Source organism: Haemaphysalis longicornis, unplaced genomic scaffold, assembly GCF_048455015.1.
Source record: "Haemaphysalis longicornis isolate Haplotype H1 unplaced genomic scaffold, Haemaphysalis longicornis Haplotype H1 scaffold_1, whole genome shotgun sequence".
NCBI classification, from domain to species: domain Eukaryota; kingdom Metazoa; phylum Arthropoda; class Arachnida; order Ixodida; family Ixodidae; genus Haemaphysalis; species Haemaphysalis longicornis.
This window is the reverse complement of record NW_027526203.1, coordinates 195115615-195187703: the sequence shown is the minus strand read 5'-3', so window position 1 is coordinate 195187703 and position 72089 is coordinate 195115615. Positions and strand designations below refer to the sequence as shown.

At 48.8% G+C, this 72089-nt stretch overlaps 1 non-coding gene across 1 annotated transcript; it reads right to left on the bottom strand.

The window, feature by feature from the left end:
- Positions 1–392: 392 nt before the first annotated feature.
- Positions 393–463, bottom strand: Trnag-gcc (transfer RNA glycine (anticodon GCC)). Its single transcript has one exon. It is a non-coding gene; the product is annotated as a tRNA-Gly (tRNA).
- Between the last annotated feature and the right edge of the window lie 71626 nt (positions 464–72089).

The window sequence follows — 72089 nt, the reverse complement described above, 5'->3', positions numbered from 1 at the left end:
AAAGTGCTACAAGTACAAGCTAATTTTCATGAAAAAATGACAATGGTAGTTTAACATTATGCACTATATGCACAACTGTCCACACCAAGAACGAGTGCATGTTGGTTTGCACGTCACAGAAAAGCAAATACATATCAAGGACGCTAAGGGACGTTATTTTCAATTCTTGATAAAAAATTACGCCTTATTCGGTCACAGACCTAAGTTGGAACTGCCAAACTTGGAACTGCCAAGTTGGAACTGCCAAACTGCAAAGACATATCAAGGACGCTAAGGGACGTTATTTTCAATTCTTGATAAAAAATTACGCCTTATTCGGTCACAGACCTAAGTTGGAACTGCCAAAACTTGAGTGGGTAACTTTTTATAAACAAAAACGATTCTAAAATGTATGCGTCGGCCGGGAATCGAACCCGGGCCACCCGCGTGGCAGGCGAGTATTCTACCACTGAACCACCGACGCCGACGGCATGCATTGCGATGCGGACGCGGCGAAGACATACGGACGCTTGGCAACACACCGGAATGTAGGTCACGGCAGCGCCCCCAGTTTTCCTTGCACAGTCCTGCCTTTCCTGTCTGCATTGCAGTCAAACCGGCCGGCCATCCCAAGCCCAGCGTTTCATACCAATATATAAAAAGGAAATATGGAGCTACTGCCTGTACGCCAGCATTCCATTGAACGTCACTCAGCGCCAACGGGAAAAATAGGTTAGCAGGGTGCGCATGTAGAATTTTTTTGCCCACAGAAGGCAACAATATCTGATGGGTTCTGAGTGACAGCAATGGATATTGCCTGATAGTCGCTATCCACGTGCGGGGCGAGAAATCACATTGCAGTTGCGCACCGCGATTTCAAAACTTCCGTGGCCTATAGAAAAAAAATGCAATGCGCTGAAGAAAATCGAGGGGTCTATCGGTTTTTAGGATAGAACGTATACGGAACCGAAGCAGATGTGTTGCGACAGGGCGAAAGCAGTGCCAAGGGTTTTTTAATACGTAGCATTCTTTGCCGAGTACCCCCACAGAGGGACCGTGTAACACCCTTCATTTCCAGAAAAATGCAGATTTGGCGGAAGTTTCACCTGTAATCGTTATAATAGCGTAAATGAAGATAATTGGTCGGACATAATTTTGAAAAACCAAAAAATAAGAAAAATAGAAAAAAAATGGCCAAATGTGGTGAGCCCTGTAGCAGAATTTCTACAAAAAATTGTCAGGAGTTCTACCGGTATTTGTTATAATAGCGTAAAAAGAGATAATTGGTCGAACAGAACTTAAAAGACAAAAAAAATCTGGTTGTTAAGAACTCACACTTTAGATAAGCGGCATAAGCATGGTATTCATTAGTAGACAATTCTCTGAATTTCTGCAGATTTTTTCATCATTTTCTTCTGATTCATCTTTTCAGTACACGGCGTTGCACGGATTTCTGCATCATCTGCCAGTTTTTTTCTGGACGTGAGGCTTTCGAAATAGAATGTCTTATGCTTGTGGTGAAGGCAGGCTTCGAAGTCTCACAAGCTTGTTGCATCACGTGGGATTGAAAAATAACCGTAGGTAGGTAATATGATCGGTTGAATCACTGAGCTCTCCCTCCCACCCGTCCAGGGAAACCGAAGATTTCAAGGGGCGTCACGTCGCCCTCGCTGCCACCTACCCACCTGCAGAGGGACGTGTCTATCGAGTTTGCCATTGATGTGTCTTTCAAGAAATAAACCAAGAAATAAGGTAAGGGGTGTTGTATTGCCGAGATCGCACGCGTTCGCAGGTATGTCTGAAGATCTGATCAGTAACCTGATAACGTGTGTTCAGTGCACCCCCGTTGTTGCTAAAAAGTATGCACGCTACCTCCTTTGTATTTCCCTTTTTTTATGCCAAAAAGAGGGAGGTTTGGAATTACCTGAAAAATGTAGGCAATCCCGAGTGAAAGCTTTTCAGACAAGATCTGCAGGGGAATTTGAATTGGAACACAAAGTTCGGAACAAAAGCAGGAGCAAATTATGTTCGGCTACAGTTAACTAAAGTCTTTTCGTTCACTGTACTCGAAGCTTCTCACAAGATAAGGGCGCGTAAACGATGGCATAGAGGAGAGCATAAATACGCCACACCTTGCGTATGCCATAACTAAACGTTGAGTAAAAACCTAGACACGTGCGACGTTCTACGCCAAGGCATTTTGCTTCTAAAATAAATGTGAAAACCGTCGGCGACCCGCGTTCTGTAATAGTTGGGACTTGTGCTCTTGTGACACACACAAGAGCCCAAGAGCACACACACACACTCACACGCGCGCGGACGCGCGCACACACAAGAACTGCCGGTTTTTGTGTGCACACACAAGAACTGGAAGTTTTTGTGTGTGCACACACATACAAAAACTGCACACGCACAAAAACTGCCGCTTGCCAGTTATTCGGATGTCAAGTGGCAGACGGAAACGGCAACCACTACGCTATTTACAAGTGCGGAGCTTAGGGGAGCGCCTTGTAGCTCACTCGCTTTACCCGCAAGTAGAGCCACACTGGCGTTCCGTCGTATCGGCTGTCATCGTGGCGTAACCCAGAGGATTCGAAAGCCAAGCGGTTTATATAGTCATAAGCGTTCGAAACTCGTGAACCACTGACGGTTGTCACACATCTCCCCGTTGTTTAGCGCTAAGAAAACTGTTAGTACAACTGAGGCAAAATATACTTAATTAACCGGCAGCGTCCGCGTTCATTTAGTTAGGAAACCTCGTTGGGTTGGTTTTTACGATAGCAAGCGAAAAAATTGGCCGCGTATCTGCTCCTTTCGTTGCAAATGTCGTCAAAAGACGATAGTCTTTGTAGACATTTGCCAAGGAAATGGCTTCCTTTGCTTTCCCGCTCACATCTCATGCTGTTCCTGTACCGTCGCGCTCAACCGAAGGTAAACACGCTAAAGGTTTGCGCAAGGCGATTTGAATTTACCGCGTTCCACTGCTACAGGCCGGGTTCCTCGATGCCAGCGCTGCAGTGCGGCGGAGACGCGCGTGAATGGAGGCTGCCGACTACAAGGTTTATAGAACCGCGTTGCCATGCTCCACGTGCGTTCCAAGCAGAACGTGGAACCTAGCTAGTGGAACCTTTCGTTGCTGTTGCCGCGTGATTTTAAATGCAGAGCATTTCTTTAACTCACGATGTTATGCGTCCGTAAGTCGGCGTCCGCAGCCAGCCAGCACGTGCGCCCCTCCCCCGCTCCTCCTCGCTCTCAACAACAGGTGCGGGCGCGCATGCGCGTGCTCCGGCGCTGAAAGAGGCGTTGCAGCAGCAGGTGCTACCTCCTCTCCCTCTACTGCGCGCGCTACGAATATACTCGTTGCCCGGGCGAAGGATCCGCGGCCCGACGTTGACGTTTGGCCGCGGCGTCTCGTGCACGAAGTTCGGCGTCGGCAGCGCGCCGTCTCGATCCAACCGATTGCCCCGCAGAGAGGGTGGGGTGCAAACGATGGCAATAAATAACACGTTACGTACTTACGTCTCTCGTCTCTCTCTCTCTCTCTCTCTCTCTCTCTCTCTCTCTCTCTCTCTCTCTCTCTCTCTCTCTCTCTCTCGTCTCGCAACCCAACTACCCAACCCCTACGACAACAACTACAACTACCACCGCCAACTACCACAACCTACGCCACGTGACCACCCCCAATGCTCTGCATTTACTCGTGTCCCTCGCGCGGGGGCATGCGACGGAGGATTTTTTTCATATGCCGCCAGGAGGCGGCGGTTTTCTGCAGTAGATGAGAATATCATTTGCTATCGAAAAACCAAGCATCCATGAATTTTTTAATAAAGAAACACTGTAAATATCCCTTGTGCACTAATTTACTGTCTTATATTTGCGTAATGTCTTGTTCTTGTTCAATAAAGTTGAGAAGTATGAACATATAAACCGGGCTTAGACGTTTACATTTGGCTGTGAGTATATAAGACTATTGTGCAATATCAATTTTACTTTGGCCGGGTGGCTGAATCGAGTTACAGACAGACAGACGGACAGACAGACATACAGACAGACCAACATTTCTGGGTTTAAGTAGCCCAAGAAAGACTATCGTCTTAAAAAAGTGACATTGCAACGCCGGCACGTTGGGAAGGAAAAGTAAGCACAAAAAGAACAGAACTCCCGCCGTCGCAGTTTGATGCAGGGGACGCGAGCACTGCGAATGCGGGAAATATGAATTGTATTGGGTGGCAGCAGTGAGCGGATAACGGCGCTACAGCCCATTATGGCGAATCGCTGCTCTGCCCTTCCAACAACTTTCACATTGAGTGGAACGGCTTTAATTGTTTAGGGATACGACATCAGCGTCCCTTCCAGATTGCGGGGTTTTTTGGCTTCAGCCCCACCTCGAATGCCCCCCGCCCGCTATTGAAAATGCTTTCGCTCTTGCCACTACTCAAACATTCTAGTTCACTGTATCGTACGGCTCCAGGGAAGGGGGGGGGGGGGGGGGGGTATCCTGCAGCTTTTATTGAGTTTTTGAGCCCTCGCCATGTCCCCTTCTGCCGTGCACTTCACGCACGCCTGGGACTCATCAAGTGCGGCGGCCGTGAACTCCGGCGCCCTGCCGCTCAATATGCGCGCTCGATGACAGCAGCGCGTGCACGCGTATGTCAGATGCGATAAGCAGGCTCGTGGAAAAATGACAATCGCCCTACACCCGCTGAAAATCTACCGACTGGAAGCACGCATAGCTTTTATTCATTATTGCTTGCTCTTTTTTCGTCATTCTCTTAATGCTTCGAACTGTGTACGTACACTCGGCGTTGCTAAGGTATAAGTGTGGACTGTAAAGTGTCACGCAAGGGGAATTTCGGCATTCACTGACTGCTTTTATCGGGATGACGTGGGCGTGTAAAGCAGGGACGGCGAGAGCAGTGAACAAACACACACACACACACAAAAAAAAAGAAGGGTGAGAACACGCCCCAGAATCTCTACAATTACGCGGATGCACGCGTCTGCACTCTGTATAATTACTTCGCGCAGGCGAACTTCTCAGCTCCCCGAACTGACTTTTGTTTCTCTTTCTGGAAGCCTACAATTAAATAACAGCTGATTTGAAATCAGCGAAAATAATGAGTCATTGTCATTATGAGATGAAAACACATCGTTTTCTACACGAGAAAATAAAACCGATCCGCGCGTGTGAGCCATTAAATCCTCGGTATTTCGTGGACACGTCGTATTGTTAGCGGGAATAATTTTTATTGTTATGGTCAAGAAATACGTTCGTAGAATACCAAAATGCTGGGTAATAATTTGAAGGAGTTCGGAATGATTGTCGAGTTAGCAGTTCATCAAGAAAATACACAGCGAACAAATGGAGGGAATGACAACACGGGCACTGCTCTAAACTAAAGGTGATATTGCAACCCAAGCTACAATGTGGCGCAGTAACAAGGCGCGTGTGCATAGTTTATCTCTTTGTGCGTGTTCAATGAATCGTTACTGAAACATTAGGCTATGTTGAGACTACCGACGTAACAGCCATATCGTGAGCTATGGACGTAAAAAACGGCGTGTCACGCAGTTTGGTTGGCTGAGACGTGAAATGACGTCATCCTTTAAAAATATTACGAAGGTTGCGGCAACAGTCTGAACACGGCCTTAAACGTATTTGCGGAAGTTCATTTTTTACGCAGCACAATGGACGTCTGGCTGACACTTGATTGTAACTGTACAAAGTTCGCTAATCCTTCGGTCCTTATGTTGAGGCTCCGCCTCCGTGTTTTTAAATAAAGACACATATACAGGCCTTGCAATGCGCAGGCCAATTGGAACCGGCATAGCTTTTTACAAATGAGGAATGCTCTCTCAAACGTGTGCTAACTTATAAGCGCCCTCTTTGTTAGCGTACACTTACGAGACCATTCCTCACGACACAAGCTATATTTATAAAATGCCGGCTGGCTGGCCAGCCTTTATGAAATAAAGGCTGGCACCTACAGCTTTCCTCGGGTGCAGGAGATAAACACGGTACCAGGTCGCAATCCCGTCATGTGGCCATTGCAGTCAAATATTTCTGGTAGGAGATTCGCTGATCCAAATGTCCTTTTTGTGCTTTCTTGTACCTGCCGCAGCAGAGTATCGACGAAGGGAAAACCTCTCAAGGGCCTCGATACCTTCCCGGCCGCGGCGGCCGCTTTTCTGATGGAGGCGAAAAGCAAAAACGCCCGTGTGTACGAGATTTCGGCGCACGTTAAAGATCCCCAGGTGGTCAAAATTAATCCGGAGCCCTCCACTACGGCGCGCCTCATCGTCTGCGTTGCGTCGGCGCGTTAAACCCTACAATCAATCAAAATCAATCAATCGATACCTTCCCGCGGCGCCCCTTCCTGGCCGCTCTGGTCTGTATCATAAAGTTTCTGAATACTGAGAAACTCTATGGTCTACATAACCATCTCTTGCGTGCTCTCCCGACTCTCGGCTGGCAATGATACGTGGCTTATTTCTTCACCACCTGTGAACCTTGCCTTCCCGTAAGTTTTCGACCACTTGACAGTCTGCAACGCAGCCACAACCTCAGAACCAGCGAAAATAGGTTCGCACCAGCTTTTTCTTACAATAATTGATTAAATAGTGAAATGGGACGTCACGCACATGCCGGTGCGCGGGCGCCTCCATCAGCGAGTGGGGCGTAGGTTCGAACCTCCGATTGGGGTTTTAAGCGCCGGAGCCACACCTAGGCTACGGCGAGCGCCGTATGGAAATGTTCCGGGTTAGTTTAGACCCCCTGAGCGTCTGTTACACGTACCGGAATCCCGACACAACCGTGCATTCGTATTTCGCTGTCATCGAAAACGATCGCAGTGGCAAGAATGGAATGACTGGGTGAAGGCAAAAAAATAACAAGAAACGATATTGCAGTCTGAAGGCATATTTGCAACGTTTAAATTCAGTTGGCGCAGTTTTGCACGGTCTTATTCAAGTATATTGAGACCTTTCGATTTACCTCTTTTTCTTTCTTGAAAGGTGGCAAATGAGGAGCCCCGCGGAGGTGCAGCAATTGGCGTGTGCACTCGTGCCGTGTAACTAGCGCATGCGGGCACACGCGGGCGGCAGGTGGGCGAGTATCATCACTTTCCACTTGGATACAGTTAAAACCGTGCAAAACGCCAAACACGGTAGTTCATAGTGCTTTTCATTCGTCTTGTTGTGTACCCTGCCTAGTACGTATCTTTTCAAATGTGCGGGCGCGCACTGCTTTTGAAGCCAACACTTCTTGGCGCTTACCTGTGACTTTCCTGCTTTGTTTACAAATATGCGGTTTGTTCAAAACATTCGCTGCGTTCGTATCACTCTCCGTCAACACGTCATCACGCGCAGACCTCCTGCACTCTTAGGCAAAAGGAAGCAAAGTAGGGACTAAAATACGGCCGTTGTTCTTCGCGGGCAACCGTTCACTTTCAAGGGGAGTGAGTAACTGTGGCAGAGTGTGTACCGTGTGCACAAATGAGGACTAAACGTTCGTCCCCGCCCATCCATAAGGAGCAACGGGCAGACGAAACGGCATGCTTTTAGTCTCTTTGCTGCGTCGTTAATCCCCGGTAATGGCGTCGTCATTGACATTTCGCTCATCTGTCTGTAGACAGTTTCAGATTTTCAAAACTCAAGTCAATGCAGTCAGAGGGTCCTTTACACAGTGAAACCGGAGAAAATATTGATGCTAATTAGAAGAAAAGCGTCTTCGGTTAATCGAGCGGTGGGTAATGGCAAGGAGCGTCGAAGCGCGATGGACAACCACTTCTCGGTGAGGTTATGTTAATACGCTGTGTTGCATAGGATTCGCGCGAGGTAATAACGACCAATGAAAGATTTCAAGCGCGTAAAGAATAAGACAAATATTATTGAAAATAGCAAACTGATTCCCAAGCGCAGTGAATATGTATGGTAGTACGACGATAATTGTAACACTGCAAACATTTTCCTTGAGCGAACCGCCGCTCTGTTCGCGTTCAAACTTCACACGGAGGTCGCATTCTGCGGTCTAGTCTGTTTGACACCGGGAACCAGAGTTACTCAATAACAGTTGCGAAACTCCGCTTCAGAATCCGGGCGGCGCTAGCCCTCCCTGCTCCGTGGAAACTGAGGGGCAAGTCGACGCGCGCGACACCTAGGAGACAAAAACTGAACTTCGCTAAACTATTATTATTCAAAAGTTTTCGTAAAATAAAGATTGCTTTTTAAATTAGAATACATTAATTAGGTGAAATTTACATGTGTTTTTGCGGCTTTTCTTTTTATGACTTGCGGCAGCAGCCGCAAGCACTTGAGTACTACTTCAATGTTCTGCCGACAGACGACAGGCTAGTCAACTTGCCCCGTGCTTGCCCCGGCGCAGGGGGGAAAAGGGGGGGGGGGGGGGGGGCAACCGAAGATCGGCTTTCGATACATGGGGCCTATGGGGAGTTTCGCAACTGGTATGTATCCACTAACTCTGCCTGGAACAACGACGGTACTTGCCTATTTATTCTGCAAATAAATAAAAACGATTTTCGCCTATGGGAAAATGGCGGCCGATTTGGGCTTGCGAGCCAGTGCAAGCTGATCTTTGAACGATGGCGTCTCCTGGGGTCTGCAGAGCGAAACGGGCGATATTGATACAGGCTCCTCCCACAGCAGAAAGAAACCAAATGGGGTAGCAGACGATCAGAAAATGTGAAAGCGGGTTTTCTGATCGTCTGCTACCTCATTTGGTTCCTTCCGCGGTAGGAAGGAGCCAAATGACTTAGCAGACGATCAGAAAACGTGACAGCAGGTGAGGAAACAAATCCAACGTTTATTGGCAACGATGAACCGCGGGAATATTTTATTATGGTTGCTATGAGCTGTTATGCAACTATTTGTGATCATCGTAAACTGGGGACGAAAGAGATTTTCTGATCATATGCTACCTTATTTGGCTCTTTCGTACCGCGAATCCCCATCGTCCGTTTCGCTCTACACACCCCCTGTAGCGGCGTCCTTCCAAGATCTGCTTGCACTGGCTCGCAAGTCCAAATCGGCAGCCATTTTTCCATAGGGGAAAGTCGTTTTTATTTACTTTCGAAATAAACAGGTAAGTACCGTCGTTGTACTCGGTGTCAAACAAAATAGACCACAAAATGCCACCTTCGTGTGAAGTTTGAGCAAGAACAGAGTGGCGGTTCGCTCAGAAAAAAAGTTTAAAGGGTTCCAATTATTCCCGTGCCACCCTGTATATTTAACAGACGAGGAAAACGCATTAGTTGCTGATGAAAACTGCAAATTAAAAATGCTCGCTACAGCTAAGTGCCTTGATGTTATCTTTTACACTCGGTACGCAATTGCTTGATCCCCAAAGCTATGACGATGCTGCAACTCCTGTAAAACTCGGCTGCATTTCCCAGTCCCGATCATCTAGCAACGCTAACTTGAAGAATTCATGACTAAGCAACACCGAATTTGGTTTCGCCTATGCCGGAAAATATGGTCTGTTTCTCTATCCTGATTCTCACACAGACGACCACTTTCACATACGATACCTAGACCGCTTAACATACGTAGCCAACAGTAAGAATACCCTGAGTTTGCGCTGATTTCTGGGGAAAGCAATGAGTCTTTCGACCACCCAGCCAACTGTCTCAACCAGGCGATGAGTTGATTGTTCTTTACGAGAAAAAAACTATGGTTGTGAGGTTCTACTTATAATCGATTTGAGCCATAGTCCCTACCGTTAGCAAAGCGCAAAGCCCAAAGCGCAAATCGCGGTCACGTTCGCTTGCACGGACTTCGGACACCAGTTGCAATGAATTTATCACGTTGTGCACATTGCTGCGCGATGTACACTTCAATACATATGTTCCACAGTAAATTCCGTCTGGAGCCGTGATTTAGCCGTGGCGAATATGATTCCTTGCGCGTTGTTGCGGAAGTCGGTGGTTCCATCCCTCGAGGTGCAGATTTTTTTTTTTTTTGGTCTGCGACTCCCATTTAGCAGTTCGTCCTTGGGGTGTATCGGAACGGACCAACCGGGTGGCGGACTTAGCGTTCATCCGCTCACAGTTCGTCCCCAAAGGGAGTAATGATTGTTTCAAAGGCTGTTAGTTCCGCAGAAGACGATCTTTTAGTCCTTTTTGCCTAAGTGTGTGCGCTGCCCATGCGGTGAGGCAGGAAAGGAGGCCAGGTCCCTCCCCTGCTGTTCGACGGGTTTGGTGATGTCGCTTTTTACTCTAACCTAGTCGGGCATGCGTCCGGCACTATTGAAGAGACGAAAAAAAAATAGTTCATCGGAACCTTCTAGAACCGGATATCCTTAAAAAAAACAGGATGAACGAGCGTGACTGCTGTTCGCGTCCCCGGTGGCGGGCTCACATGCGAAGTGTTCCACGCCCGCTCTGGGCTACGGTTGGTCGTAATCTTCAGTAGTAATATTAAAATATATAAATAGAACAGTGAAGCGTTAGATCATAACATTTCTGGCTTCTAGAGCCAGCCATTGCATAAAGCCGTAACGTGTGCGGCCGCAGCATTGACTTTATTGCGTATTTATTACGTACTGTACAAAAATAACATGCGCGGACCGTTTTATTACCCTGGCTACGCTAGTGGTTCCTGTTCGCTTATTACAAATCAAAATAGCATCAAAGCAGCTGGTTGAACTCAAATGGGCTTATATTTTGCAGTAATGTAATGCATGTAAAAAGCCTCGTGACCTGTTATAGTGCTTTTTGAATGGCTCAATGCATTTCGGAGGTATAAACCAACAGCTCTTTATTTTTCTGGAGAGTTCTGGGAATGGCCTTCACGTGTAACAAACGTTGTTTTATTGCAGCTGCGTTTCACAGTGATGGCTCTGTTTAATAACGGCATTTCGGAGCTTGCGCAGTGAAGAACGTTTTGAAAGTAGTTTACGATGTCGTTGGAAGACATTCAAATTTTCAACGTCTCCTTGTGACTCTAGACTGTTATTATTGCTCTAAAAAGTGCGACACGCGTTTAAGACCTGCAATGGAGCTTGAAACCTCTCTTGCTCATGCTGGGATATTGCTATAGGGTTTTAGAAACTATAATAAAAGTTGAAGAGGCTTATAAAAGCGTCTCAGGGTTGTTTAGGTTGAAGAGCTCCTTAAGAGTTAGTATGGTTGTGTAGCAGATAAAATGGGCTCACGTCACATTACAATGGTTGTATGCCAAGCCACCGGTGTGCTACGTAGCTGCTTTTCTGTTGCTTCTGGCTTAAAGGGCTACTGAAGTTCTTTTAGAATGGGGTAAAAATATATTTTTTTGCAATTAATACATTGGTCAGTTTATGTCTGTAAAGTTTTTTTCGTCATCTTTAGCTTGGGGACAGAGGTATTCGTCGGTAAAGTTGACCCTACGCCCCGCCCACTGCTCTCTCCCGTATCGCCAGGAGAGCGAGAAACCGAGAGGCAGCGACCGGAAGAAGCGTCATATTCGGAAGATGGCCAGCGGCTTGCGCCACCGCTTCGCTGTGTCCTCGTTTTGTGGGCGAAGTTCCGAATGAAGCAGGCGTGTAATCTGCCCTTTATGTCCAGAGTTGTTTCGGCGTTGATTTTTAACCGTTATGCCACTGTTTTTAGAGATTCCCTAAAGCGACTCCTAGATACCAGAGATTTCTTACTCGAGCGCCCGTGGCTACTACATTGCCTTCACGAGTAGTCGCGGTTGGCCGTGTCCTCGGGTGCTCTGTGCTTAAAGGAGTACTGACACTAAATTTCTCGCTTTCAGTTTTTATGCCGTAAAGAATACCTATTGGCCCAGTAATTACGAAAATCGAACCGAAAGCCGTCAGCCGCCAACACAGAATTAACTATAGCAGGTTTATTGCAACCAGTTTCAAATTCGGTCACCGCGCGGGAAAATGGCCGTTCGAAGGCCAGCCTGCAAGCGGGCCAGTCTGATGTCACGGTCTCACCCGTGACGTCAGGGACGTTCGCCGCATCGTCTGCTACGATTGCACATGGTCCGCACTCGCCCGAGCAGTCGACATGTCGTCTGAATTGTCACACTCGGATGAGTCGCTGCCACCCGACAGAGCAACTTTATTTGGCCAGGTGATTAGGCCAGCGATGTCTTCGCCGTCGTCCCTTTTTTAATATCACTGCGGCTAGAACCGGCGCAGACCGTGATAGCAACAGCTTGTCGCCAGTCTTATAATCAATCTGATCGCGAAAAAAAAGTTCCACATGCGAGAAAGTAGATGTTAGTGTGGTGAAAAATGGGGCTAGGGGTATAAATCAGCACTGAAGTTAAAAGCGACGTTCAGATATTTGCCGCGATGGTAAGCCTACGCTGACCGGCAGCGGAGGTTCAGCGCTCCGACCCAGCACTGCCGGCACCGCGGTGCGGCGAGCGGACGAAAGATGGCGCCACCTGCGCGCTAGAATCAATACAGGCCACGGCAGATGTCTTGGTCACCGATCGCTGAAACGGCAATTATCGCCAAAATAAAGCTCAGTATGCGAAAAAGGGGATGATAGTGTGGTGAAAAGTTGTGTAAGGGATGGTCATTCGCAGTTGTACAGATTCCAGCGATCAAATATTCGCCACGATACTAAGCCTGAAGTTACCAACACCCAAGCTGACCCGAGCAACGCCGAGCCCGCTGGCTTGGGCGACATTTCTTGCGGCCGCCGCCGCGCACCAACTGAGTCCACGTCTAGCGCTGCATGTCGTCGCGTGGAAAATAATGCATCTTGGCGTCGTCGTCGATTTGCTCGGACAGGCTTCCACGAGCAGTACTTCGCATTCCTCGAGCTTGCCATAGCACAACTTGGGCGAGCTCGGCGACGCGCACCGAGCAGTTTTCGGCACCAGTGCAAGGGAACACCATGCGCCGGCCACGAACTGAAGAGCAAAGACGTCGAACACGCAAAGTGCGCAAAGTTTGCAAGCATTGCTCACACAGCTACACCCGTACGTCTCCTGCCCAAACGAATACCACCGACAACAGCAGCGCAGGATATCGTTTCCGGTTCCGAAAACGACTATATGACGTCACCCTGAACCGGCCAGACACGCCGACCGATGCTTCGTCACGCCAAAAGCGATTTCTCTAGTGCTGCCGATTTGTGGAAGCTCGCGGCCGGGACAATCAAAATCGATTTTAGATGTGATTCCGGCCTCGGATCGCTGCAAAAAATTCTGTGAGGCATCTGTATAGACTAATGAAGCGAATTATATCATTTTTTAGGCGTCAAAATTTGGTGTCAGTACTCATTTAACACGAGAAGCGACGGGCTCAAACATATACGGAGGTGCCCCAAGTTCCTGATCCATTATTATTAGGGGATAAGAAAATTTGTGGGACCGCAGCGCTCTGGGTTTCCCGAACTTCTTGTTCGTTTTCCCAATCAACATTGTTAGCTATGACGACAGCTGCTAAGTAGGTAGATTTTAAGAAGAAATCACGCAAGCTGGAAAGCATGAAGCGTTTTCTGCGTGTGGGATCGCTCCGCACACTCGCCGGTCGTGAATTCCCGTACGGCACACGATGCGGTTCGAACCGCGCATGCCGTGTCAGCAACCGCTCTTCGCTGCTGTACAGAAACGAGGCAGTCGCGAAAAGCAAGGTAAACGTGCAAGAAAGTGGATGATAGTGTTGTGAAAAACTGTGCTAGGGACTGTCATCTAAGGTGATTTTGAAAGAGGTGATCGAATTTGTATCGCAATGCGGAGCGCCGACCGGTCGCGGAGGCTCGTCGACGGCAGCAAATGAACCTGCCCGAGCGCCAGATGCGGCGAGAGGCCGATGGATGGCTCTACCTGCGCGCAAGAATGAACACAGCACCGATCGCTAGAATGACTATCGACGTGAAAATATGGTTTCACATGCGAGAAAGGGGATGACCATGTGGTGAAAAACTGTGTTAAGGATAGTCATTCGCAATTGTACAGATAGCATCGCCCAAATATCTGCCTCGGTGCTAAGCCTAAAGTTCCCAACATCGAGGCGAAGGCGATCCGTGCAACCCAAGCCGGCTAGGGCTCTTGGGGGAGGCGTTCTTCCAAAGCTCGTCGCGGGCCAGTGTGCTGCGTTTGGGTTTCTCCACATTTTGGGTGGCCACCAACGTTAGGTTCCCCTATTCTAAAACTGCGTATGTGCAGCAATGCCACGTTCTGCTGACCGGCCACGCAGCGACCCGGCACCAGCACCTCCGCGCGACGCGGCGACCGGCCGCTCGCTAGCTGCTGCTTGCGCGCATCGCGGGCCGCTGCACATAGCTTGTTACCGCCTGTCCGAATGTAAAAACTAAGTTACACATGCGAGGAAGGGGATGATGGTGTGTTGAAAAATTGTTCTAGGGATTGTGATTAGCGATCTGAGAAACAGAAGTCGGCCATGAGCCGTTCGGGGAGAACCCCTTTCTGAAGCTCGCCGCGCGCCAACTTGTTACGTTTATACTTCCCTCAAGCTCTCCTATTCTAACGAAAGATCGTGTGAGTCTTACATTCACCAGAGCACTTTCTGGCCCGTGCCTGAACGGGAACAGAACGAGCTCCTCAGGCCGAGCGGTCACCGCAGCGCCGGCACTTCCGAATATGACGTCATCTGCCGCCAGCCAATCGCGAAAGGCAGCCAGGGTTCTCGCTGTGCCCCCTGGCAGGGGTCGTTTGTTTTGACGAGAAAAGATGGTTTGGGGGTATTTACAAATAAAATAAACATGTTTTTCGAATTCAGCGTCAAGAAAACCATAAAGTAATGCCCCCAACAAAATTTTTTTGAAAAGCTCTTCACAAGCCCTTTAAAGCTGCTTCCCATGCGTGTATGTTGAAAAAAGCAGCAAGGTCCGGGCGCTTATGATTGATTATCGTACGGGCACCCTCCGGCCAGTCTTAACGTGAAATGTTTTCATTCGAAAGCATTAAATGACCACTGAGGTAACAAACTGCCGACGGTTGCGCCGTTTAAGGCAGCGAACTGCAGTGTTGTACGGAACGGCGCTCCAAGGAACGGCGTTCCTGGAACTACAGGTTTTCCCGCTGAATTTAATCCAATCGCAATACAATTTAATCCAAGTGCCATCTAATTTAATCCAAACGTCATCGAATTTAATCCTGGTGCCAGCGAATTTAATCCAATTGCCAACCTATGTAATCCAAGTGCCAATCAATGTAATCCAGCTGTCGGAAGGTTGTCCAGAGGTGTTTTGGGCGGAATTAGGCGCAGCTTTGCGGGCTGTAATGCGCGTGGTGTGATGAAAACGTGGTGTTCCTTGATGCTTTACGTGCAAAATATCATATACCTCCTTGTGGGACTACGCTTTCGTCACTGGCGTCCATCTGAGAATGTAAAGTTTTCCCGAATTGACAGCACCCTCCCCACTCGCCCCCACAAAGGCCGAATCGCCATCCTAATGTCAATAAAGTTTTATTTATTTATTTATTTATTTATTTATTTATTTATTTATTTATTTATTTAATGTGGAATGGGGTTGTATGGGGCAGTATGCTTGGACTTCATTTACACCCAGTTGCAGCAGCTGGAGGTCCTACATCGCGACAGCCTCCCAGGCGGCGTAGAAAGTGTGCCCCAAGACCGGCCCGTCTATGGCCGCTTTCTGGCATGTCCGGCCAGCATCCAGGTTCTGGCAGCCACTGATCATGCGTTGAACGGCCAACATTCGGCAACCAGCGCTTCGGCATTTTTCCGTCCGCCCGTGTCCGGACGCACAACGGCAGCTAACCGGCTGCCAGATATTCAGTTCTCTTACGGCTGCCGATGTTGAGAAAGAGAACGGCCGAAGTACGGCCTTAAGGCATCCGTTTTTTCTTCGGGAAGCGGTAATCGGCCGAAGCACGGCAAGCGACCGGCCACAGAATATGCGTATTCTTGCGGCAGTTGGTGTTCGAAAGGAGACCGGCCGGAGCGCGGCTGCCGTGCATTCGTTGTTTCAACGGTGAACCGCGCGTCCGGCGGACGTACGGCCCCAGAATATACGTTTTTCATTCGGTTAGCTGTCCTCGGCTGAATTACGGCAAGCGAATGGCCACAGAATATTTGGCAACCGGTGTTCAAGAGGAGACCGGCCTACGTAAGGTATCTGGTTATACGTCATTTTTTCGGCAAACGGCATACAGCCGAACAACGGCTCGCGCCTGGGCGCCGAGAATTCATGCACAGACGTGTTTGGAAGGAGACCGACCGGGGGGAGAAAAAGCCGTTAGGGAGCCGAACGACGGGGACGCGTTTTTCATCCGCTCCGTGTTTCTACGTTTTAAATGAACGAACATCGTTTGTCAAACAGTAATGAGTGCTCTCGGTGAATGGGCAAGGTGCAAGGACTCACTGAACATTAGCAGGGAACCTTTTAGGCCATCGAAATGTCATTTATTGCCACAAGAAGACTGTGCCACACCGACGGGTGAGCTAAGCCTCGCCAGTCATCGCCGCTACCTCGCCTCTGCCGCCGGCTTCGTCGACGCATCAGCTCTAGGCTATTTGCCTGCTCAAGAAATTGAGAGCATTGGAGACATCGACCCGCCAGAGATGTCCGATCCGAGATGGAGATGGTTCACCAAAATAACTGGCCTTCAAGGGCGTCGAGCAAGCGGCCACCACGCAGGAGCTAAACCGCCACCATGTCAAGGACTCCCCACCAAAGAAAGGCAAGTGCGAGCAAAAGTGCAAGTTATTATGCTTACAATTAAACTGCGACAAGCAATGTTGCACTATGTTGTTGGTGATAAACGTAGAAGAGACTCACTCGTGCATTGGTAGGATCAACTTCATGCCCTGTACTATGTTACTTCAGGGGATTTTACGACTGCCTATTTAGAAAAAAAATTATTTTAAATTTGCGATAACAACAGAGCCTTGTCACTGACGAAGCCTAGCTGTTAATTTAGTTCCGATGTTTGAAGGTGAGCTTAGCTACTCTTGGGATATGACTCATTTGGGTAAACATAATCGCCAGCATCCTAGCAAACACGGATTTTGTCAGGATTTTCTTGCTCAACGCAGATTGTTGAGTTCACGCACGATTTGGCTCTTGCAATAGATAAGCTTAAAGTGGTTGACTGTATATTCTTGGACTGCAAAAAAGCAAATGATGGTGTTCCATATCACCTTCTGCGCAGTACATTTCATCCTATGAACTGAATGAATCGGTTTTTGCATTGTTATTACTATTGGCCCTATAGCTTTGTTCAAAAGTACTTTGTAGTTTACCGGACTATAGCGAATGAACGTGATTCCGTATACCTGCAGCTTTATTCGAATTTAATAACATCCTGGTGGGCTGATTCAGAAAAGTTTTTGGATGTTAAACAGTGTGTTAACGGAACCTTTACAAGAAAACCTTCATTCCAATTGGATACGTATACCGTAAATTATGCTGCTGTGACAACGGCCGAGGAATATAAATACCTAGGAGTTTATTGAGGGATTGGTTAGAGGGTAAATAGGCACGTTCACTCCATAAAAATTACGGCTGCATATGTTTTTGGCTTTCTGAGACGAAATTTCAGTGAACCTCCATCTAACTGAAAAGAACAACCGAATTTCACTCATGTGCGCTCAATCTTGGAGTACGCATGTGTTTTCGTGGATCCCTACACCAAAGAGCTCGTTGATACGCTCGAAAACGTACAGAATATGTCAGTGCGATTCGTATTAGGTAATTGGCACGCTCAACTTAGCATGAGAGAAAGTAAAAGTAAACTGAAATGGCAGGACGTGAAAGATCACAGACGAAACCACAGGTTGAACTTTTTTCGTAATAGCTATCATTCGAAAACTGTTGTAGAAGGGGAGAAGTATGTCCAATCGCCATTCTACATATCGCAAAGTGGGACCGCTAGCTTAAAGCAAATTATTAGCTTTCCTTTAAAGGTGACGCCTTGCGCGATTCACTTTATTTTACATCAATACTGCAGTGTAATTATCTTCGACGTATGATTGCTTTAACTGTTTATATTGACGATTTTCAGCGCGCTTTGTAGAATTATTTTGTTATTTTGTGTCATATTTAATGCTTAGTGTTATGTATCTCCCTTCTGTAATGCATGCAAAGGCAAGCAGGCATCAAACAAATAGATAAATAAATAAATAAATAAATAAATAAATAAATAAATAAATAAATAAATAAATAAATAAACTTCCAGAGGCGCAAGTTTGCCTCCGACGGGTTGAGAACCCTACGCATTCAACCTTGACCAATAAAATATTTATTGCCCTATTCGTTGCAGTATGCAAGTTTTCCTGTATGCATGCTACCATTGCTATGTTATTGGTTTGAAACAAATTATGTAACTCTAATTTTACGCCGTTCCTTGCGTGAACACGAAGGGATACAACTGCAGCCACCTGAAGCAGGGCGTCATTCGCGACGCGTCTAGAATTTTTTTAACGTAGTATGACATTAGAAGAAAATTAAGCTCTTTTGGAATATTAAGTGGTGTGGACGTATACTCATGAAAACAACATTAAAATAGATTGAAAATGAAAGTACCTGTTCGCTCCTTCTTAGGATCAGCCCTGCGCAAGATCATCAGAAAAGTTGATCGAGTAGAAAATATCTTTGCAAGAAAAATTGGCAAAAACTGGACATACTTTTTTGTGAAGGAGTTATATTAAATGCTCTTGAGTGTTTTGTTGAGAACCAAAACGCTTCGTAAAGGCATTCACTCCGGTTTTATATACATCAAAATTGGTCAAGCAACTGTTATAAAAATAGTTTATGTAGTCATAGCATGAAAGTGTTCCGGAATATAGCCCTAAAAGAAATTGGCTAAAAGCGGCGCAATTTATCTCTCTGAAATACAACCCACTAAAGTATGCGCCCTCCGCCGCCCCCCCTCCTCTTTCCTCGTTTATTACAGGTAAGCCGCCCCACAGAGGATATCAGGACCTGGACAATACATCTATTCAAGCTCTACAAAGAACTGAATATTTTCTTTGTTCGGCAGTAAATGAGGCACAGCAATTAAAGGAACGACAATTTGTGAGCACTGTTTAATAAATGAATTTTGGTGTCAACTGAGGCTGGTAATTAAGCAAGGCTGCGCTGAAAGCTTGACGGCTGGTGGCTGCGCGCGAGCTCACTTTGATATGGCTGCATTGGACCCAAAATGCTGGGTTTGTGCTGCTTCTGCACTGCGCGAATGAGTCATCTGCTTGCGCGACATGCAGTGACCGGCCTCAGTACAGCTAACGTACTGTGGCTTAACTCCAATGCCCGTAGCACGGCCGTATTTCCGGTAGCTGTAGTCCGGCTGGAGTCCGACGACCGCATCTCGGCTGTCCTCCGGCGGACGTACTTCGGCCGTACACGGGTGGCTTTAGAATGGCCGGAGCCCTACGGCTGGAATCTGGCCGTATGACCGTAAGCCGGTCGACTGGCCGACGGACACTGGCCGTTGGACAGCCATGGGAGTACGGCCGTATACGGCCAAAAGGCCCACATTTGGACATGGGCCGAACATGGCTGACGGAAAACGGCCTGACAGAAAATCACCGGCCAAAGTACACCGGCCTATTTTAGGCCGAACAGTCCTGCGCTGCCTGGGCTACGAGTTATCACTGGCCTTCCCATACATGCAAATCTTAAGGAGCTATACAAATTCGCCCAACTCCCTCCTCTCACGGAAATCATTCGAACCTTTTCGGAAGGCCACGACTTACGATGAGCATCAACTCTGGCCGGCCGTGCACTACTTGCGCTTCTGCTATCTATCAGTGCACCCCTACATCCCATTTCTTTGCCGCTTCCGCCATGGGGCGACTTTATCGTCGTTTACCCGAAGACAATCCCGGCCAAGTTCCAACCTCCCTAAGCTTCGCCATACTAACAAACCCCTACGCACGGCTCCAATGACCGAACGGATTCCGCACAGCGCTATTTATACTGATGCCACTTAGGACCCAACTACGAATTCTGCTAGATTAGCGCCCCTCACTCAACATTTCGTGTCACCTGTCAACAAGAGTACCCAATAGCGCCTTCATCTACCCCCATCCAACTCGAAGCAATATTATTTGCTGCCCATCAAGTTGAATTTTTCACTCGCCTTCCCACCAGCCTCATGCAGCTATTTTCACACCGAGCCAGGAGGCAGCCCGCCGTTGTGCAAGAGCGCCCGGCCCAAATTCATTGCACGGAGACACGCGCCGACAGCGGGGCCGATTCACGCCTCGTTCAAACCAGACCAAACTGCCCGCGGCTGACGGGCTGAAACATGCAGCGCCGCAGAATCGCCTCTCCTTTTCGTCGCGACGGCTCGGCCGATTCATGCATCGGGTGAACGACCGGCAACGGACATGCGGCTGCTTTCCTGGAGGCGGCGTCGCGGAGACGGCGTGGGCGTCGCTCTCCCTCTCCCCATCGCAGCGGCTCGGCTGACGCAACCGCTTCGCTGCCATTCGTCGGATTTCAAACTTCAGCCAGCGAGAGTCCTGATTGGAGCGATTCAAACTTCTCGGGGCTCCAACGAACTTCCGGGGTTATAAAAACCCACCCGGTGGCACTTATAGTCGGCGTTCTCCAACGGCATTCTTCGGCGGCACTTTTCGAAGGCACCGAGTGGAGAGGTGCCATCGCCTTTGGGCGAGTCATGTAACGTTTGCTTACACTTGTACATACTGAATATAAATGTTACTTCAACTTTTCGTCGGCTCGAGAACTTCATCGCTCTGCTTTGCGCCGCGTCGATAGCGGACTTAGCAAGGCAACGCCGCTACACCGGTGACTGCGCTCGGTTGGCCAGTCGCAACAGTGGTGGCAGCGGTGAGAGGGCCCAGTCCCACAGCGGGGACAGCGTCGGGATGGCTGATTCCTAACATCGGGGACAAGCTGGCATGCGAGTCACAATTTTGGTGACTGCGGTTGGATGCCCAGTCCCAATAGTGTTGACTGCGGTGGGATGCCCAGTCCCAACACCGCGATTAAATACTGTGACACACGGCAACGCTAGATCTCCTTTAAACTAAACCCCTTTCGCCACGTCAAAAGACATTTTGTGGAAAGGAGTGGCGCTCCTGACACACAGCAACCCCCGATCTCCTTTACGTAGTTGCTGTAACTGAGACACCAATAAGGTGGCGCTAGCAGTTCTGTGGAAAAAGCATGCACAATAACAAAAATAAAGTGCGGCTAATAGACCTTATTTATTGTTTTAGAGAGGAACTGTGCGTTTTATTGTTGTTTAGAAAAGTAAATGGGTAATTTCACATATTTGTATTAAAGGGCAACGACGGAGTGCTTTTTTTAGCCTATGTTCCGTGCCTAATCTGGCAACAGTGGGAAGATGTTTACAAAAATACATTACGATTGGGCTTGTTTGGTGCAATTTATTTCATTGCAGTTTTAACAATTTATGAAAGTATTAAGAAATCGCATTTGGTCTCACTAAGTTCTGGGAAGCTTATGATTTGCAAGCGCCTGCTTACGAGGCTGCGCCGCTAGCTGCTCCTTTTCGTGCTGGAAAGGAGATAGGCGAACACCCCTTACGGAAATGCCCGTTTCGGTGAAGGAGATTCTCCTTTGTCGTGTGTCACCGAGGCGAACGCCGTTTCGGTAGCAGTCCTTCTCTGCAAAGGCCTTTTAGGCGCCCGTGTGTCAGGGGTATAAGTCGGGTACCTTGTCACAATTCCATCTGCGCTTCCATCAAGATGCTTGTCCGGAGGCTACATAATACTAAAGGAATGCAAATTCAGGTAGACTGGGTGACAGAACATTGCGTTAACTCTTTCAAAGAGGTGGCGCGCGCCCTGGCGAGCGATGTTATTTGCACCCGCTCCCACCCAGTTTTACGTCATCACGACCCAGTTAGGACCCCTTTGAAGCCCGTGCCTTATACAAGCGATGTGCTAGAGCTCGGCTCCGCAGCCACATCCCTACTAACTACTACCCTTTACCCCCAGGACTGCCGCGTGGCCTCCAGGTTCTCATCCACGAGGTTCGTGCTAGGGCGGCGCTTACAGAGGACATCCTGTTCAAGTGGCGCTCTTACATTCCCAAGAAAAGGCGGCCAGCCATTCTCCTCACTGGAAATACCGCTAACAATTCACCCCCACCAGCCATGACATCACCCACGTGCGTGACGTTCTTTGCAGGGGCCCAATTCTCTAAAAAAAGGGCAGTTGTTTTGATACGACGCGGTAGCGCTATGCAACGCATGTGTTCTCGGGTTATGGGCGCCGCTTGGAGGACCAGAGGAAGAGCAAAAACACCTGACGGGTGCAGTGTAACAAGGGCGCAAGGCGAAACGTAGCACTTTAAAAGCGACACGCAGTATTGCTTGTCGGTTTGCGCCCTTGCCACAGTGCTCCCTTCAGGGGTTTTTGCTCTTCCTCTGGTCCTGAAAGCGGCGCCCCAACCCGAGAACACATGCGTTTGCATAGCGCTACCACGTCGTTTCAAAACGACGCCCTCTCGTTTTAGAGAATTGTGCCCCAGGAGACACACGAAACATTGACCATGTACTATGGACGTGCCAGGACTGTACGCGGAGCGCATCTCTTGCAAACCAACCAGCGTCGCCTGTTTGCAGGACTGGCTTTACCCACCCGCAGCCACAGCCGGTGTTCGCCTCAGTGTGAGACTTTGCTCTCGCGACCGGCGTCCATTTGCGCATGCAAACTTGTCTCAACTTCGTTGACAGCACCCTCCCCGCCCCCCCCCCCCCCCCCCTTAAGCCGGCTCGCCATCTTTATGCCAATAAAGTTTCTCATTTATTTATTTATTTATTTATTTATTTATTTATTTATTTATTTATTTATTTATTTATTTATTTATTTATTCCTTTATTTATACGTTACAGGCTGTATAACAGGGCATTGAGTAAGGGCGGATAAATAATCCCAACATCAAGCACAGGGAATAAACAATCATACTGGGTGAAAACACAGTGTGATATTACACAACCGTACATCGGGACTATAAACAAAGATTGCATAGACGCGAAAGGCGTTATAAATAACCACCAGAATTTAACAGCAGCAGAGAGAAAGCAGCAAGAAGAAAAACAAAATTTAAGGGCTTTATACAATGCTACCATGACAAATGTATCAATCATTTGGTTGTAAATTATGACTAAACTTAAAGAGGCACAGACACAAAAAATTTGCACTTTGTTTTTTTTTGCGATATGTAGCTAAGACCTACTTATCCCGTGTGGAAACCTCATTTGCTCCAGCGTGCGGCAGCTGTTTAATTAGAGACTTTTTAAATGCGGCCACTCGCAGTTTCGGTTTCAGCGGGTGCCGCGAAACGTGGGATTTTGTATATACGACGCTGTCCACGTTACCGTCGTACGGATATCACTGAGCAGAGCTGCCGTACCACTGACGAATCCGTGTCGCCGGCAGTTTCTGCAAATGCCCCTGCGCACTGATCTCGTCAGCCGCTTAATTAAAAGCGACTGTGGACGTGACGGAGCGCTGCGAGTGCAAATTACTGCCGCGGCTAGAGAACCACGGGCGACGCTCGAGACAGTGGGTGGGGAGACGCGCGCTGGGAGCAGCCGGCCGGTCTGCCTACAGGTCCGCCTAGGCTTAAAACTGCGGCGGATATTCGATTGCCGCTCTCGTAAGCGGTGCAGATAACGATTTTTAATGCAATCCGCCATCGCATCATTAACTCCTTCCTCGTATTCCTGCCTTGTTTGGTACTTGAGTCCTATTTCGCGCAGCGGTAACAAGCTATCGCTCAGGCTACCTGCATCGGCCTGCGCCACTTCGCGGCCATGGCCGCCGCCAGCGCAGCGACGGTGCGGCTCTCTCAGTGCGCTTTGCGTGTCCCCGGCGCGTTTTCGCGTCCAGTGTAATAAAAAGCAATAAAAATAGAGTGCCTGGAATCGCTGTATAACTTAGGTCGCAGCCAGCTGCCCGATGAGCCGACGAAATCCCGGCGCCTGCGCCTTCAACAATCTGATCGTTCCTTGATCAGAGCAGACGTTCCCCCTCAGGTCTGAGCGGCGAGCCGGCGAGAGACGCCGGCAGTGCGGAAGCGGCCAACACAAACTCACGACGTGTTTGGATGGTGTATATTTACTTCACACCCAGGGAAAGCGATTGCGTGAGGTCCTCCACCGGCTGCTCGGTTGCGTTTCGCACACTTAAAAATTGATTCCAAATATGTTCTAGGCTGTATTTTCCGAAGATATTTTGCAGATAATGTATGTGTGTTCACACAAACCTATCTCCGAAGTTATCTCGCCTTCAAAATTTTGTGTCAGCACCCCTCTGAGCGATTTTCGTTCTAGAAATTGCATTTTTTCCCTGCGTATTTTCAGTGCTCGAATACGGTTCTAATGCAGGAACACACACACCGCACAACTTACTGCTGAACTAGAAAGAATAGAGAACGGAACAATTCCATTGCTTTAAATAACTATGATAACGATTCTTAGTACGACGGAGTAAGCGTAAAACTGTCCAGTTGCTATTGCAACATCACGGGAGTTATTTAAGGCAATAGGTTTTTCACAACATTTGCGATAACATAAGGGGGCTGGTTGTAAGGAAATGTTCATGAGGCTGACTTCGTTCATATAGAAAGGAGATACCACCCTTTGAAATTGGGGAATTCTTGGTCTGGTTCAGAATTTTACTCGTTCTTGTTTTGTTCAAATGATTCAGGACTCTAATGTTCTTTCGCCAGACATTTTTTTACCATTGCACACAACGATGTGTTTCTCCTCGAACTATCGTGAATATGGTTTGATTGTTGACGTCACTTCGGGATCATTTCCTGTCATGCATTTCGAGGCCAAGCAGATAAGTAAACGAATGAGACAACCTTCGTTCATATCGGAACGAAGAAACAACATTGTAAAAATTACGGTAGATTTTGTCTATTTGATGACTTTAGATATTATTTTTCTGTTTGAACAATCCCGGTCCTGAAATCTCCTTCCACCTGATATTGTTACCATTGCACAGAATGATGTGTTCTCCCGCGTATTATTGTGAAAATGGTTTGATTGTTGTCCTTTGGAATACCTCTTCTATGGTGCCTTCCGAGTCCGAGCATTTAAATAAATAAATCTATACATATAAGGAGAAGTGACCGACCTACAAAACGACCGATTCATCAACGCCTAGATCGAACGGCTGGACCTAGAGACCTGAAATTTCGGGAGTACATGCCGGTCATATAGGGGTTCACTAAGGCTGGATTTTTGGAAATTTCACACCTAACAGAAGTAAAATTAACTACATTGTGTTTTCTCGGACTCCTCATTATTTCGCATGCCCATTAAGATATCGAACTGGTTTTACTGATAAATGTATCCCATGCAATGTCTAGAAGTAATTTCAGGGTTTTGGCATAACTCCTCCTATCAGGCGAATTTCTATCTGGAGGTAATTTGCAGGTTTTTGCGGATTCCTCTCGTTAATGCGTGTTCGGTGCCTTAATATATACAATTTGTTTTTGCTTGCAACTATTAGTCATACAATCGTCCTCAGAATTATTTTAATGTGTGAGCGAAATTTTCGAAATTGTACACCTAACAAAATGAAAATGGGTAAAGTGTAATATTAATGCTCAGTCCGAAGTGCTGGACATGAAGCCTTCGAAATTTGGGAGTGCTTGCTTATCCAGACAGGGGATCTCAATAAAGCCATTTTTTTTTAATTTTCCTCCTAAGAGAGAGGAAACGGGTAAAAGGTATCTTTCAGATATGCTTCGTTATCTCGCACGCCTGTTCAAATCCCAAACTGGTTTTTGCTCAGATGTGTAACGCTTTCGCTTTTCAATCTGTATAAAGTAATTGCGGGGTTTGTCCCAAAAAACACCTATTGGGCCGAATGTGGATTGGTCACCACCTTCCACGTTGTTACATGTAATGTGTTAGACCCGTTGTTAGACCCGTTGTTAGATTCGTTCAATGTGTTAGACCCGTTGATATATCGAAACACCCGACCATCACCGGGTACTACCGCTTGTACATAGACAAAGGCCTTTCGAGTAAGTCTAAGGTTGTGGAAGTGGACTGTTCTTGTTCTGTAGGGCTGTATGGGCGAAGCAAGCAGCGCTCATCCACTGCTGTTGGTGTGCGGCGTTGTACCTTCCCAAAGCCCGGCAAACAAATGACGACTATTCGATATAGAAACTGCGCGAAAGAAACAATTCGAGAGGCAGAGAGAAACCAAACCGGACAATTTTCTTGCATTCTTCTTTATTCTTGGCTGTTTCAAGCTGCTTGCAGCTGCATTTTACTGTTAGCGAAGTCCATGCGTCGTTAATAAGCCGTTTACAACTTCTCAGTAAATCCGGACTTGAAATTATCGTTCATGCAATACCAAATGCGGTACAGTTATTTTGTAAAATCATCGGAGGTTCTGTGGGGCGGTCGGATAGCATTAAAATTTCGCTATTACTTATACCCAGAAGCGGTGGCACTGTAAATAGGGCGATGAATTCGCTGCTGAAAACGCAGTCGTCAGTTGAAGTCGTGGCAGGTGCTCTTTATTTATTTATCTGCAGTCGAACTGACATGCATAAAGTCCAATTTGTACTATATATGTAGCACCTTGCCCGAGCGCGTCTCTGCTCGGATATCGCATTCGCGTCCGATACGTCGAGGTGTTCAATCGGCGTGTTGTGCCGATATCACTTTTGTATGCGCGGTTGTCGCACTTCGTGATTACTTGCGGAGCATAGCGGGCGTCTAATGCATGCAACAGATTTTACGCAGAGCGAATAATCTAGCCGCGCAGTATCGCTTCACGCTAAAACGAAATGATAACAATCCATCCCCATGATTAGAACAGTAGAAACATAAGATACACTTCGCGACAAATGGTTCGAAGACACCTACGCAATTTTATACGTTGTGGATACGAAAGCATTCATGTCCAATTGAACGTCTGAAGAGCTTTGCTTCTGCCCCACGTTCTAGAAAGGCTTTGTATTCTCACCGCTTTGAACAATTTGCTTCGGGATCCTATTCCCCCGTAGGCTTGCTAATGGCTCCGATCTGTATCCTACGCTCTGCCGCGCTGCTCGTTCAAGAGGATGGTGGATTTCACCGCCTGTCTGTTTCCTCGCTTGCCTACGTTGTTCCACTCCCTTAATTCGTCTGCAGTGTACTGGCGTTGACGCCACATTTCGCGAGTGCCGAGTTAAAACGCCTGCCATGGAACTCCTCGTGCTGTGGATTTCTTCAAGACGCGTGGTCTAGGCGCCGTTTTGTCGTTACAGACGCCGACGCCAACACCGGCTTTGTCCCTCAATGGAACTTTATTGTTTTCACATTAATAAATCCCCTTCCCACTCTCACTGAAATGTGCAGCCGAAGCCCCGGACAGTGTGGCTACCGGACTGACTCCCACCCATCAGTCTGTTGCAGAGACCATTGCCTGTTTCCTATAGGTACAGCCCCCTGAGACGTTTTCCGGCAGTCCGCTGTAAGCAATGGAACCACGGGCATCTTTATAATAATCGTCTATTTCCTTAAGATTTGCATGTGGCACTAGTAAAAAATGACGATCAAATGTCACTCGCAGATGAGAGATACGATAACGCTATACTCCACCCCACCGTGCAAGTGCGCGCTGCGTATGATTGCAAACAAGGATTTAATTTCCTTGTTTCAGCTATCAAATCGCTGCTCACTGGAAAGGGGTAGTCATATCGAGCGACATCTTTCCTGTAAACGTCCTTGCTCGCCGCTACATATTTATTTTCTATTATTAAGTTCTTCATCCGCAGGGTCCTTCGAGACACGTAGTCACTTTTTCACGTTAAGGTGCAAACTTCCGCGACAACACGCAAACCGGACGCAAAAAAAAAAAACAGTAAAAGTCCCAGGTTTAGTTTTCGAACAATGTCCAGTTTTGAGCACAAAAGTGTCGCGCCCGATAAGCACTCGCTGGCGCTAGCTGCCAGGTAGTAAGCGCCAACTTAAAGTTGGGGACAGGGATGGCCTTTTGCCACTCTCAACTTCACGGGTTGTCCTATGAGCTATAATCTGATCCTGGTATTCGGAATCCCTTCTACACCCGAGCCTCTAGCCGAGGAGATCTTTCAAAGCGATTTTTGTATGAAAAAGCATCGCGGTGTCCTCCACTCCGTCGAGTCGAGGAAACATATGGAGTGGAGGGCAGACTCAGAATACGGCCATAAATTCAATTTATGTGCTTCCCTAGGGTGCAGAAGAGTGGCTCGTTAGCGGTAAGTGGAGAGACAAAATTGAGTTTGTCCTGTATACTTTTTTTGCACGTACATACATGCAACTATGCAACTATGCATACTGGAACTATACATATTGCAACAGTATGAGCTTACAACTATACATAGTTGCAAGTTTGGTTCTGCCTAGTACGATGCAAGACACGGTAGTGCACCATAGGGAAGCACAGAACTCGCATTTACAGGCGCAGTCGACAGAATATGATCGCCTCGGTGACTCGCCCGTGTGCAACGAGGACAATTAGGGGCGTTGCCTAGGGCACCGAGGGAGTATCTCTGCCGTTCCAACCTTTGGGGATGTGAGAAACCCCGCGGTACTTCGGCTCAAGTACAGTCATCGTAGTGCCGGCTAAGCGTTAATTGGCGTCTTCCCGCAGGCGACAAGGGAAACATCGAAGGAAGCCGACACGGCAGGGACGGCGGCAGAGCGTAGCGTCACAAATCAGTGTAGCTGGGAGCGCCCGTCATGGCGTCCGATAGAGTTCTTTGCTTGCCTCCAGGCTGCGAGCACTGCTGTCCGAGAAGTATTCAGATGATACTCGCGGCATCTCAGGTGGGAGAAGGGTAGATATAGAGCTATAAACAGGCTGAACCTCTGCGTGCAATGAATAAAAAGGCAACTGCATGCTTTCGAAGAACTACCCAAAGAAAACAATGTTGATTTTATGTAGCCAAGCTGGTGTACGGGCTGAGTCTGTTCTTACGCGGTGGAGCAGACAGGCGTCGGCTCTTTTCAGGCCCTTCGTCACGACTGGTTGATGTACTGGTCGCCACAGCTGCCTAAAGTGCTCGCGAACGGTCTGTTTCTGTATGCGTTGGAAATCGCACCGCGTTTGCACCGTCCTTGTAGAAGATAAGGCGTCCTTGGCTAAGCTGTCAGCATGTTCGTTTCCCGCTACACCGACGTGCGACGGGATCCACTGGAATTGCACGGTGAAGCCTTCATGCTTAAGCCGCTTTAGTAGAAGTAGGGATCGCTGACAGGTCTTTTCAACAGGTATACCCCGCTGCAATAGGTGAAGGGCTGACTTTGAATCGCTGAATATTGTGACTTTTTGCCTTTCAAACGATGACAGTTGGCGCGACGCAGCTTCTATGGCAACACACTCACTCGCTGTAGATGAAATCAAAGGCGTCACCCTGGCAGCCCACGAAATATGCAAACTGGGTATGAAAAAAGCCGCCGCGCACACTCCACTTTTTGCGTCAACCGATCCATCAGTGTATATGTGCAGAGAGTCCCCGTATTCCCGTTCCAAATGCTCCAGCACCAGCGATCGTGCTTCAGCAATAGGTGTACAACGCTTCGAGCGCATATGAGGGATGGTCAATGCAGTGTGACTGGTGACGTTGATCACTTCATTATGAACTGCTCCAAAACCAACCCTGAGCGGACGAACTTTTCTCGTGATCTCCAGAAGTTAGGAGTGCCCCATGCTACATCGGAGGACATTATTTTTCCTAGGGACCACTGGATTGTGCGAAGAGATGTGTCTCATCTCCTACTCGGATTCTTGCAGTCCACAGGACTAAGGAGGTGTGGTGACATTGCGTGTCTGTTATTTTAGGACTAAGTGATGTGTTATGACTGAGAGATTTGATATGGTATTGGGGACGATTAGGCGGAGCAATTGCCGGCAGCTATGCAAGGCTAAGTCCGCCTTATTCAACAATACTTACTACTACTACTACTACCCAAAGAGATGGTTCTGAGATGTCGTTTCTACACGAGAAAGCCAGGCTACAATGCCAGGAAAGGAAAGAGGAGATCCTGCTTCGGAATAATTCAGGTGGGAGGTTCTTGTACGAGTCGACGGGGCGGCTTAACGACGCCTCTGCAGAAAACGAAATGGCAGAGCCACACCACAAACCTGCGTAGCGTGAGCTCCTGGAAGCCAAAGCGCAGTCGAAGCGAGACCGAGCAGCAGCACTCCAGGTCCGAATCGGGACAGAGAAGCTGGCACTTTGCATGAACATGAAGCATCAGCGTTTGTATACGAATTAGAATGGCGGTGTTGAATGATTGTTTTTCGCGTAGAGCGTTGTGTCTCAGTGTCCTAATAGGCACGCTGAACGTCAATTAACGAGAGCAGGTGATAATCGTTAACCCCCCTGACCCTCCCACAAAAGCCCACACATCAAACTTCTTTAAACCCTAAATCAGTGCAAATGGCTCCCGTTCAGTGGTATCCACCACGAGGGCGTTGGCGGGAACTGATGGATTGAGAAGATGGTAACCTTGAAACCGTCATCTGCTATTAGCACTCAGAAAACGCCTGTGGCTACGACGCGATGAACTTGGTATGGGGCGTCTCGACCTTTGCAACTCCCCGTTGTACGATCAACGGGGCTGTGTGCTGAAACGATCGGCTTTCTAGACGGGAGCCTACGGAGAAGGTACGCGGCGCGCCGTCACTCATGCGCTAAATACGCACGCACACACGTGCTCCCGCACGTATGTGTGTGTGTGTGTGCGGCACGTGCGTGCGTGCGCTGTAGGCTTCTTGTAGGTTCACTGTAGTGTACAGCTGTAGGCTGTAGGCTTCTAGCAGGTTGCGCAGCTTGGCAAGGAGGGACAGCTCGAAGTGGCCGCCTCGCACCCGTGGCAGAGCAACAGGAGACGCAAATTGGCAACGCCACCACCTCCACTCTCGAAGGCAGCTATCCTTAGTTTCGTTTTGTGTTAAGGCTCGCTCTTACAGAGCAACGCGGATCGTCACCAAAAATTTTGTCCGCATGCCCATGTATTGTTGGTGTACCTACACGGGGTTGTGGGAAAACCAATCGTACACATCTTTCGTCTAACGACGACCATGTTTGAACAGGAGGCTTTCTCGTAAGGGATTCATTGGTTGCCGTCTGACTTGGACTTTGACTCGCAGACGATTTGGACTTTGATTAGTTGAGCAGTAACTTTGACTAAATTTTTGATCGCAGCGGCTTTGACTTTGACCACACGATCAACATCCTCGTCAGAGAAAGTTGGCTTTTCTGCAGTACGTTTCCGGCCCTCACCGACGAATGAGTGAGACAGGGAAATTTAAATAAAACAGTTCCAGGGAACGTTTTAATCTTCAGCTCTTGGCAGTGGTTTTCCTTAAAGAAAAAGGCACAAGGAAGGGCAAATTTGCTTTTCATGAGTATGAAGGTACGTTCCTTCACATGTGCGCAAAGGTGCGCACTCAACTGTTGAATCTGTTCTACTTTAATGATGAGGCAATAACATTAAACAGTGTAGCTGCCAATCCCGTAATCAAATTTGCCTGACCATACTGCGTGCAAGTGTTGCTATGCGCATTTGATTCCAGTATGTGCCTGTTTGGGATAACACGATTCCCTCTGTCGGTGAAGGGAATGACAGTTACAATGATTATATCATTTACATTTAGGTTACTCAGCCTTGCACATCGAAAAAGACGATGATGACAAAGACCACGTTCGTTTCGGTTACTGGCCGGAGGCATCGAAAGTGTTTTGAAGGTGGGAAAGCTGAATGCAACAGATGATGATGATAGTTATTATGATGAGCCTTGTGTGACAAACGAGAGTGTTTTTGGCCGTCCGAAATGGATGGCTTTTTCACAGTGGGCGGCCCTGCATTCTCCAACTCCATCTTGAGTCCAACGTTATTTCACTAACAACTCTCCACCGATTTCAACATACTGAATAATAAAACGATTAAGGTTACTATTTGTTTTGTTAGGGAAAGACAAATTTTTCCTCTGCGTGGAGCGACATTCCACTGCCAGGTATGCAGGTTCACGTCCTCCACTTCAGGCGTGATGCAGAACGTTATTTCAACGGGGTCATAGTCGCACCTCGTACCTAAACCGACCTAAGAGAAACCGACTCAGGCTTATTGACGAAAAAATGCGTAAAATTGATCTTAGCAAACATTTCTTAGAATAAAAAAAATACAAAATTGCAAAAACATTGCTGATCCAACCGAGGACGTAAGCTTATGAACCTAGAAGGCCATCTCTAGGCTACAGAGGCCAAATGGTGGGCTTTGTTTGGCAGTTGCTCAAGATAATAGCGGGGGTGTTCAAAGCGAATTAGTAAACGGCGCCAGGTTATACAGTAAGCGGTTTGATTGCACCCACTGGTCAATGGAATCTCTCCTGCCCGACCGCCAAGCTTCACTTGGCAGATCCTTCAAGAGTGGTGAAATCGGCTTCGGGAATAGAATTATGGGAAAGAAGTCATTTACCCCTCCTTGCAGGGGACAGCAAACTGTATTGACTGTAATGTGTTAGGTAGGGATCGTGGAAAAATGCTTTCATTTTGGGGTCAGACACCGTGTCGTGCATTGGCATTTTTTGGTGTCAGAGGGTATAGGGAAAGGTGGGCCTTGAAGGTAAAGGATAAGATGGAAGAGCAAGAAAGGAGATGGCGGGTACATGGGCGTCGGCAGGATTTTGTCTTGAGGAGGGCAAACCAGCTGTACCAGGAGGGCAAACCAATTGTGAGGAGACGTTATGCGGCAAAATAATATGAGCGATCTTCCCCAGAATTTAGGCAATATTATGTACAAGGAAGAAAGCTCCTTTCTGTCAAGCGACGCCAAGCATGCCAAGGTGGGGATACCGTTGGACGACATGACCCATCAACGCGTAACATCCGGCCTATTGGGCCAGGCCGGAATCAACGTTGGGCGGAACATACCCCCCCCCCCCCCCTCCCTCCACACTGCCCGTATTTCGGCTGGCCCTTAGCAACGGTTCCACTTCAATTCGCGAAAGGTTAGGAGTGCTTTCGCACACTCTCGAAACCCACTCAGCGAGGGAAGCTTGCTTGAGCGGGCACGTCCTTTGCCTTCAAAAAAAAGCGATCGCCTTGGGCACAGGCTCGTGCGGGCGGCCGAGTCGAAAGACACCGGCGCAGGCGTTGCTCCGGGATTCCTTCAAGTAGAAGGCACCACCGGACGTTCAGGTATCTGGGGGAAGGCGCTTGGGGCCCACCGCTCCACTGTACGCAGGGGAGGGTGGAGTGGGAAACGACGGAGGATTGATTTATTTCATCCTCGTCTTCCATGTCCTCTTCCCTCCAACCCCGGCGGCGCCATGCACCTGGAATTCCCAGCCTGAACCCCCCCCCCCCCAATGATGATGAATGATGAATAAACTTTATTGGAGACCAGGTGCTGATGTTAGGGCACCCGCCCGGTGGGAGGCTTCCTTAGTCCGGGATGCCTTGGGCTATGCTGGCCATCCGTGCCCTCTCCACCAATCGTCGCTGGTGTGGAAGGTCGGAGCTGGTCAGCAGCTCCACCCACTGCTCATAGGTAGGGTTGGGGTTAGGGGTGAGGGAAGGGGATTGCTGGCACTCCCATACAATGTGGTACAGGGTGCCTGGGTGGGGGCAGGATTTGCATGTGGCAGGGTATTGGGTGGGATACATGGCATGTAGCAGGGTGTTATGTGGGTAGGAGTTTGTCTGTAGTCGCCGGAAGGTAGTAGCTTCATCGCGAGAGAGGTTCGGGTGGGAGAATGGGTATTTGCGACGCTCGTTCCTGTAGTGGGCGAGCATTTCGGCGTATGTTTGCAGCGGGGTGGGCTTAACTGTTGCTTCCGATGGGGGTTCGTGGCCCTCGTGGGAAACGACCCGGTGTGAATGAGCGCGGGCAGCGGCGTGTGCCGCTTCGTTACCCCCGAGGGATTCGTGACCTGGAGTCCAAATTATTTGCAGTTCTGGGAGTAGTTTCGCTTGTTGCAGAATTTTCAAGGCGGGTTGTGATATGCGTCCTTTTAGGTAGTTCCTGCAAGCGGCTTGGCAGTCAGTAACAATGGTTAAAAAGTCTTGTCCTGTTGTGGCGGCAAGGGCAATGGCAACCTCTTCAGCTGTTTCGGTGGAGTTGGTGAAAACAGACACTGCAGCGAGCTCAGTTCCTCTGCCATTAACCACGCTGGCGGCTTGTGCAGATTTGTGGGGGTATGGCGATGCATCCGTATATCGGGTGCAGGGGAGGTGGTGGTATTGATTATAAATGGTGCGGGATCTTGCTGCTCGGCGCGCTTTGTTGTAGGTGAGGTGCATATTTCTTGGGATTGGAGCAACGCGAATGTTTTGTCGTATAGCCAGAGGGATGCGAATTTTCTGGTCGTGGTTGGGCGGTATAGAGTATTGAAATTTCAAGAGCGTTGTCCTACCCGTTGGAGTTAGTTTAAGCCGCTGTATTTGAGAAGTGTGGTGTGCCTCTTCGATTTCTTCCCATGTGTTGTGGACGCCAAGCTGCAGGAGTTTAGTAGTCGCTGTCTTGGGAGGGAGACCCAGGGCTGTCTTGTATGCTTGGCGGATCGCTGAGTTAAGTTTAAGGATCTCGGCTGGTTTAAGGGTTAGATATGCAGCACCATATGCTATCCGGCTGATGAGGATGGCTTGTATTAGGCGAAGCGTGTCGGTTTCTTTGAGGCCGAAGCGACGATGGGAGACGCGATGTATGAGGTGCATGAGCTGTGCGAGGGTCCGCTGTAGGGGGAGGATCGTTTGGGAACCTGAGCCATCCTTTGAAATGGTTAGTCCCAATATACGGAGGTAGGGGACGTTGAGGACTGGCTGGTTGTTGATCTTGAGTTCCGGGTCGGGTATATCTTGCGCGTTTCTCCTGGTTGTTCTTTTGCTGAGTGTTAAAAGGGCCGATTTTTCTGGAGCACATTCAAGACCCCGGGCTTGGAGGTATTGCTGTGTCACATGTATTCCAGTTTGGAGGGCCTCTTCTTGGGCACCGATGGATCCTGTAGGGGTCCATAGTGTCAAATCATCTGCATACATTCTATGTCGGAGGTTGGGGATCGCTTCCAGAAGTGGTGGGAGGTCCTTCATTGCGATATAAAAAGTAGTGGTGAAATTACGGAGCCTTGCGGGGTCCCCTGCGGTATGGTTGTGAAGGTGTCCGAGCGGAGGTGCCCAATGCCCACTGTGGCGGTACGGTTGGTGAAGAATGCGGTGACATGGTTGTAAAGACGTTGTCCACAATTGATTGAGCTGAGTCCTCGCAGGATGGCCTGATGTGTTACGTTGCCAAAAGCACCTTTGATGTCTAATGCGAGAATGGAATATTTGTGCTGATTTGACAACTTCCTCAGTATATCTTCTTTCAGCTGGAGCAAAATATCCTGAGCGGAGAGGTGCGGCTGAAAACTGAACATTGTGTGAGGAAAGTAATTGTTGTCTTCGATGTGGGGTGAGAGGCGATTGTGGACCATATGTTCGAAAAGTTTTCCTACGCAAGATGTCAGGGAAATAGGTCGGAGGTTCTTGGGGTTAAGTGGCTTTCCGGGTTTGGGGATCAGTGTTACGTCTGCGTGCTTCCATTGTAAAGGCAAGGTGCCTGCGATCCAGTGTTCGTTGATGTAGTTTAGAAGATTGTCGAGGGTTACAGGATCTAGATTACGGAGGAGTTTATTGGGAATTTTCTCCTTGCCGGGGGTAGTGTTCCTGGTGAGGTTGTGCAGTGCAGCTTCCATTTCAGTTATGGTGAAGGGTGCATCGAGTTCCGCATTGGAGTGGCCGGTATATGGTGGAAGTATCATGGCAGGCTGTGACGGCGGCGCTTCAAGGGGCCGTTTTAGTTCTTTTAGGAGGTCTTGTTCAGTCCCTGGGTGGTTGTGAATGAGCCGTCGTAGTTGGTGTGCTGTAGACGCTTTCGATTCTTTCGTACCCATAAGAGACCGAATTAAATGCCAGGTGCGGCGGGTTCCGAGAGTTCCTTGAAGTCTGTCGCAAAACTGCGTCCAGTTTTGCCGGCTTAGTTTGTGAGCGTATGCTTCTGCATCTAGCGTGATCTGGGCTATGCGGATTCCGAGTTTTCGATTTGTTTTCCGTTTTTTCAAGCGTTTGAGCAGTCCCCTACGGGCATCCCACAGGTGGCGAAGGTGGTTGTCTACGACAGGGTTTTCCTGTGTGAGTGGGAATTCCTTGGTGTGCTTGCCCATTTCTGTAAGTAGTGTGGCCGTCCAATCTTCCAGATTGTGGATTGGATCCGTGGGGCAGTGTTCTCTAAATTGCTTCCAATCGTTGAGGCGGGCGGTTCCAATGCGTTGATGAGTATTTTTATGGAAAGGAATTTGTAGCTCTATTATGTAGTGATCACTCCCCAGCGTTTCTTCCAGACACGTCCAAATGGCGCTCTTGATGTTGTAGGTGAGTGTTAGGTCGGGCGAGGTATCACGGGACACGCTATTTCCAATGCAGGTCGGGGTGTGTGGAACGTTGCAGAGATGAAGATGATTTCGTTGGATGGCTTCGCATAGTTGACTGCCTTTGCGGTTGTTGCGAGAATATCCCCATGCCGTATGCTGCGCGTTAAAGTCGCCTAAGATTACTAACTTGTGTCCTCTAGTGCACTGTCTTGCTTGCTTGAATAATCGGTCAATTTCAGCGAGTGGGGCGGTGGGAGGGCTGTATATGTTCAGAATATAGAGACTAGGTAGAGTCTTTTTCCGAGGGAGTATTTCGACAAAGGTGTAGTCAATGGTTGTAGGGAGAGAATGAAGCTGTGCTGTTTGGTTGGTTCGTACGAGGGTGGCTGTTCGTGCTGTGGAGGTCGTGGCGTATGTTGCATAATCTCGGATAGTTACTGTGTCTGTGTCGGTTTCTTGTAAGGCGATGACATCTGGAAAATGTTGCTGTGTGAGGGGAAGAAGTGATGGCTTTTTGGTACAGAAAGATCTACAATTCCATTGCCAAAGTATTATGGAGGGTGGGGATGTTGTAGGTGCATTGGGTGGAGGGGAAGGGGTAGTGGGAGTCGCCATCATTTAGAAGGGGGCGAGCTTTACCGTCGAGCTGGAAGGTAATGAGCGATGTTTGGGTTTCTTGTGCTTCTTCTTTTTGGTTGCTTCAATTGCGCAGAGACGTTTGTCGAGAACCTGGATTTCGGACCGGAGTTGCGAGACCATATCAAATATGAACCGCTTGAGGTCGTCTATAGTTGCAGTGGAGGCGCCGCCAGCGCGAAGTGAGGTAGATGGTGTGGCGGATGCTGTTTCGGAGAGGGAACTGGAATGTTGTTGCATTTCATCTGAAGGTGCGGAGTTGTTAGCAGGGGGTGCGGTGTACGACGTAGATGAGGCTGTGCTTTCTGAACAAGAGGACGATTGCGGTTGTATTTGGGTGCGAAGTTGCTCCAATTCTTGTTCGAGGGTGGCGAGGTGCTTTGTATTGTCAGCGAGTTGAGTGCGCAATTTCGCGTTTTCTTGTTCAAGCGCGGTGTATCGGGGGTCATTTATGGGCGTGGGGGGTATTTCAGCGTGAGTGGGTAAAGGTGGGAACTGTTCTAGAGCAGTGGGTGATGTAGCGGCCACAACTGACCAGCTCACCTGGGCTTGGGCAGGGCGCTGTCGTGGTGCTTGCGGAAGCGGTGACCGTTGCTGATGGCACCAGGAGTATCGATGCGCTTGCTCGGTGAGGGCCCGCTCCCGCACTCGAAGAGGTGGAGGGGGTGGGCGCAATTTCTTTCGGCACTCCATGCTAGCTGTAAGGTGATTAAGTCCGCAAAGTTGGCACACTGGTGTGCAGTCGTGATCCGGTGCGGGGTCTTTCGCGTGGCACTTAGCACAGGTAGATGTGTCTCAACGGTGGCCCAGTTCACCACACAGTGAGCAACACTGGACTGTCGGTCGGTATGGTCTGCAGCGTGTAAGCAGGCCGTCAGCTTTGATGTAAAACGGCACGTGCAGGCCTTCAAAGGTGATCACTGCAGAAGTAGAAGCTCCCAGCATACGAGCGTCGATGATTCTCGGTCCGGTGGTGGCTATGATGTTGCTCAGCTGTTCTTGCGTAGTGTCTTGGTCTATGCCATGGATAACTCCTCGAACAGTGCCCGGTGGGGGTTTTAGGTATGCCATTACTTCGTAGGTTGCAGTGCCAAGCTGTAGATTGTTGATTTGCCGCAATGCTTCAACGCAAGCTTCATCACGCGTGCTGACTACGACGAGGTTCTGCTGCGCTTACGGTTGCGTTGGAACTCGGGCGTGAAAAATGCGTTCGGGGATTCGGCTAGCTTGTAGTATGCTTTGCATAATCTGGCGATCCTGCCAGGCTGCAACACGCAGACCCGAACGCGGTCGGAATATAATTTTGTAGTCGTTATCGGGGAGTCGGGGAGAGGGAGGAGTGCGAATGGTAGATGGTTGCTTACTTGCTTTTACGGGGTGGGCCGGTATCATTGCTCGTTGCTTGAAGTAGTGCCGTTCTCGGAGTATCTGCTGCCATGGATCGTTGCGAGGGATTGCTCGGCCGCTGAGTGAATCGAAGTCCATTGTTTCTTCCACCGCGATGCTCGGAGCATGCATTTGATGAGCTTGAAAGGATATGAACGGAGAGTCAGCACATGCCGGCTGTACCGGCGCAGCAATGGTGGCCACGCTAGGCGGTGGTAGGCCTAGCAATGGCCATCTGGCAGTCGGGTCTTGAAGAGACGATTATGGCCAGTTGTTGTTCTTGAGGTCGTCCTGAAGCGTGACGATACGTCGATGGTGACGTTAAAAGTACGAAACAGTTGTTTCTGAGCTGAACCAGCTGTTTGTCAGCCAAAAACAAGTCGAAAAGCGGGAGCCCAGGCGAAATGCATGTGATCAGCTTGGCCCCCTTGCGGAGAGTCCCCCCCAATCATTAAAAAAAAAATTAGCAGTGACTTAGCTCGGCTTTGCAAGGATATACGTAGCGTGAGCTAAGGTTCAGCTGGTTATTCTTAGGTTTCCTGGTAGTCTAGGATTAGCTGATTATCATGCTTACTGCTGCTAAAACGATTTCCAATCCAATCCAATCCAAATCAGACGCTGCGGCGGCGCCTTCGGCACGCCAGCCATGCTCCGTGACACGTCAATGCTCCTGGCTCATGCGCAGCACGGCTCTCCAGGAGCCACGCAAAACTGCTCAACTTCGGCCAGTGTAGCTCACGCTCCAAAAATGCAGTGCCCCTTCACTCCGTGAAGAAGGATGGCCAGCTAAGCTGGGGGCAGTCCATGGAGTGCACGAAACAAAACACGTTTGTCTCCAGTTAGCGATTGGGCCTACTTCCTAGCTAATTAGCTGAAGGAAACTTGCAAGACCCATTGTTTTATTCTAGCGGGCAAACATGGGGCGGTCCGTTATATTGATGACATTGCAGCAGACATCGACAACTCGGTCATGGCTGGCCTTTTGGCGGATGACTGTTTAATATATTCTAAAAAAATCCCAGGCCATTTCCACCAACGCGAAACCTGGGGAGGGCGAAGCATGAAGTGTATCAGTGTATTCTCGGCGCCTTGGCGTTTTTGCAACGGAGATGAAACCGTTGGGGGGTAGAGGTATACAGCTTTGCTGTAAAGTCTCCTGTCTTTGAAGCGCGAAGCTCTCTAGCGCAAGGCGTAAAGGATTGTCCTTGTTTTTTTAGTACGCGTTACGAATTGCGCTCCTGCGCGAGGCGTGAACGAGTGTCCCGGTGCTTTCGTACCATGACTATATGAGACGATGATTACAATGATGTCGACAGGAGACGCCAACAGCCCCTGCCCCTGAGGGGCTTTGTCCCTAAAATACCCAGCCAGAATGGCCAAGCGACTTTGAACTCCGGCTTGCAAGTAATTCGAGAATGGTGCACGAAATGAAAAATTAAAATAAGCTTCCATGAAACAGTTTTTGATAAAATAGAATAACCTCTTGTTAGATTGTTAGGTTAATGGAAAGCGAGTTTAAAGCGATTTAAAGCGATTAAAGCGAGTTACCCTTCTCAAATACCGGTAGGCGTCACACTATCTGAAGATTTAAATGGGAAATTACCCATGAATAATGTGTGCTGTTCGTTGAAAGAAAATTATGCTTCTTAGGAAAGGAACGTAAACTGGTTTGCATGCAAGTTAAATTAACGGCATATACAACTCTTGGGCGTCCTGTGTTACAGTATGTCAGCATAGTATAGCATAGTATATAAAAATACCTAATTGATAAGGAAAGATTTCTAACAAGACCAGCAAGGTTAATAATGTCCAAGTATCGATCATTACAGTCGGTTACAGAAATGCTCGGTCATCTGAAACTCCTACCTCTTTCACAGCGACTTAGAATGCCACAATTAAAGCTATTTTTTATTTATGCACCATAAGTACTTGAATTTTACCTCAGAGCTGTTGTTTCTTAAAGCCGCAGTCCTCTCGAATAGTAACAAGCAGTCATCAATAGGAATTAATAATGATATGTATAAATACATTAAAATACTCTATCTCCATAAAACAATAGAATAACGTAACCTTTTGCCACGATAATTCGCAAATGCAGGCAACCTTAATCAATAGGAAAATATCTTTAACGGTTTCGAAACCGAAACTACCGAGAAGTTCTAAAGTTAATCCTATTGTTTTTTCCGTCCAGCCGCTGCTCAAACCAAATTGGACAGATCATCATTGAACTTTTTAATCTTCTGTGAATGAGAGCGGCGAATTATTTTGAACCTCTTTAAGAAGACCTGCAACTTGTGTGTAGTCCGTGCTTACCGATACTGTAAATGTCCACTTCTAGGAGTATGGTTTTGATGTGTACCCTAAAGTTATTGTTTGTTTCGCAAGTCGGCAGCAATGCGTCTCCATGCAACGGGCATGACCATATTTGCGATTAATGTGGGCGTCTCTGAACACAGTGTTTTTGATGTGTTGCCTACATTTCACCCTAAGAACGATGTCTTGCTACGCATCATGTTCCAAAATGTATAAGTGCTTACGCAGAGTCAGCTTCTGCAGTATTACCTTTTTGTTTTAAATTTGTCAGCTCACTATCCTTGAGACGGCATATGCTAGCTGTTCATGACTTTAACTTCGCACCCTGTCCTGGCCTTTACGGGATTACAGTACGAATAAATAAATAATGAGAGGCCCCGGCGAGAAGACTTGGTTGAAGAAGAGAAGGCCCTTTATTCGGCATGCAGCAGCCCGAACCCGAGAAGGGACTTCGAAGCATGATGATGATCATAAAGCGTCGCGCGTGCAAACGATGTGCTGATGATTAACGGGTAAGATAAGACGACGAAGAAGATGCCGTGATGGCAAATAAATGGAGGGTAAACCATGAAGGGAGCTCGGCACTTAGAGTTGATCACCAGCGCTTACACAAATTGTCCGCGCCATAAAGCGGCCAACCTGGCCGCAGGTTAATTCTGGGATGGGCGCCGAGCGAATTTCTTCAAACGTGACACATGAACGATTTCCGTCCCACGGCAGGGACTTTCAGTAACAGTGCGGATAGGGGCACGCGGTAATTAACTGGTGATGTCGGTTCCCGCACAGTGTATGGGCCAATAAAGCGAGATAGAAATTTCTCACACAATCTGGGCGTGCGGACAGGTGTCCAGAGTCGAACTTTGTCCCCTGGCGCAAACGACACATCTCAGTGAGGGGAATCGCAGTGAGACTTGGGGACCTGTTGAATGGCCTCAGTGTTCTCGCCAGCCAGTCATCGGCAGTGTGCTACCCTGGACAGAAATTGTTCAGGAACGTTGTGCGAAGAATCAGGGGGTGCCGAAAAGAAAGACAGGTCCAGGGTGGAGGATGTCTGGCAACCGTAGACAAGATAAAAACGGTGAAAATCCATTTGTGCGCTGTACCGCGGTGTTATATGTGAAGGTTACAAACTGAAGAATGCTGTCTCAATTGTGGTGATCGGGGCGAATATAAATTGAAATCATGTCCGAAAGTGTACGGTGAAAACGCTCTGTCAAGCCGTTGGTCTGTGGGTGGTAGCTTGATGTGGTTTTGTGTACAGTGTCGGCGGCACGAAGAACTTCCGCAAAGACTCGTGCAAGAAATGTTCGGCCGCGATCACTGATAACAGCCGGAGGAAATCCGTGGCGCTAAAAAAATTGCGTGTAAGAAAATATCTGCACTTCTAAAGCGCAACCGGTGCGGAGAGGTGCGGTTTCTGCATACCTGGTCAAATGGTCGACAGCGGTAAGAATCCACCGATGACAAGCTGGAGTTTCAGGCAATGGTCCGTATAAGTGAATGCCAACGACATCAAACGGGTCCGCAGGGCACGGCAAATGTTGCAGTTCGCCGGCAGGTGGTGACGTACGCCATTTACGGTGTTGGCAAGGTATGCAGGAAGCAACATATCTTGCTACGCTGGTGGAAAGTCCAGGCCAGAATGAATGGTTCTTGATGCGATTGTAGGTCTTTTGGTACCCTAGATGTCCTGTGGTGGAGTCGTCATGAGAAACTTTGAAAACGTTATCCCGGAGAGATTGTGGGATGAGCGGAATCGATTTATTGCCAGACGGATAGTAGTTATAACGTATGAGAGGGCTCCATCCAAGAGCCGGAATTTGTTCAGCTGACGGTGGCAACGGCTGTTTGGTGTTGTACCAATCTCGCCAGTTGGTCCATCAAGGTCCGGGAGTATTGGACTTCACGTTGGCGCACCACTAAGTCCGAATGGGATTGAAGTTGGGTGGTGTCTAATGGGTAAGGCTGCTGGTGGAGTAGGGGCAGGACTGTCGCCGTCCAGCAACGCCGCAGGACAAGGAGAGAGGGCGTCAGCGTCCATATGTTTTTTCCCGGACAGTGAAAGTACAGTAAAATCATACTCCTGAAACTTGAAAATCCAGCGGCCAAGTCGTCCTGAGAGATTTTTAAGTGACGGTAGCCAACACGTAGCGTGGTGATCGGTAACGATGGTAAAGGGACGTCCGTACAAGTATGGGCGAAATTTTTGGACTGCCCAAACGACCGCAAGAGAGAGATAGAGAGAATAAACTTTATTGTTAGCAAAAGGGTTGCGATGGAGCTATTTTAGCTCAGTCGGAGCGGTTCCTTATTCACAGGTTCCCATATGCTTCCCGAGCTTCCTGGCCCCTGTGGATCAGCCGAAGTTGGTCTTCCAGGGCGGGGCTAGTTAGCAAGATCTCCCATCGCTCATCCTCTATGCTGACGGAGCCAACAAGAATTGGGGGGGACTTGAGTTTTGTGCATTCTAAGGTTGTGTGTTTTAGGGTGCCTGGTTTTGAGCATTGGGTAATTCTAACATGCGTTTGAGGAGTAAAGGGTGTGGGAAAGAGGCTGTCTGTATCTGTCGATATATTGATTGTTCTTCTCTGGATAGCTTAGGATGAGGGTGCGGAAGTCTTCTTCTGTTCTCCCTGTAATATTTGAGGATTGCTGCACATTTCGTTATTGGGTGCATCCCTTCTTCCGTTTCCTCTGTGGCCCGGAGGTTTAAGTCTCGGGCCTGTCGATGGGCGAATTCGTTGCCCTCGATCGAGGAATGCGCCGGGACCCAAATGAGTTCAATTCTTGTTTGCGGGGGTTTCCCGCTTGTCAGGATTTTGGCGGCACTTTCTGAGATCCATCCTGTTCTGTATCTGTTGCAGGCTTTCTTCGAGTCCGTGAGAATTGTCGCTGTACCAGGTTGCGTTAGCGCCAGTGCTATGGCGGCCTCTTCCGCTTCCTCTGGCTCCGTGGTGTACAATGATGCACAGTTTCCTATTTCGTTCCTTGTGGTCACTACTATAGTTGGTTTGTTGGAGAATTTGGGTAGGGCAGCATCAGTGTAGAGTATTCCCTCATGTCTCTTTTCTTCCAACAGTTTGTTAATTGCTTTTACTCTCGCCTCCCTTCTTCCTTTGTTTCTCTTGGGGTCCATGTTCTTTGGGGTTGGTTTGGTCTCGATTTGTGAAGCCCATTGTTCTGGTACTTGTCGCTCCGTGACGTGTGGCGCTTCTTGCCATCCTATCTTCTTAAGTAGAGCCCTTCCGGCGTCTATTTTGCTGAGGCGAACTCGTTGATTCGAAAGATGGGCTTCTACTAGCTCGTCAAGCGTGTTGTGGACCGCCATGCGCAGAAGTCGCGCTGTTGACGAGTTTTGCGGTATCCCCAGGGCTTGTTTGGTCACTTTTCTGATAAGAGTGTCTAGGTATACGGTGTCTGCCTTTCTGAGATGCAGATACAGTTCTGCGTATGTTATCCTTGATATGATGAAGGCCTGCACCAGACGTAATGGCTTGTCCTCTTTCATACCTCTTCTTCTGTTGGGGACTCTACGTATCATGCAGTCAACGAATACGCGCAAAAATGCGGACTTAGCTGTGCCCCTCAAAAGTCTGAGCTAGTCATCATAGGACCGAAAAACCCCGAGAGAGCATGCAAAGTCGAAATCGAAATAGACGAGACAAGGATTACCCCTAGCACGCATACCAAAATCCTTCGCCTGATAATACAAGCAGACGGCAAGGCATCGCAAACGGTGAGAAAGCTCAAGACCACGACGGACCAGATCCTCAACATGATACCACCGCAAGACACTCCTGTTCAGTTATCGAATAGTTGCGCTCAGCGGCTGTCAAAGCTCAGCTTGCCTAAGAAAGAACTTTTTCCAGCGATGAGGCACCGTGTTGTAGGAGCACAAACCCTATTCCTTTCCCACTGGCGTCTGTGTGCAGGATAGTCGAAGCGGTGTCGTCAAAGTGGCAGAAAACGGGATCTGAAGGGGGCGCTTGCTTGAATGTTTCAAACACTTTTGAAACGGCGAAAGTAGCAGGCCGATCCAAGAAAACTGCGTAAATCTTTTATGCAGGCTGGTCCCGGGAAATTGAGGACCGCGTGGACTTTATCAGGATCAGGCAGAATTCCATCCTTCCTGACAATACGTCCTAGCAGTTTAACTGATTTGCTTGCAAATCGACACTTTTTTGCATTGAGCTGAAGCCCGGCATTACCAAGACATGTTATTACTTGGTCAAGGTGTCGTATATGCTCTTCAAAAGTCACGGAAAAGCAAAAATATCGTCAAAGTAACATAGACAGGCTTTCCATTTCAGACCACGAATGACGGTATCAATCATTTTTAGATGCGACGCTCAGAGCATCTCTTGTCGGCGGCCCTGTCCTTCCTGCGTGCGTCCGTTGTTGTCCGCGTGCGTCCGTTGTCCGCAGCCACTCTCCCCCTCTCCTCTCCGATAGCGAACACTCTCTCGCGAGGGGCATTGGATTGGATTGGCTTGGCCTGGCTTGGCTTGGCTTGACATGGATTGGATTGGATTTGGATTGAATTGGATTGGATTAAAGTGGATTGTGTTGGATTGTGTTGCGTCATAGCCGCGGCACTCTCTCTCTCTCTCCGCGGTCTCCTCTCCTTGGGGCGCGCTGCGCATATAACCAGTGTGCCGCTCTCCGGCGGCCTTTCGGTCGACGGTTGCTCTCCGTTGCGCTTGAACCCTCCTCAGCGTCGCATCACACCAGGGTTCCCGCGAGGGGAGGTGGGCGTAATTTTTTCAAAGGTTGCGGTAGTATTGCATAAGCACAATGACATGAAATTGAATTCATAGAGGCCGTTAGGCGTGGCGAATGCTGTTTTCACTTTAACTGCTTCGTTCATAGGAATTTGCCTGTATCCGGATTGGAGATCTAAGCTCGAGAAGTATTCTGCACCTTGTAATGTGTCCAGGGCGTCATCGATACGTGTCTTGAGGTAAACATCCTTTCTGGTGATTTCGTTGAAGGCCCTGCAATCGACACAGAATCTTTCGGAACCGTCCTTTTTCTTAACAAGAACAACGGGCGAAGACCAGGAACTCGATGATGGACAAACAATGTCCCGCTTGAGCATATCGTCAACATTGTCTTGTATCCCTTTACGCTCAGCAGAAGAAACACGGTACGGGCGACGCCGAACAATGCATGACCCATCCGTTTCTATTCGGTGAGTCGCTGCTGCTGTCTGTCTAAGAACTGCAGAATGGCAGTCAAATGTTGCATTGTATTTATCCAGGAAACCTTGTATAGCGTTCATCTGATCTGGCTTTAAGTTCTGCGCTTATAGTAGTGTCCAAGGCCGACCCTGAAATTTTTTATTGGCAGGTAGGTATATCTGAATAAATGGGGCAAGTAGAGCGGACATCAAAGACCTCATCCTGGGGGACAGAAGTAATAGTGGCTCCTTGTTGCAGTAGGATGGGTTCAAGGGTAGTATTCCGTACGGCCAGCAAGGCTGAGCCACGCAAAAACGTACTAAGCAAGGAAGCATCACTACCCCTTTAGGTGCGAAATTTCCAGTTGGCATAATCAAGACGTCTCCGTCAACGATGTTGTTAAGTTCGGGCTCCTTATTTAATTAATGAAAGCCGCCGGTGGCTCATGTATCGGCGTCGCCTCCGCTTGTAGCTGCTATCCTGTGTCCCTTTCATGCAGCCGCACGGACGCCAAGTTGGGAGCCGCTGAGAGCATGCTTTGTGTCCCTTCCTTTTGTGTGTCAAAGACGGGGGTGCTTAGCCTGAGTACCTCTGTCACGCCGGTATGCGGTCAGCTCGACCGGGCGGCCTAAGCGAATGGCGGATGGGAGCACAGCAGTGAAAACAGGTGCGGCGCGGGGCTCCCTCTCGGACCGCGCGCACGCCGCTATTATGGCTTTCCAACATTGGGAGGTGGCTGGGTCGTTCGTCATGAAAAGCTGACGGGAAGCGAAATGATCGTGTCTCTTAGTGCCGAAAAGGGGCGTGGTGTAGTTCTGAGGATTTGCGAAGCCGGCGTAGGCGCCGTTCGTTGATGGGTCGTTCGCCTCTAAGATAGTCACCTGGGCTTGCAGCGGCTCTTCCTTTGGGATGGTCAGGCGGGAGGCGGCGTCTGGGAGGGGATTAGCAACGACTCCCTCATTGTCCCGGCGCGCGCGCAGACGAGGGGGCAAGGCGGACGCGGGAAGATGTTAGCCGCGCGAAGACCGCTCTAAGCCTTCGGCTTGGCTTTTGAGCAGAGGCCGCCCGCTCAACGTAGTGGTGTGTCACTCCGCGCGGTCAGGGACTTTAGGTCGCAGATGTCCTGTATTTGCTTGTAGGTAGCAATAGCGTGCGTGGGAAACGTACTATGAGTGCATGAGAGAGTGTTGGGTCACGTGGCCGCAGGTGGGGACATGTGTGGGATTGGCTGGTCCTTGTGGCCAATGAATGGTTCATATTAATTGTTTTGAAGGTGCTTTGCGCTCTTTCTTTAACGCCCCCTTTGGAGGCGTGGTTTTTGGCATCAAAACCGGAGTGTTGAGTTTTGTCCAGGGTCGGTCGAGAGAGATCTAGTTCAGTAAGATCTTGGCCGAACAGGTTGCTGCGGGCAGAGTGACAATGTAACCGTCACTCTGTCCTGATGTAGATACTTGGAGTAATGTTAATAGTGTAAATAAACCTAATATCCAGCAAGAAGGGCAGTCCTCACCCCTCACCTGCTTCAAGCATCGGTCGTCGGTCATCGGAGCGAGTCGAGGTCGTCCTCTCGGCTCGAGTATCAAAAGAACCTCATTGTTTCGTCTTCATCGTTTGCCAAGAAGATGGAGACGTGAAATCTAACTGGCGCAGTCGGCAGGATGACCACGACCATGGGCTGGAGCTGGTGCGGCATTCCGAAGAGACGCCTTCAATGCAAGGTTCGGCTCCGACCAACGACGAGCCAGACTCCAAGCATTGACGAGGCGACACCTCAGCGGGAGGCCTCGTGAGCTTCGGCTCAGTGCCGCAGCAGCCGCGATTCAACGGCAACGGGGCGACACCTCAGTGGGAGGCCTCGTGGGCTCCGGCCCAGGGCGGCGTAAGCCGCGGTTCAACGGGGCGACACCTCAGCGGGAGGCCTCGTGAGCACCGGCTCAGGGCGGCGGAAGCCGCGGTTCAACGACGCGGTACCTCTGTGGGAGGCCTCGTGAGCTTTGGCTCAGGGAGCACGGCCCCATACCAGCGGCGAGAGCGGCGCATCGGGTCTGCGATCTGCTGATCGGCGACACTGCGACCCGGCCGAACCCGGAGTGAGCACAAGTGGGCCCTGATTTGTTTTCTCCGGGTTCACCATGGCCACTATGCTAACAGGATGTCGCGGTACCGACCGGAAGGTTAGTGCCATTGTGCTTGAAATTGAGGAGCTGAGAGTGGAATTAGCTCTCAAAAGTGCTCAGCACGCTTTAGAAAAGGCAAGGCTGGCGGGTAGCAGGGGCGCAGGTGGCCCGTCTGTATGGACGGCTGAGGAGCTCAGTGCTCAATTAGCCCAAGGAAGAGCGGAGATCGCTTATGAAAAAGCGAAGCTTCGCAGAATTGGTAATCTCGAAGAGGATACCAATGTTTTCACAGTGTTCGTTCCCTCATGGGCGCTTCGAACGCCACAGGATGAGAAGAGTGGGAATGCAGTTGAGGGGGCTGAAACAACTCCAGTTGTTGAGAAACCCCTTAGCGTTCCCACCAAGACAGATGAGATCACGGTACTGCGCGAGACAGCTGTCCCAACTTCGGAAATTCTTTCTGTGGAGGCGGGTAATGTACAGCTGTCTGTTGCCGAGGCAGTACAAGGAAGTGTCGAGAGTAGCACCGCCCCATGCGCCGACATAGAGTCCGCGGCCGACCGCGAGGAGCATCTCGTAGATGAGCTGGTGCAGAGATCGAGCGAAGCTGTAGAAAGCATGGTCATCTCAGAGGAGGCAGAGGAAGCGCAGGGGTCATGTGAGGGCAGCGGAACGGCGCGCCTAATTGTTGAGCTTGCGTGCGGGAAGCATGAATGCGCAGGCGGCCCGCGGCGTCTTGCGCGTAGGGCGATTCCGACGGGCCCGAGAACGCGGAAGGCGGCGGCAGGTGTGACGGCGCAGGTGGGACAATGTCGTACGCGTTACCGCCGGGTAGGGTGTGCCTTTCGTCCCGGGAGCACAGGACACCGTGAGCCAAACCAGGGTTTCTGTAGAATCAGCTCGTGGCGCATGAAACGGAATTAGCTTCCGTGCGACGGTCGGTGTGTGCCGCCGTGGAAAGGGGTGTTTGCGCTGAATAGTGTGCAGTGCTAGACAGAGCGGGTCAGTGTTGTTTGGCACACACTTAGTTGTTAGCGTGTTTTTCTCTTGGTGTGTAGGGATCGCTCAGATAAGAATTATTGTTAGTTTTACCTGTACTGTCGCCCCGCCCCCTTGTTAGTTTTTTTGTGTGTGCATGTGTTGGTTGCGTTCAGCTGCCGTAAGGCGTGTGATTTGCGAGTAGCCCATCTGGGCGGTTTTAACGCTCTCTTCTTGAGAAGTAGAGCCGCTGTTACAGCACGGTAGGGAGTTTACCTCTGGGCACAAAGGCGAGTGTCTCCCATTATTTGCGTTCGTTGGCATGTGGTCATGGTGGGCCATGGAATGTGCAAGTAGGGCCCCCTTGTTGCGCTTGTGTGCGAACTAGTGTCTGAAATACTGACAAAGGAACTTTCAGTTCATCGTATGTGGACAGCAAGTGAACCGCCACCGGGATGAACAATCTGTTGTGCATTCTGAAAGAACTGGCGTCCGCGAGTGCGTGAAGAGACGCTGAACTTTCTCAAACGTTTTGTTATTGGTACAGGACTAGCCTCATTTGTGCGTTTGGGATTGTTTGGGTGTCTGTTTCTTTCCTTAGAGTGAAAGAATGTTCCTGCATGCGCTTAACGTTTAAGAGTGGATGGTGTTATCCATTCAGTTGTCAAGTATGAACATTTACACACGTCGTGGGGTGGGTTGCCTTTAATGGTAGAGGGTGCCACGAGTTTGTTCTCACGGGCCCTGTAGTTGAGCGCTTTCGTTTATTGCTTAATGTTGCGGAAGCCACGGCTAGGCCAAGGCACTAAGTGTGCCGTGTGGTATCTGTTGTTGGTGCAGTTGGCCGGCTGTTAGTGTTGGTAGCGTTGGTGTGTGCCGTATATAGTGGTAATGTCTTAGGCGACGGAGAATGTTATTACCGTGCCTATTACCAGGGAGGTTGCGCGTACGACTCGCGTAACTGCTTGAGTGTGTTTTGTTTAGTTCTTACTCTGCAGTAAGCCATAACGTGCAGTGAGAGTTAATGTACGTACAGCTGGTGTACGGACAACATTCTTAGTGCGGAGTGTTAAGTTCGGGCTCCTCATTTAATTAATGAAAGCCGCCGGTGGCTCATGTATCGCCGTCGCCTCCGCTTGTAGCTGCTGTCCTGTGTCCCTTTCATGCAGCCGCACGGACGCCAAGTTGGGAGCCGCTAAGAGCATGCTTTGTGTCCCTTCCTTTTGTGTGTCAAAGACGGGGGTGCTTAGCCTGAGTACCTCTTTCACGCCGGTATGCGGTCAGCTCGACCGGGCGGCCTAAGCGAATGGCGGATGGGTGCACAGCAGTAAAAACAGGTGCGGCGCGGGGCTCCCTCTCGGACGGAGCGTACGCCGCTATTAAAGACGATAGTCTTTCTTGGGCTACTTAAACCCAGACATTTGGGCTGTCCGTCTGTCTGTCTGTAACTCAATACAGCCACCCGGCCAAAGTAAAATGCTTACTGCTCAATAGTCGTATATGCCCACAGCCAAACGTAAACGTCTGAGCCCGGTTTATATGTCCATACTTGTCAACTTTGTTGAACAAGAACTAGACATTACGCTAATATGAGACAGGAAATTAGTACACAAGGGATATTTACAGCGTTCCTTTATTATTACAGCGTTCCTTTATGCTTCGTTTTTCGATAGCAAATGATATTGTACATATACTGCAGAAAATCGCCGCCTGCTGTTGCCCGCGCCACCTCCTGGCGGCATACGAAAAATCACGCGGCAACAGCAACGAAAGGTTCCACTAGCTAGGTTCCACCTTCTGCTTGGAACGCACGTGGAGCACGGCAACGCCGTTCTATAAACGTTGAAGTGGGGCGCCTCGATTCACGCGCGTCTCCGCCGTACTGCAGCGCTGGCATCGAGGAACCCTGCCTGTAACCGTGGAACGCGGTAAATTCAAATCACGTTGAGCACACTTTAGTGTGTTTACCTTGGGATGAGCGAGACGGAACAGGAACAGCATTAGAGGTGAGCGGGAAAACACAGGGGGGGAATTTCCTTGGCAAATGTCTACAAAGACTATCGTCTTTTCACGACATTTGCAACGACAGGAGCAGATACGCGGCCAATTTTTATGGCTTGCCGACATTGGGAGGTGGCTGGGTCGTTCGTCATGACAAGCTGACGGGAAGCGAAATGATCGTGTCTCTTAGTGCCGAAAAGGCGCGTGGTGTACTTTTGAGGATTTGCGAATCCGGCGTCAGCGCCGTTCGTTGATGGGTCGTTCGCCTCGAAGATGGTCGCCTGGGCTTGCAGCGGCTCTTCCCGTGGGCTGGTCAGGCGGGCGGGGGCGTCCCTTAGTCTGGGAGGGGATTAGCAACAACTCCCTGATTGTCCCGGCGCACGCGCAGACGAGGGGGCAAAGCGTACGCGGGAAGATGTTAGCCGCGCGAAGACCGCTCTACGCCTTCGGCTTGGCTTTTGAGCAGGTGCCGCCCTCTCAAGGTAATGGTGCGTCCACTCCACGCTGTCAGTGACTTTAGGTCGGAGATGTGCTGTATTTGCTTGTCGGTAGCAATAGCGTGCGTGGGAAACGTACTATGAGTGCATGAGAGAGTGTTGGGTCACTTGGCCGCAGGTGGGGGCATGTGTGGAATTGGCTGGTCCTTGTGGCCAATGAATGGTTCATATTAATTGTTTGGAAGGGGCTTTTCACTCTTTCTTGAACGTCTCCTTTGGAGGCGTGGTTTTTGGCATCAAAACCTTAGTGTTAGGTTTTGTCCAGGGTCGGTCGAGAGAGATCTAGTTCAGTAAGATCTTGGCCGAACAGGCTGCGGCGGGCAGAGTGACAATGTAACCATCACTCTGTCCTGATGTAGATACTTGGAGTGATGTAAATAGTGTAAATGAACCTAATATCCAGCAAGAAGGGCAGTCCTCATCCCTCACCTGCTTCAAGCATCGGTCGTCGGTCATCGGAGCGAGTCGAGATCGTCCTCTCGGTTTGAGCATCAAAAGAACCTCATTGTTTCGGCTTCATCGTTCGCCAAGAAGATGAAGAGGCGAAATCTAACTGATGTCCCTTGACGTAGTGGCAATAATACATTCCTGACTAGGTGGCAGATCAAAATCAGTAGTTGTCACCAACCGTGACTCTGCCGTTTCCGCAACTGTGGTAAGGTCGGTGTCAGTCATGTGAACAGAAGGCTGCCGACAAGAAATTACAGCAGAAGCAGAAGATAGAATGTCCTGTCCCAGAATTGATGCGCACAGGGTGGTAATACAGCAAACTGGATATGATGGCGGATGCCGTCAATGAAAACGCCTGCTGTGCAGTATCCGCTGGGTGTTATCGTCACACCGTTAGCACCGAGCAGAACCGGAGCGCTATAAGATGTTGTGACCTTATGCAACCGAGAGCACAAGACCAAACGAAAAAAATTGGCTCCAATCCACGCTGTGAAGGTGGTTGGAAAACAAAGCTTTAAACGACACCCACAACAATTGCCCATGCGACGTCACTTGAATTCACACACGCGGCTCTACAAAGAGCGAAACCAGAGCTTCTTCCAGCCGTTACCTGGCTTTCACGGGGGCGGCGTGCCGAACGCAGCAGCAGCGTCGGCCACGGCCGGGCTAGAGGGGCGGACGACGCCGCCGCAGTAGCCCTGCCGTGAGTCGGAAGTGAGAAAACGGAGAGGAGCGGCTTTCGAAGGGTGAGACAGCTGAACCTAGCCATCCTGATGCGCTAGCTTGGCGTTACGCCACCGCACGATACAAGCGCAGGCACCGAAACAATGCGGCATACGAACTTAGTGATTCCATTTATACCGATTTAAACTAGTTAGTTCAGCAAGTTCGAGAATTGCGAGAAAGCTGAGGGAACTTTTACAATCGCTATTGATCAGATCCAGTTGCTCCTTTCGCCTTTTGTAATATTTGTTTAAACACAACCGAAATGGTATTTACCATTTTAGAATACGGAGTCCATTCTTTGCAAGCAGTGCGCAAAAGGTAGCGTTTCTCTAGCGGCCAGATCTCTGTATGTGGTTTGTACATTTTGTTTTCCCGCCCTGAAAACCAATCCTTAACGTATATTTCCCGTACGACCACTTAATTCCGTCGGGTCCAGATTACCCAGGAGGAGGAGGAGGAATAGACTTTATTGAAGCCATAAAGGACTTTGGGTGATCAACCTGGGCTGGTCCCTACGTCCAGGGTCCCATTGGTCCTGCAGGCCTCATCCGCTAAGGATATCAGCTGGCGCTGACCCTCCGTGTCCGAGGCCGTGATGGCCGTCTCCCAGGGGTTGGGGTGGTCTCGCAGTCGTGCAGCGTCTTGTGGTGCCGGATGGTTGGGGCAGGCAAGGACCATGTGGTAGATGGTGCCGCGGGTCTGTTGGCACTTGCGACATGCGGGTGAGGGGTAGAGCTGGGAGTAGAGCAGGTTCATTCTGGATGGTTTCGGGTAGGTGTTGCTCTAAAGCAGACGCCACTTGACTAGATGATGCTGATGGTCCGCTTCCCTTCAGGTGGTTGGTGGGTGTCGAGGATGTGATGAGCATTAGGGCAAATACGACCACGTAGGTAGGCACGGCAGGCGTCTTGCGAGTCGGTGTAGATGTAGCGAGGATGCTGTATGATGGCTAGAGCGATGACCACCTGCTCACCGGGTCCATCTGTTGGCTTGAATGTGGAGACCCAGAATCCGAACTGGCTTACATGCAGGGTATACCTTTTGGTCTTCTATGGTGAGGTAGACTTGTTGGATTGCAGGGTCTTGAGAATTGCCTCTCTTCATAAACACCAGTTCTGTCTTCTGAGGTGCACATTTGAGGCCCATGACATACACCTGTTCAGTAATTATGTCTGCGGCTTATTGGAGTGTATCTCGTAGCTTGCCCAGGGCGTCCGGTTTGGGGGTCCATAAGGTAACGTCATCTGCATAGAAGGCTACCTTGAGGTTTGAGATGTGTTGTAGTTTCTGCGGTAGGTGGAGAAAAGAGAGATTAAAGAGGAGGGTAGAGAGAACTGCCCTTTGCGAGGTGCCGCTGTCACCGATCAGGAAGGTGTCCGACTCCAGGCCACCTATCTTGATTTGCGCTGTGCGTCCTGTTAAAAATGAGCGAATGTAGTTATAGGCGCGCTTACTGCAGTCAGTGCTGTTTAGTGTAGCAAGGATCCCCTCATGTAGCACGTTATCAAAAGCGCCTTTTAAGTCCAGTGCCAATATACCTCTGTAAGTGTTCCGGGTGGTTTTGTCAAATATGCCTTCTTTTAGTTGGAGGAGGACGTCCAGGGTGCTAAGATGTGGCCGCAAGCCAACCATGTTGTGTGAGAATTGCCCGGTCTCTTCGAGGAAGTTTTGTAGTCGGGCGTATATAATTTTCTCCATTAACTTGCCCACGCAAGAAGTATGGGATATTGGTATCAGATGTTGAATGGTGAGTGGTTTGCCTGGCTTCTGGATGAAAGTTACACTTGAGTGTTTCCATTCCTCGGGAATGGAACCCTGTTCCCAGGCTTGGTTCTTGTGGTGGAGGGGTGATTCGAGGCCGGCGTCTTCGAAGTTCGTCAGGGCTTTGTCGGCTGCACGAGGTGCTGTTGAACAAGTTAATCAAGCCGTGAGAAGGAAGCGCGCAATGGACGCGAAGCACGCCAGAACAGGCCAAAAACAACCCTCGCTAAAGCAGACGACAATGCCGTCCCTCCCACGCGCGTGCCGGTGCGAGCAGGCAGCTGCGCGCGGGGAACGCTGGGTAATAGCGCCCTATCACCGCGCCATCTACACTGTGCTCCGGGAGAGAAAACCGCCCTCCTCCTTTCAGTTTTACCTCCAAATACTGCTCCTTTTACTTTTCCGGGGTTCCGTCGAAGGTATGAGTAACGGGGCGAAGATAATCGTAAATATCCAAATGAGGTAGCCCAAAGGTTGGCGTATAATCTCGTATAACCACTGAAGGTACCTGTGATTGACCTATGATTGACTGTGTATACGTGAATGACCTCATTTGTATCGATAACCGTTCGCAGTTTGTCTTCTATGCTGACGACACGAGCCTGTTTCTGTAATCAGAAAACGTTACCGACTTGTTCTCTGCTGCAAATGCTGCTCTAGATAAACTGTGCGAGTGGTCCGAAGCAAACTGTTTAAAAATTAACACAATAAAGTCAAAAGCTATATTGTTCACACCAAAAAATAAACGTGTATCCGTTACGGAAGAGCTTTATCTAGGTAATTCTAAGATCGATCTCGTAGAGCAACACAAAGTTTTGGGGGTGCTGCTTTCACACCGCATGAGCTGGGATGCACACATTCAACTGTTGACCAAACAATTATCTTCTGGTGTGGGTGTACTGTATCGGTGTCGGGACTTCTTCCCACTTAGTGTCAAACTTCAAGTTCACCACTGTAATTCTAGATCACGTTTAAAGAGAGAGAGAGAAAGGAAGAACGGGAAGGCCGGGAGGTTAACCAGGTGTAGAGCCCGGTTTGCTACCCTGCACTGGGGAATGGGTACAGGGTATAACAGCGAGGGCGGGAGAAAAGGAAGAGATAGGAGTGAGTGAGTGAGTGTGAGAGGGAAAGAGGTTCCCAGCAGGAGTGGGAAGGCGCACTCTCTAGTCCCGTTTTGGGCACTACAGTCTTTCCTGCAAATTCGTTTTGCTCAGAAAACGTAGAAGGGCTTTCGCCGCCTTCTGTGAACTCGATGGTGGAGACCGATGACCTAGGATAGTCTCTACTGTAAGTGGTCGATTGTCCAATCTTCTGAGCGCGGTGGAAAGTACGCTCCTCTCCGAAGAGTATTCGGGGCAGCGACACAGCACATGCTCTATCGTCTCTTCCGTCACACAGGCGTCACATTAGGCGCTGATGGCCATCCTGATGAGGAAGGAGTAGGCTTTCGTGAAGGCCACTCACAACCAGTCTATAAAGTAAAGTCGACTGGGGTCGAGACAACCCATACGGAAGATGACGCTGAAGAAGGGGGTCTTGAACATAGAGACGGTCATTCGAAAAGTCCGGTGTGTTCCATTGCTTCATGGTGATTCTGCGAGCAAAGCAGCGAAGCGACCTCGCGGCATCGGTTCTTGAAAGCGGAAGCAGGATGGTGCGTTTGCTGTCGTGGCCTGTTCGAGCAGCTTCATCCGCCAAGACGTTGCCGATGATTCCACAGTGACCTGGAAGCCACTGGAATATTATGTCATGACCGTTTGTGATGGCTTGATGGTATTTTTCTCTAATCTCTGTCACCAATTGGTGGAGGGGGCCGTAGCCCCGGGCTGCGCGTAAGCTTTGTAAAGCAGCCTTAGAGACCGAGAAAATAGCCCAGTTTTGAGGAGTAGCTCTGATAACATGATGAAGAGCCTCACGAATGGCTGTGAGTTCTGTGGCTGTCGAGGTCGTAATATGGGCCACACGGAATCGAGTTGTGGCACAATCTGCTGGAACAACCACCGCACCTGCCGAACTGGATGACGTTACTGACCCATTCGTGTATACATGTTTCCGGTCATTGTACCGCTCATGCAACAACAGCATTGTAAGCTGTTGAAGGGCCAAGGATGGCAAGGCGGCCTTTTTGCCGATTCCCTGAATGCTGAGACGGATCCCAGGCTGTGCCAGACACCACAACGGGGAGGACGATGTAACCGCAGGAACATACCTTGACGGGATTTCAGCCTTGTGCATTGTAACAATGGCTGAAAACGTAGATCGTGGTCGGTTATGAGGGAGCTGCGCCAGATGGTGAGATGGCAGCCTCAAGAGAAGCCTGATGTACAGGCGTAGCGTCTCAGTAGCCACATACGTTGCTATTGGGTATTCCTGAGCGATGCAAATGGTGCCCACTGTTGATGCACAACGCGGCAAACCAAGACACGCACACAGAGCCTGTGCTTGGATGCTCTGTATTACCCGTAGGTTTGTGTAGCAGGTATTGGAAATTGCGGGCAAGCTGTAACGCAAGACTCCTAAAAATAGGGCGGAGCACAGCTGCATCATTCCCCTTACCAATGTTCCCCAAGTCTTTCCAGCAAGAAATCCGAATATGTGGGCAGTGGCGGTGAGTTTCTTCTTAAGGACAGTCACATGTGCGCTCCATGAAATGTCTCTGTCGATGATAATGCCGAGGAATTTATGATGCCTGGAGTAGGGAACCAACCTCCCATTGATCTTAATGCAATATCGGGACATGGGCTTGCGGGTAAATGCGACAAGCGCGCACTTGTCACCCGAGATGCACAGACCTTGCCTTTGTAGGTAAGATCCAGTGACATTGGCCGCCTTTTGAAGTCGTGCCCGTAGCTGTGGTCGGTTGATACCCGAAGCCCATAGGCAAATGTCATCGGCATAAATGGAGACGCAGACATTTTTGGGAAGAGCGGGCACAAGTCCGGCGATCGCTAGATTGAAAAGCGTTGGGCTTAGCACTCCACCTTGAGGAACACCACGTTGAATAAAGTGCTGTGATGTTGGGCCATCCTCTGTCATAACATAAAAAGATCTTCCGGACAAGAAGCTTTCTACCCATCGGTAAAGTCGCCCACCAAGTCCGAAATACTCCAGGGCATCTAGAATGACCTCATGAACGACATTGTTGTAGGCGCCCTTAACGTCAAGGAAGAGGGCTGCGGACAGGCGTTTGCGACCTTTTCTTGCGGTGCAAACGTTACCAGGTCCACCACGCAGTCTATGAAGGAACGCCCACGTCGGAAACCGGCCATAACTTCAGGGTATATGATGTTGTATTCAAGGTACTACTGCAGCCTCGTGAGTATCATTCTTTCCCTGACCTTACAAAGGCAGCTTGCCAAGGTAATTGGACGGTATGACTATTGCACGTTGGTTTGGGGCACTGCAAAAAAAAGAATATTACCACCCTATTTTTATTAGAGAAGAAGGCCGTTTGCTGCATTAACAACGTACATTATCTTCATCCCACTCGAACACTTTTTGCACAGCATAAATTAATAAGAATCGATAATCTACATAATTACCGCCTGCTCTTCCAATTCCACTTTTCTGATTCTCTCTATCAGCAGTTCCTGAAAGGATTATCTTGCGTAACAATGCGGACCCAGAATTACTCAACTCGCAAACCTGATATGTGGTTAGTACCATTTCCCCGAACGAATTACTTTTTCCAAGCTTTGGCACATAACGTTTCGTCCATATTAAACAGAAACAGCGACGAATTTTCAGGGTGGAGGTTTACGCGACATGCCCTCCGTGATGCGTATGTTAATAGGTAAATGTTGTGTACAGTGTTTTATTTGCATATGTTCTCGGTCTCTTGTGTTGAATGCTTTTAGTAAGAAGTGTAAAGTGCGGGAAAAGTTTTGGCTCCCATTGCCTGCTCCCCTTTTGTTACAAATCCAATGCTGCTCTTACACAGATGTTTTTTTTTAAATAGACTTGGTCAATCACCTGGTTGTGTAAATTTTGTTGTTTTTAATTATCACTGTATGCATGCATGTCGTCAAGCTGCGTCTAGCAGCTTTTATGCCAGGGTGACCTTAAACATTGCAATGTTGAAAATAAAACTGATTTGATTTGATTTGATTTGCTTGAAGCGCAGCTAGTGGTGATTCTCATTCAAGTTGCAGTTGACTACCAAACATCCTTGAAGCGGGAAACAAATCTTCTGTGTTGCAGCGACGAGGCACACGCAGAACGCGCAGCAGCTGGGTTCTTAGCCACACAGCGACCATTTCCCGCGGCCGCCGCGCAGATCCCTGGCGTCTCTACTCGCGCAATTGATGTTTATAGAGAGTAAATGTACATAAAAATGAGTCAATATGCGAAATACAGGAGGGCGTTCTGATGTAACAACGGTCGGGACACTCCCTAACGCACCCTGGAAGGCTAAATTATGTATCATATGCGGCAAGCAATGGTTGGTAATAAGGAGTCTTTACAAAATATACGAGTCCGCAGTAGTAAAATACACACAGCAATGAAAACAGTCAATACGATCTATACATTTAACGAGAAGTGCCCGACGAACTGACTCACTCACTCACTCACTCACTCCACAACGCCCAGCCAAAACCGCTAGACCTAGAGACTTGAAATTTCGAGGGTACATTTGTGTCATGGCGTAGGGGCTCACTTAGACGAGATATTCCGAAATTTTACTCTTAACCGAGGAAAAGGGGGAATTTGTTTTTTTCTCAATTTCGTAATTATCTCGCTCACATACCGAAGTGCTTTTTGGTGATAGGTGTAGCCCTTAAAAATATCAACTAAGTGGTTTTACGGTTTCCCCCGAACCGATACTATCGGGGCGACTCAGCATTTCCGAACAAAATGGATGTTCCTAAAGATTTTCAAATAAATATTTCACGGAGTCATTTATCCAATTGGTTTTTGCTATATATGTTCTCATACAAATGCGCAAACCAATTTTAACGATTTCGCCCTGTGACGCCGGTAAAAGGGCGAACATAATTTTTTGAAATGACCCGCCTGACGAATCGAAAAGCCCTATCAGGTGATGTGAACGGTTATCCAAACTGTTGGTTCAAACGGCTTCAAATTTTCTGAGCACGTTGTGATTAAGGTAGAGGAGCTGAATATTGCTGAAGTTGCACCAGGGAGAGAGTGAAAAGCTCCTAAAATATTTTTCAGATATTTATATTTTATAGCAGTCCAGTTCAGATATTGAACAGATTTTTGTTGATATAGTTAACTTATGCAGGTATCTAAACACTATTCTAGAATATTTTCCCATAACAGCCATCTAATAGCGATAATCATGATTTCGGGAAAACTGTGTGTTTTTACACATTACTCAATAACTATACAGCCTGTTGATATATCCAATTCCTTTTTGCTTGCAAATGCTGTTCGTACAGTTGTTCAAAAACCAATTTCAGGATTTTGTCCGAACACGCGTATAAAGAGGGCAGCACGATTTTTAAAAGTACACCCCTCCGGACATGGAATTCAGTTCAATTTTCCCGCGTTTGCATAGCGCTCGCCATTTGTTGGGACATTCCGCAACCAGACCTTCCCCGTAGGAGCCCGTGTTATTTAACATAAAACTATGACTGATGAGTACCGTTTATACCTACTGAGATAACGCTTCTCATGGGTAAGTAGTCGTTTGAGTGCACAATCTTGCTACAATTTGTTTCGGGATTGTTCCAATACAACACGATTTCCAGGCGTTTATTATTACCACACGCCTCCGGTAGGAGCGCATGTATTGACAGCAGGCGGGACGTCTTAATTGCTTACAAGTTCACGGTGGACTTCCTAATTGCGACAAGTATGAACCAACTGAAAAAATCTTATACCCATTAGTGCCATTAGTATAGTGGCCCACCAGGGCATCGCCGGGTACTACCGCTAGTACCGTTAAAGCTCGTTAATTTGATTTAGGGTAATTCCAACTTACGGTTAATTCGAACTGACGCCCTGATCCCGGCACAGCCCTGTACATTTAAATCGGGGAAAAGCCCCGATAATTCGAACGCGTCGGTATCCAGAACGGTTAATTCGAGCTGCGGTCCCCTGGTTTCCATCGTTCTTAGAACTCGCAGAAGTCGGCCAAGAGTGATTACAATGTGTTGCAAACCCAAGTCAAATCAAATTCACCAGAGATGTTAAGGAACGAAACAGAAAAAATTGTCAGGCGATTACGATACTCCCTAATGCGATATTTGGGCGCAGCAGCAGCAGTGAGCTGAGGCAGCACTCGTGGGTTCTCTCGACGGAAGCGATGATGAGCCTCTGCGTGGGCGGCGCGAAGTGCGTCTCAGGAAAGGACCGCGAACTGCGTCTTAAGCGAACGCAAATAATAATCACGCGCACGCCCCCCCCCCTTCCCCCCCTCACGTTTTCGCCAAAACGTCGGCCGTCGAGCGCCACGTGCGGGCGCAGCATACTGCCCCCTCCTCTCCCTCGCTGCACACTTTCGCGCCGCCACGGCGAACCGCCCTCCCCTCCCAATTTCGTGGCACTATCCCCCTTTGCTTTCTTTCATCGTTCGCTTTTTCATTCACTCGTCGGTCTTGCCATCGTTCACTCGGTTACAATGGCGACGCGGCTCAGCGCTGAGACGGCAGCCAAAGGGCGGCTCCCTAAAACAACACCGGGACACTCCTTTACGCCTCGCGCTAGAACGCTTCGTGCTTCAAAGACAAGAGACTTTTACACCAAAGCTGTATACCTCTACCCCCCAACGGTTTCGTCTCCGCTGGCAAAACGCCAAGGCGCCAAGAATACACTTATACACTGCATGCTTCGCACCTCCCCAGGTTTCACGTTGGCGGATATGGCCGGGATTTTTTTTAAAATACACTAAACAATCATCCACCAAAAGACCCACCATGAGCGAGCTGTCAATGTCTGCTGGAATATCATTAGTATAACGGGCCGCCACAAATGTTTGTCCGCTAGAATAAAGCTCTGGGCCTTCCAAGTTTCCTTCAGCTGATTAGCTAGGAAGTAGGCTCAATCGCAAACTAGAAAAAAACGTGTTTTGTTTCGCGCATTTTTTGGACTGCGCCCACCTTAGCTGGCCATCCTTCGTCACAGAGTGAAGGGGCACTGAATTTTAAAGACGACAGTCTTTCTTGGTCTACTAAAACGCAGAAATTTTGGTCTGTCTGTCTGTCTGTCTGTGACTCGATTCAGCCACCCTGCCAAAGTGAACCTAAATCTGCGCAAGAGTCTTATATACTCAGAGTTAGATCCAAACGTCTAAGTACGGTGCCAACGTTCATACTTGTCAACATTGTTGAACCAGAACAAGACATTATGGAAATATAAGGCAGAAAATCATTCCATAAGTGATGATTGCAGGGTGTTTTTAGTAAACTATTCATGGATGCTTGGTTTTCGCGATAGCAAATGGAATACTACATCAACGGCACAAACCCATCGCCTGCTGTTGCCAGTGCTACCTCCTGGGGGCATTTAAAAAATCAAACGTTAATAGCAACGAAACGTTCCACTAGATTGGTTCCACGCTCCGCTTGGAACAATCGTGGAGTAGGGCAACGTGGTTCTTTAAACGATGTAGTAGGGCGTGGCCTCCGCGATTTGCTGCCGGCGGCGCGCCGTTGCTCCGGCTGTCCCATTCGGCGCGGAAGCAAGGGGAGCGGTGTAATTTTGCTAACTCCGACACACGCCGCGAGGCGGCGCCGTTAGCCTAAGGTTGAAGCGAGGCTCGTCTGGCCGACGCTGCCTGCCATGGAGGAAAGAAAAGCTTAGGAGAGGCCCTGACGTCACACCCAGCGCAGCCGGAAACGCCATTTCTGTAAGTCGAATGGCGGACCATTGGCCCTCCATGCCATTGGCGGACTCTTTTTGCCTCTCTCTCTCGGTGCACCTTCTCCGCCTCCTCCGTCCTGTATCGCCTCTCTTGTCGTCTGCATCTGCCAGCGCCGAGCCGGCGGAAATCAGCTGATAAGCAGGTAGAAGGCCGTTTTGCAGCGCGTGACCGTGAACCTAAACGCGCGGTTGCACTGTTACACGTCTTCAGTGTGGCCGTAGCAGGTTTGCGAAGCGGCTCGCTCTAACAATGCCGCAATGCTCGGTGCCAGGCTGCAAGTCGCGATCGGTACCCAAGGAATTGGGCGTCACTTTCCACCGGTTAGTGCATCATTCCGCTGACAAGTATTGCTGTACATTGGTGTGCATTCATCCTTTGTTTGCAATCGCCGCCGTTTATAGGTTCCCAAGCGATGGAGAACGCCGCAAACAGTGGGCGAACGCCGTGAGGCTACCGGACTGGAAAGTGCCCAAGTTTGCGTTGCAGTTTCACTGGCAATCCCAGAGATGACTAGTCAATTAAACGGCCGTTCTATATATATAGGTAAGCAGTACTTCATGCAGATTTCACGCTAAAAAATTGTGGAATGTTTTTACCGTTGTTCGCGTGCCTTCGATAGAATTTTTTGCGAAGGAGGAGGAGGAGGAGCAGGAGGAGGAGGCAAAACGTTTTATTGAGTAAAAAAAAAAAATGAGAGGGTGGGTGGCGTCAATAAACTTTTTTTCGCCAAGTTTCAACTTGTCTCAGTGTCAATAAATTCAAGGTGATATCAGTTGAAAACGTTCATACACTAACCTCGCAGTATGAAGCGTTGAAAAGCGAAATCCAGAGCGAGACCACAAAAAGATCCAGATTTCAGATCCAGCACTCTTCCAGTCAACAGACGGACACCTACTAAGGTAATAGGACGATGGAATTATATCAACTGGGAATCTACCTTGTAACAGTTGCAAAAGCACTGCCGCGCATTGCCGGCCTAGCAAACTATATATTGCAGCGGCGATAACCAAAAAATTGAGTTGCGTATCGTTCGGTTGCAAGTCGCCTACGTACTGCACACCGTGTATCACTTCCCGAAAATCTACCAGACGGGTGTCCGCGCGTACGACGGGACGGCGCGTTCACGATATCTGCACTTCAATAGGCGCGTCGTGATCGCGACCGGAGCAATAGCTTGACGCGGTACAAGGTGCACTTGCAAGTAGAAATTAAATGACATATTCACATCGGCGCAGCTGTCGCAACTTGCAGCATCCTTTTCGAGTTCCGCAAGACCACAGCGCAGCAAAGCGAAGCAGCAATCTTCGCAATCGGACGACAAGGCAGGCGCTGCCTTTCCTCCATGACTGGCGAACGGCGGGCGGGCTGTTGCTAGGACGCCGTTGCTAACGCGACTTCCAATGGCCGCCGAAAACACGTGACTTCCTCCACACTTTTGCCAATGCGCGGGGATAGCTGGGGGCCTCTCCTAAGCTTTTTTTTCCTCCATGCTGCCTGCGCTTTAAGTTGTAAATCAGCCTTCGTTGTCGCGTCTTCGGGATATAAAACTTGAATATATGGTCTATGTGTTTTGACTCGATCCTACAAGTACAAAGTTGTTTAATGTACGTTGTTTAACACCCACGATTGCCTTTGCACACAGCTTTAGTGGTCATATGCTGGAAAAGCGAATGCCGAGAAGGGTTCTGTCATCTCGGACAGAGGGAATGCCAGCGTGCTGAATTCTTTTTTCGCTGTTCCATCATTTTCGCGCGATATCGCTGCGCGAAAACATGCTTTTTTTGCCTTTTAATAAAGTTGTTTCGAACGCTCTGGGTATCCGTGTGTGTGTGTGTGTGTGTGTGTGTGTGTGTGTGTGTGTGTGTGTGTGTGTGTGTGTGTGTGTGTGTGTGTGTGTGTGTGTGTGTGTGTGTGTGTGTGTGTGTGTGTGTGTGTGTGTGTGTGTGTGTGTGTGTGTGTGTGTGTGTGTGTGTGTGTGTGTGTGCGCGCGTGTGTGTGTGTGTGTTTGTGTGTGTGTGTGTGTGTGTGTGTTTGTGTGCGTGCGTGCGTACGTGCGTGCGTGCGTACGTGCGTGCGTGCGCGAAAACAGCGTAATACCGATAAGCTCTCGTGTATTGTTTATAGGCAGGCGACTACGATAGTCAAATAATCTGTTAGGCTTCCACGGGTCCGAATCAATAATATTTTTGCGTTTTATTTAATGTGCTTAGGGGTTTCAAGTACCTACTGCAATCACGCTACCAAATTATTTGCCGTGAGTGAAAACGCAATGATATTTCGCGATGCCTTTCATATCGCTATCGACTCTACATATGTATTTTTTCGAAAGACTGTTTCTGAATTTCTAGATTTGCTAATTTGTTGTCATGACATATTAAGGGCTTTCTTTTTTTCGTTGAGCAGTTAAGCTGATAACTAATATCTGTATGCACGACATCGGCTGTAAGTAAGTTGTTCGGGATATTAGTGAATAAACACATCAAGTGGAGAACTACACCAATAGTAACTCGGGTGAAGATTTTTATTACATTACTTAGACCACGTCCATTTATGGTAGACTGGAGGTCTCTCTGTACGTTTGTATATGCAAGCATGCATGCCAATAAACGGCACCAGCACGTTTACCCTGCCTGTTGCGAAAAAAATACCGACAGCCATTTGGACAGTATACACTTCAGATGCTGAAGTATACGACGTCTCTGTTAATAGTATCGCGGTAAAAGTTACGCCAAACGTTTCAAGTAGTGTTGCCATGTCATCTACTTTATCTGTCCAAGACCGGCCGCTTAAAGGAGAAAAAAGGGAACGACATAGGGGGTATTTTCGTGTTTACTAATGGTTGCATTTCGGTCGGTTGAATTCCCATAATTTGGTTCTTTCTTGGAACGCACGGAATATGCGGTCCGTGCGTTCCAAACAACATGTACGAGATTTTCAGAAATAAAACCGGAAAACGTGTTGTGTTTTGGAACCATGCGTGACTACAAAAAAGAATACTGCTGTGCAATGAATTCACTTATGCATCACCCCGGGCATAGTCTACGTCAAAAATTCAAAGCACCAGTAACTACCCTAATGGCACCAGTAACTACTTCTACCTTTCACCTGCATTGGTGTGCGGCAACTTTTTTATTAAACGTCGCACACAGGCTGCGAAGGCCGAGTTTTCGTCCTCTGCACCCACCCGCGCCAGGGAAAACGGCCTTAGGCTACGCGCGCCGCGGTGCGGCGGAAAACGGCGAAACCGCCTCTTCGGAATTACGCTCTATCCGGGCGATTGGAACGGCCGGAGCAACGGCTCGCCGCCGGTAGCCGATCGCGCAGGCCACGAGTAAGGTGCCTCAATTCACGCGGGTCTCCGCAGTGCGGCAGCACTGGCATCGAAGCACCCGACTTGGAGCAGCGGAACGCGGTAAATTTAAATTGACTTGAGCAAACCTCTTGCGTGTTATCTTGGGAGGAACGAGACGGGAGAACAGCATGATAGGTGAGCGGTAAACAGAAGGGAGGCATTTACTTGCCAGGGACACTAGTCGACCATCGTCTTTCGTCGACATTTACAACATAAGGAGCAGATACGCGTCCATTTTTAAAATAAGATTGGGGGGGTGGAGGGGTTAAGGCTAGGAATTCCGGGTGCATAGTGCCGCAGGGGTTGGAGGGAGGAGAAAATGGGCGACGAGGATGAAATCTATCCTCCATCTTTTCGCGCTCCAGCCTCCCCTGCGGTCAGCGGAGCGGTGGGCCCCAAGCGCCTGCCCCCGGATACCTGAACGTCCGGTGGTGCCTTCTACTTGAAGGAATCCCGGAGCGACGCCTTTGCCGGCGTCCTTCGACTCTGTCGCCAGCACGGGCCTGTGCCCAAGGCTTTCGCTCTTTGATGAGGGCACAGCGCGCGCCCACCCAAGCAAGCTTCCCTCGCCGAGTGGGTTTCGAGCGTGTGCTAAAGCACTCTATAACTTTTCGCGAATTGAGTAATATGCGTGAGGACATGCGCTCACAAATGCATAATTTCATTAGTAACATTAAGGCTCAGATCAACCCCACCGCTGCCCAAAACATTCACATTACCGATGGAAACCTACCTTAAAAAGCTCGTAGTATGGCAATGGAACTGTCGCGGTTTTCGCCGTAAGAGGACAGAGCTCCAACTCCTAATAGAACAGACAGATGTTCCACCCGATGTCATCGCGCTACAAGAACCCGGAAGGCGAGTGAAATGCACTGGTTATCAGACATTTAAGACACAGGATAACCATAACAGTGCTATTCTTGTCCAGCGAAACATACCAGCACAACACAAACAGTTTCACGACATTAACATCCCCCACAATTTTACTACACTATACCCGAAAAACCCCGCCCATCGTAGTATACACATTCTTAATACATATTGTAGCCCTAAGGAACACAATCACAACTTCAAATCACTTATCATGGCAGCTAAGCCAGCAGCTTCAGGGGAACCACTCTTCATTGTTGGAGACTTTAATGCGCCCCACACAGCATGGGGGTATCACAAAGACACAAAAGGAAGGCTACTTTGGGAATCGATCCAGACACAACATCTCACACTAGAAACCCCACCGCACCTGTCCACTCGGGTGGCAACGAGTACACAACGGCACACAACCCCAGACCTCACTCTCACCTACAGAGTCGGGGGAGCGGTGTGGGACATGTTAGAACATACACTTGGTAGTGATCATCATATAGTGCAGCTCAGCACAACCCTACAACGCCCATCACCATCCAATCGCACACAAACAACCATTACAGATTGGCACGCCTTCCTGGAAACAAGGCAGGAGACAAACAGTCAGCGGACAAACCGGTCTACCCATTCTGACTGGACCACACAGCTTCTCACCGATGTTCAGCAGCATCACGAAAGCATAGACCCGGAAATCGCATCACTAACTGTAGACTCAAAATTACAGCACATGTGGGAAGCGCTCAAGAGCCTTAAAAAACGGTGGCGGACACAAAAACATAATAGAAGCCTAAGAAAGCGCATCGCTCATCTCGCCAAAGAGACGACATTATACGCTCAAAAACTGGCCAGGACAGGATGGGAGGAGCTATGTGACCGGCTGCGAGGAGCGCTTGGAATGAAACGCGCATGGTCTCTCCTTAGGCACTTGCTTGACGCTAATCACTCCGAAACCGAACAGGCAAACAGAATCACTCTCTTGATCCAATAAGCGGTAGGGACCCCGAATACAGTGCTGGAAAAGCTGAAAACTAGTGTACATCCCTCAAGGCGAGCAGGTCCAGCATCCCGATTATGCCGACTCCCCCAATCCTACTCTGGATGAGGACATTACTAAGGCAGGCGGAGGTGCGGGAAACATTGCCTGTACTGCGTACAACCTCAGCCCCGGGTCAAGACAGGGTTACTAATAAAATTTTACGAAATTTAGATGACGCCTCCATAGCCTACTTAGTTTGGGTATTCAATTACCATTGGAAGGAGTGCACTCTCCCTGAAGAGTTTCGCCATGCGAACATTACATTCATGCCAAAGCCGGGCAAGCCACTATCTCTGGAAAATTTATGACCCATTTCGCTAGCCTCATGTATTGGCAAAATACTAGAGCGGATAATTTTAGCTAGGTTAAATCGTTTCATCGAAAACAGGCAAGCTCTGTCCCCCAATATGGACAGATTTCGAGCTGGGCTTTCCACAAATGATATCCACTTTAGGCTAAATCATGATCTTCTGAAAAACCCATCTGTAGCGGATGCCGCAGCTGTCTTAGCCCTGGACATAACCAAAGCTTTCGACAGAGTTACCCACGATGCTATCCTGAGAGGTCTGCAACGCATAGGGCCAGGTGCTCGAGTCTACAACTACGTGCGCGCCTTTCTCACACAAAGGACGGTCAACCTCCGATTGGGAAATCTTACACTGCCAGACATAATGCTTCCATCGTGCGGTGCTCCCCAGGGATCCGCGATTTCCCCGCTGCTCTTTAATCTAGTGGTGGCTAATATACCACTCATCTTAGATCAGATACCGGAGTTGCATTACACCCTTCACGCGGACGACATCACGCTGTGGGCTAAGCGAGGTTGCGATGCTCAACTTGAAGCCACCCTACAGGCCAGAGCAACAGCCGTAGAAGAAGGTGCGGCCTTGGCTGGCCTTCACTGTTCACCAGCCAAATCCGAACTATTAGTCCTCCCACCCAAGCAATCTAGAGCCCCACGAGCCCCCTCAATCGCGATAGAGCTGGAAGGTACCCGTACCACGGGTAATGCAAATAAGCATACTTGGGCTGCCTCTGCAACAGGACCGATGCAACACAGCATACATCAGGAAATTATCGGCTCATGTAGCGCAAATAATGGGGCTCCTTAGAAGAATTGTTGCACGAAGACATGGCCTTAAAGAAAAAGATCGGCTTAAACTAATGCAAGGATTCTTAATATGTAGGATTACATATGCGCTCCCATATCTTAGCCGTACGGAAACGGAAACTCGAAAAGGGGATTGCCTAATTCGGAAGGCTTATCGAGGCGCTCTACAAATACCCCCAGGAGCTTTCACTTCCAGACTGGAGAGCACAGGCGTACACAATACGGGCAGAGAGCTTCTCGAAGGACATCGAAAGGGGCAGCTTGGCCGCCTGACGCGTAGTGCAGCCGGCAAAGTCCTCCTTGACAGCCTACGCATTGGCTACCTAAACGAGCCCGAGGCAAAATCACTAATCGAAACCGTTACGAGAGAAAACATCATTATTCGGCCCTTTCCTCGAACATTGCACCCCCAGTATCATTCCCACAGAAGGGCGCAACGAGCCCGTGCATTAACAGCAAAATACCCCATTGATCCAAGCACGCTGTATGTTGATGCACCGGAGTATCGTCACGTGGACGCTTTTGCCCTGGCAGTCATCCACTCACCCGATTCTCCCCCACGCACGGCCCTCACCATTCGAACCCGCCACCCTCAAGTGGCGGAACAGGCGGCGATAGCACTTGCCCTCACACATAGGCCAACTCCCCGATTCATATTCTCCTATTCGAAAACGGCCGTTCTAAACTATGCTAGAGACCAGATCTCGCCTCAGGCCCACCAAATTATTAATGAAAAACCACCTACTGATCCTGTAGAATTGATCTGGTTCCCTGCCCATATGGGTATTGGAGGAAATGAAGTGGCACACGCCGCAGCCCGAGCTCTCGCCTCCCGGGCCTGTGATGCCAGCACTGCCTCCCATGGAGCCAGATCAGCCCGTGATAGTTTACTCACGTACAGAGACCATTACCGCCTCTCCCGCCGCAGATACCCTCCCGCCCACCCATCCCTATCAGTGGAAGAGGAACGCCTTTGGCGTCAGCTTCAAACTGAATCCAATGAACAATGAACTTTGAACAATGAACTTTATTGACATCATGTACATAGTACACAATGCCGGAGGCCGGCAGAAAAAGCCATCTCAAGGACAGCTTGACGGAGCTGCGGGCTCCCGTTTTGGCACCAGCGTACAGCAGTGTTCTACAGTACAAAAAAAAAAAAAAAAAAAAAAGATCCGCGCAGAAATATGGCATCCCCTGTGCCATTGAAAGAATGTAAAAAAAACAGATGACAACAGCAACAACAACAATAATAACAACAACAAGAGCAGGAAAAAAAAAGAAAGGAAAATTGTGTACTGAACAGATAAATCACTCAATACAGGACCCGAAGGAAAATGCGAGCCCAATATAAATAGTCAAGCCTTGCGTACAAACCACATACAAAAGAAAATGTACACCGACGGATGTACTAAATCACTCAATACATATAGATTACCTTCATAATACATGCATACATATGTACATTACTCTATAATATATATAGAGTACACTATACATATAAAATTACACAAATCATTCAATACACGACCGGAAGGAAATATGAGCTGGTTATAAATCGCCATGCCTAGCGTACACCGACATATTCACTATAGCTGACACACATAGGCATGCGCGAGCTATTATATTGTGTAAATGTAATTATTTGCAAGAAAAGTACGTATTGCATTGAAAGTGTTGCTTTCCAGCTGAAAGTTAAGTTCGTGTAAAGCATTGAGTAGCCTCGGAAGCCTGTTTCCTAGCATATGTCGCCCATATGTTGTTCTACAAGTTTTAACATTCCAAATTTCGCAGTTTCGCGTTTTATAAGGCTGAGAATTTCTTTTAAGGTTGGCAAGTTCAGTCAAGAATACATGTTTCCTCTTTATTTCTTGTTTATAGGCTTTCGTTAATCTAAAGTTGTACATCTTCTCAAAAGGCCTTACATTGTACTTTTCAAACAACGGGTAGGTGTGATAATGTGAAGGCACGTCCTCTACAGCACGTAGAAACCTTTTTTGTAGAGAATACATTTTTTTGTAAGTTTTCTTGACTAGTGGATGCCCAAACTAGATGGCAATAGTTTATTCTTGAGGAAAATAAAGAGTTGTAAATTAATATCATTATATGTCTCGGAAGGATCAGGCGATTCCGGTAAACTAGCCCCACTATTTGAGATAACTTATTTGTTATTGTGTGGATGTGCTCGTTCCAAGATAGGTTTTCCAGGAAGACCACTCCTGGTGTTTTAATGTTGGGTACAAAATCAACCGGGGTCGAATTCAGCAGTATTTGTTGCGTTAATGTTACCTTCTTATTTTTACTTCTGAATATTACAGATTTGGTTTCGCTCGTGTTTATTTTAAGGTGGTTTTTCTCAGTCCAGCTATTTAGATTTTCTAATACAAAATTTCCTTCGCCAACTAATTCGTCCGCTGAATTTCCTCGTAAAAATATGCTGGTGTCATCAGCATAAATAATCAAATCCGCGCTAGGGGTAATGCTGACCACGTCATTAATATAGATATTAAAAAGAAATGGTCCCAAGATGCTCCCCTGCGGTACACCAGAAGATAAAGGCAGTAGATCGGAAAAACAGTCGTCGATATAAACTATTTGTTTGCGGTGTTCCAGATAAGACGTAATTAGGTGCGCGGCATTCCCACTAAAATCATAACGGTCAAGCTTTCTAATTAGAATTTGGTGATTTATGATCGAAAGCCTTAGAGTAATCAATAAACAGCCCAAGAACCAACTCTCCTTCTTCAAGCGCTGCCAAAATTGACTCTTTTTGTTTTAGCAATGCGAACTCCTTACTAAGTCCTTTGCGGAAGCCAAACTGTGAGCAGTTTAAGAGACTATGCTTCTCTTCAAAATCTGCAAGACGATGTAAAATAACTTTTCTAGCACTTTTGACATGACACCGCTGTTCCCTGTTTTTTCATACTTCATCACATTCACCCCTCACTGTATCCCACAATACTATGCCAGCAGTGCGGAGAACGGGCTACATTACATCAGCATATGGGGGCCTGCAAATCTGACCCCTTCCCTCTCATCACCCCCGTCGACCAGTGCGAAGCAGCGCTGGGTTTCTCAAACCTGGATATCCAGAAGTCGCTCACCGGTCGGGCAGCCACAGTCGCCGAAGCTCTACGGTCTTCGGCCACCAAGCTGCGCTAACCCTTGGTTAAATAAAGTGTTATCTCTCTCTCTCTCTCTCTCTCTCTCTCTCTCTCTCTCTCTCTCTCTCTCTCTCTCTCTCTCTCTCGAATTGAAGTGGAACCGTTGCTAAGGGCCAGCCGAACTGCGGGGCAGTGCGGTGGGAGGGGGGGGGTGGGGAAGTTCCGTCCAACGTTGATTCCGGCCCGGCCCAATAGGTCGGATGTTACCGATGGCTCATGTCGTCCAACGGTATCCCCACCTTGGCATGCTTGGCGTCGCTTGACAGAAAGGAGCTTTCTTCACTGTACATAACATTGCCTAAATTCTGGGGAAAATCGCTCATATTATTTTGCCGCATAACGTCTCCTCACAACTGGTTTGCCCTCCTGGTACAGCTGGTTTGCCCTCCTCAAGACAAAATCCTGC